The sequence below is a fragment of the Tursiops truncatus genome, chromosome 15 (assembly GCF_011762595.2).
Source record: "Tursiops truncatus isolate mTurTru1 chromosome 15, mTurTru1.mat.Y, whole genome shotgun sequence".
Classification (NCBI taxonomy): Eukaryota; Metazoa; Chordata; class Mammalia; order Artiodactyla; family Delphinidae; genus Tursiops; species Tursiops truncatus.
This window is the reverse complement of record NC_047048.1, coordinates 59902753-59964407: the sequence shown is the minus strand read 5'-3', so window position 1 is coordinate 59964407 and position 61655 is coordinate 59902753. Positions and strand designations below refer to the sequence as shown.

General features: G+C 53.8%; 4 protein-coding genes across 8 annotated transcripts; 3 read left to right on the top strand and 1 right to left on the bottom strand.

Annotated features, from left to right (window-relative positions):
• Positions 1 to 1264: 1264 nt before the first annotated feature.
• DUSP15 (dual specificity phosphatase 15) lies at positions 1265 to 11814 on the top strand. 2 transcript variants are annotated; one of them, XM_033840173.2, is made up of 7 exons: positions 1265 to 1704; positions 2399 to 2432; positions 4384 to 4466; positions 6560 to 6609; positions 7591 to 7665; positions 8818 to 8989; positions 9783 to 11216. In XM_033840173.2, exons 1-7 carry the CDS (start codon positions 1684 to 1686, stop codon positions 10053 to 10055), a joined length of 708 nt encoding a protein of 235 aa, XP_033696064.1. In that variant the 5' UTR covers positions 1265 to 1683; the 3' UTR covers positions 10056 to 11216. The 2 variants fall into 2 exon arrangements, with proteins under 2 accessions (XP_033696064.1, XP_073648954.1); XM_073792853.1 differs by lacking the exons at positions 1265 to 1704; positions 2399 to 2432; positions 6560 to 6609 and having other exon boundaries at positions 4408 to 4466; positions 9783 to 11814.
• A 1076-nt stretch (positions 11815 to 12890) lies between these two features.
• LOC109552641 (interferon regulatory factor 4-like) lies at positions 12891 to 24100 on the top strand. Of its 4 annotated transcripts, none has more exons than XM_033840171.2 (8): positions 12898 to 14184; positions 19086 to 19275; positions 19586 to 19686; positions 20490 to 20577; positions 20697 to 20762; positions 21532 to 21903; positions 22555 to 22641; positions 22868 to 23005. In XM_033840171.2, the coding sequence occupies exons 1-7, from the start codon at positions 13954 to 13956 to the stop codon at positions 22617 to 22619; spliced, it is 1113 nt and encodes a 370-aa protein (XP_033696062.1). In that variant the 5' UTR covers positions 12898 to 13953; the 3' UTR covers positions 22620 to 22641; positions 22868 to 23005. The 4 variants fall into 4 exon arrangements, with proteins under 4 accessions (XP_073648952.1, XP_033696062.1, XP_073648951.1 ...); XM_033840170.2 differs by having other exon boundaries at positions 12959 to 14184; positions 22523 to 22641; positions 22868 to 24100; XM_073792850.1 differs by having other exon boundaries at positions 12901 to 14184; positions 22523 to 24100.
• FOXS1 (forkhead box S1) lies at positions 23680 to 27031 on the top strand. Its single transcript, XM_033840172.2, has one exon. It carries the CDS (start codon positions 25781 to 25783, stop codon positions 26771 to 26773), a length of 993 nt encoding a protein of 330 aa, XP_033696063.1. The 5' UTR covers positions 23680 to 25780; the 3' UTR covers positions 26774 to 27031.
• An 8819-nt stretch (positions 27032 to 35850) lies between these two features.
• On the bottom strand, positions 35851 to 49154 carry MYLK2 (myosin light chain kinase 2). Its single transcript, XM_033839922.2, has 13 exons — positions 49080 to 49154; positions 48883 to 48982; positions 47927 to 48401; positions 46616 to 46917; positions 44942 to 45047; positions 44298 to 44391; positions 42009 to 42118; positions 41786 to 41927; positions 38921 to 38991; positions 38671 to 38799; positions 38034 to 38186; positions 37725 to 37857; positions 35851 to 36779 (listed from the first exon to the last, which is right to left on the bottom strand). The coding sequence occupies exons 2-13, from the start codon at positions 48932 to 48934 to the stop codon at positions 36699 to 36701; spliced, it is 1848 nt and encodes a 615-aa protein (XP_033695813.1). The 5' UTR covers positions 48935 to 48982; positions 49080 to 49154; the 3' UTR covers positions 35851 to 36698.
• Positions 49155 to 61655: the final 12501 nt, after the last annotated feature.

Sequence of the window (61655 nt, the reverse complement as noted above, 5' to 3'; positions counted from 1 at the left end):
CATGAGTAACAACCTGCTTCTTTCTACTTTTTTAATGTCGCTACTAGAGAATTTGTGATTACCCATGTGGCTCACATTGTATTCCTACTGGGCAACGCTGGTCTAGACCGTTAGCCAACAAAGGTAGGAACCACTGCCACCTTATCTGTTAGGGACATCCCTAATGCCTACCATATAGTGGGTACTCAGTAAGTATTTGTTGAATAATTTGGTTTATATGAGAACCTTGGACACAGAGCTGAGACAGGCAGCCCCATGTACACTGTGAATTTGAGGAAGAAAGAAATACCAAAGAAACAGTTTTATTTTCCTGCAGTCACTGCATTTCAAACAGGTTCCTCCGACCCTGTCCTTCTCTGTACCCACATTCCTCCCACAGTCACCACTACAGATGGAGGGGGGCAGGTGACGGCTAGAGGAGTAAAGCTGGTTCAGCTGCTTCTACTTCAGTCCCACAGGAGGTGTGTGCTCTCAGTTATTTCACATTCTCCATCTTTGGTCCTAGTAGCAGCACACTGAGACATACCGTTTGGGTAGCTGGGAGCCCAAATGAATTTGCCTAAGGTCACTGAGCAGGTCAGAGGTGAATGAATAGGGCCTGGAACCCTGGTCTCCAGACTCACCTTTTGAGACTCTTGCCTCTAACTACATCCTGTCGTAGTCTCCTTTACTCCAAGGAACCCAGGTGACTGTAACACTCACTCATCTCCCTCTCCTCACATGCACCTCTGATTTACTGGGGCCCCTAAGCAGAGTTATGCCTGGTCCCAGCAGAGTTGACCCAGATGGCACTATCCTCAGAGGCCAAAGTATATGGGAGGAAGAGATGGGAGGATGGCTGGATGAATGAACAGACAGACGGAACAGTGAATGGATGGAGTGGAGGATGGGAGGACAGACTGGCTGCAAGAGTTGGGGAGGAGGATGGTTGGCTGGTAAGATGCCTGCATGGGGGACGGAGCAGGGAGATGTACAAAGGGAAGGAATTACCCACTTTTCTCGTCTCAAACAGAATCTGAAGATCAAAGTCCAGCCCCCATCACGTTTCTGCTAGAAAACCGAGGCCGAAGGAGCTAGGCGTTTCGCCCCAGGGCCCGCAGGGAGGGCCGGGCAGAGCTGGAGCTGGGATCCGAGTCTCTGAGCCCGCGGCTGGGGGCTCTCTCCGCCCCCGCCCCGCCCGCGCCTGACGGTGCCAGGGTGGGGGGAGCGCCCCGCCCCCACCTCCGGAGGTGGAGGCCCCTCGCGGCCCCAACAAGCTGCCGTTGTCCCGCGGGCCCCGGGCCCGGCACACTGGGGCTTTGTCCAGCCCCCCGCCGCGACCCACGGGTGGGGGGGCGGCCCACATGACCAAGGGGGTAGGAGGAGCCTGCAGCGGCGGTGGCGGCGGCCGTGGCAGCGGCGACTCCAGCATTTCCCTCCCTGGCCGGGGGTCGGCGGGCGGTGGCGGCGGCAGCGGCGGCGGCGGCAGCTGGGCAGGGCTGGGCCGAGCTGCGGACGCCAGGCCCCCCGATCCCCGCCAGGCTGCGGACACTAGGCCCCCCGATCCCCGCCAGGCTGCGGACACCAGGCCCCCCGATCCCCGCCAGGCTGCAGGCGCCGGGCCCGGGCCGTCAGGGCAGCTGTGACCCTTGCGCTCAGCGGGTGGCGAGCTGGGGGTGCGCCCGGATCCCCGCCCCCGGGATCATGGGGAATGGCATGACCAAGGTAGGGGGCCGGGATGGCGCAACCCGCACCTGGCCGGCCCCAGCGCCGGCCGGGCGCCCGCCTCTGACCTTCTGGCTCTGGCGGTCTGTGTGTCTATTTCTCTGTCTCCCTGGGACCCTGAGATCGTACGTCTCTGTCTGTCTCTCTGGGGCGGTATCTCTCTCTGCCTCTGCCTCTCTGTGTCTCTGTCTCTGACAGTTTCTGTGACTCTGTATTTCTTGCTGTGTCTTTCTGTGGCACTCTTGTCACCCCCAGACTATCTCTTCCTGAGTCCCTTTCTCTGTCTCCATGTGTCTCTGTCTCCCTGGACTCTCTCTAACGCTGTTTCTCTATCCTTCCCCATCCCCCACCCCAAGGCACGACCCCCATCTGTCCCTGCCTTCCCACCTCCTTCTCAGAATTCCCCATCACCCACCTTAGAAAGTCCACCTCTCCCTTTGCCCCCTCCCCTGTGCTCCTCCCACCCTCTTTCCCTAGGTCTTTGTGCCCCTCCTTCCTCTTTCCTCTCCCCCTACCCAGGCTGGCCTCCCTTGATGCCCCCCTGCTGCCCTCCCCAGACATCACTCATAGAGCATCCAGGCCCACAAGACGGGGGTGATCGCTCCCTGAGTCCTGAGGGCCAGACGCCCTTCATGGGACTGAGCGGGGCTGCATGCACCCCTACCCGGCTGACCCCGGCCTGTCTCTCCTGTAGGTACTTCCTGGACTCTACCTCGGAAACTTCATCGGTGAGCACCGCCCATTCTGTCCCAAGGCCATGGCATACTCCCTGTCCCAGGCCTGTGTCCACCATTCATGCTCTGGCCCACGCACCCTGGACACGCTCAGGAATGGGGCCGGGGGCAGGGAAGCGATGCCAGGCTGGGAGGGGGAAAGAACTCATGAAGACTAAGGGGGACGTGGGTGGAGGAGTGTCCCCAGTACAGAGGGCTCCGAACACTGGACACTGGGCAAGGCTGCACCTGCTCTGAGCCTCAGCCTCTCCCACAGCACAAGGCCCACCCCTGCTTCTAAGGATTTTGCCAGCCCTGAGGTTCTGGGTTGAGGTCTGTTTGGAGGTGTTGCTTCTAGCTGGGAAGCTGGGAAGGCTTCCTGGCACAACCTCCTCCTCAGAGGAGAGGTCTCTAGAGACTGGACTCTACGTCAGAAACTTCACCGGGGAGCACTGCCCGCTCTGTCCCAAGGCCACAGCACTCCGCCTGTCCCAGGCCTGGGCTAAGAGACAGGCTGGTCCGGAGCTTGGGAGACCCAAGGCAAGAAAAGTCACTTCCATCTGTGGAGTCAGAGAAAGCTTTAGGGAGGGAGGGGCATCTGCACTGGGGCAGAGCTTTCCCCATCCACTCCTGTCCCACTCTGGGCTTAGGGGCCCCACTTTCCTAAACCCTGGTCCCTTCCTCCCCGGGAGCTCCCTCAGCAGCTCACACCACACCGACTTCTGAATATTTGGTAAGTAAGGTCTGAACCCCCTTTAAGTGTGCAGGCCCATGAGGGCAGGAGCCATGAACTTGACCCCACAATGCCATGCCCAGCCAAGGCTGCACATGGTAAACACTCAGTAAATGTGGTGAATGAGGAAGTGGGCATGTGGAGATCAAGTGTTATTTCTTCGATTATAAAAGGTCTGCATGCACTGGAAATCCAGCCCCTAGAGATGGCTACTGATAGCTGTGGGAGGTATATCCCTGGGTTGTTTTCATGTATCTTTGTACATATAGATATAATATTTAAAACAAAAATGGAGGCCTATTCTGCATGCTGTTCTGTAACCTGTGTTTCGCATTTAATAATATATTGTGGGCTTCCTTGCACATCAGCACACAGAGATCTTGTTAGTGGCTGCACAGTATTCAAGTATGAATATACCATTATTTATCCAGTCCCCTTGTGGTTTGTTCCCTTTTTTTTTTTTTTTTGGCTGCATTGGGTCTTCGTTGCTACACGCAGGCTTTTCTCTAGTTGCGGCGAGCGGGAGCCACTCTTCATTGTGGTGCGCAGGCTTCTCATGGCCGTGGCTTCTCTTGTTGTGGAACACGGGCTCTAGGCGCACGGGCTTCAGTAGTTGTAGCACGCGAGCTCAGTAGTTGTGGCTCACAGGCTCTAGAGCGCAGCCTCAGTAGTTGTGGCACACGGGCTTAGTTGCTCCATGGCATGCGGAATCTTCCCGGACTAGGACTTGAACCCGTGTCCCCTGCATTGGCAGGCGGATCCTTAACCACTGCACCACCAGGGAAGCCCAGTTCCCATTTTTAACTGTTTCTGATGTGTTGACAGTCATAAGCAGCAGTGCAGAGAACCATCTTCTACACACAGCTTTCTGTGTGAGTTAACCCTTCTGTAGGCAAGATTCCTAGAAGAATTGCCTGGTGAAGGATATGCCACAGAAGGGTGTTTGCAATGGAAAGAACAGCAGGGGCAAGGCTGGGGAGGTGCTGGGCTGTTACCTGTGGGTGCCCCAGTGGAGAGACTGAAGCTTAGGGGTGTGACAGGACCTGTCATGCTGGGAGCAAGAGGTGGTGAAGGAGCAGGGAGCCGGCAGAGGGTGGGCCAAGGTGGAGAGGGCGGGCTGAGTAGGAGAGTGGGGCAGTGAGCTCCCGCCTCACTTGGCCAAGTGAGTATATATATATCGGAGTATATAGGTCACACCTGCCAGATTGGCTCAAGCATCCTTGTTTCTTTCAGACGCCAAAGACACGGATCAGCTAGGCCGGAATAAGATCACACACATCATCTCCATCCACGAGTCACCCCAGCCTCTGCTGCAGGTAAGCCTTACCCCCATCCCAGAGCTGCACATGGGTGGGAAGGGGGGTTTCAGACCCCCACAGCACCCATTTATCAAGTACCTACGACGTGCCAGATCCTCGACTGGCACCAGGCCTTCCTGACCCATATGCTAACTCATTTGCTTAAAAACTGGCCTGTTTTACATTAGCATCCCTATTTGCTCCCTCTCTGGCAACTGAGGACCAGAGAGGTAAAGTAACTGGCCTGAGGTCACACATCCAGGAAACTAAGGAGCTGGAATTTGAACACAGGCCATCTGGCTCCAGAGGCCTCACACTAAACCTTAAAAAGTCTCCCACAGGGGCTTCCCGTTGTCCAACTGAATAGATGACTCCACGTAGATGTTTCTGGGCTCTGTGTCTCGCTTGTGACCTGGGGCTATGATTTCACCTGTCTGGGCCTCTGATCCCTCAGCCCTATCTGCCCCCAGAGGACTGTGACATGGTAAAGATGCTTTGCACACTGTACAGCACGGCCCCCACTGGGAGGGTTGGAGCTGGTATTATCGAATCCTGGAAAAGACGGGGTGAGGGTGTTATGACCTAGAGTAGGGAAGTAGGAAATCCAGGCCACATGTGCTGGAGTCAGGAGCTCTGAGTTCACATTTTCACCACATTCTGACTGTAACCTTGGGCACAGGTACTTCACTTCTCTAGACCTCAGTTGCCTGATCCGTAAAAGGGGAATTTTATAACAGTACCTACCTCACTGGGTTGTTGAGAGCCACAAAATAGGCGCTCAGCAAATTATAGCTGACATAATAACAAAGTTAATCATATTCTCAATCCATAAACAGAGCCCCTTCCTCTTTATCTGTTAGAGTCTGGCTCACCCATCGACGGGAGAGAACTGTGGGTGGGAAGGGACTCTGGAGATCTGAGATCCAGACCGGGTTCTGTCACAGCTTTGCTGTGTGCCCTTGGGCAGGGTCCTTGCCCTCTCTGGGCCTTAGTTTCCCCTTGTGTCAGATTTGATGGTCTCTAAGAGCTACCTCCAATAATCTGTGGTTCTCAGTGTCACAGAGACACTAGAAGAAATTTCCAGGTCAATGGAGTCTGATTTTGCTTTATAGAGCAGGCTTGTTTTGGAGTATTTGGAGGATGCAAGTCACTAGAGTGCCTGAGGAAGGTTGTCTAGGCATGACTATATTTACTAATGAAATGACTACTGGCAAAATGAGTCCCTGCTCCGGCAGCCCTGCCCTCTTCTCCCTCCCCATCCATCAGTGAATTTACCAGTCAGGGTTTGATAATGCCCTGCAAATCCAAGGCCAAATGTGTTGCAAAGCGAATTTGCAAACCTCGCAAAAGATGCAGGCTCGCAAAAGATGCAGGCTTGCAAAAGATGCAGGCTCGTGGGACCTTGGGGAGAGTGAGTTACAGAGAAGGGCTGGAATCTCACACAAAGCCACTAACAGATGAGGACCTAGCCAGGCGGTCACTTAGTCACTGGCTGGAGGTGCACCAGTCCCTTGAAAAGAGCCATTTGAATATCAAAGGACTAAGAGAGGTCCCTGAGAAAAGTGATTCTTGGAATGTGGGCAGGGCTCATCTTTAAGATCTTGTGGGAAGGTTAGGCGTGGAGTGAAAGATGTGGTAGCAAGTTTGTTGGAGAAATTCCTGACAATTCATTCCTTGATTATTTTAATAATTAGCACAGAGTTTTATAACCACAATTCATGAACTAAAACTAATCTTCATATTTCTTGTTTCTTTTCAAGAGAATAAAATCTGCTTTGCCCTTCTTACTGTGTAATTTTGTAATCCTTTTATGGAGGGGAGTCAAGTTAAGTGGCCCTTTCCCAGCTATTAAATAAAAGGTCCCTGAATCCTTTTCGGCAAGTCTTTGTGCCCGAGTCAGCTATGGGGTTAGGATACCATCTTCTCAGAAGGTTCTGGAACCACAGATGGTCAGACCTGGGAGGCCCTCAGAGGAGGTGTCTACCCTCTTTGGACAGAGACAATAACAGTGGCCCAGAGAGGGGCAGGAACTGGCCTAAGGTTGCGAGGTGCTTGGGAGGCCCAGGCTGGGGTTGGGGTGCAGGCTGCCCATGTGTGTTTTGTACTTGCAGGACATAACCTACCTTCGCATCTCAGTGGCCGACGCCCCTGAGGTACCCATGTAAGTTCCTCTGGACGGGCTGACAGATGGACAGACAGCTGCTTCATGTGGGGGGAAGAGGGAGGGTGGGAGGTGGTCTGAGGGAGGACAGAGAGGACTCAGGCCACAAAGCTGTCCTGGAGACCCCAGCACAGGTGTTCTCCCAGACCACCTGGACTCTGTCTCAGCCACACCCTTGCCTATGCCGCTGGCCAAGTCTTAACCTCCCAGAGCTCAGTCTCTTTGGCTATGAAATGGAGAAAACACCCCGTCCCTCAGGCTCAGACGCCCCAGTGGGTTTGAAAGGGTCAGGCTCAGCCTGTTCCTGGCCTTGGAGTTAAGGCATCTGGGTTCAGGCCAGGCTCTGCCACTTACTTGCTGTTTGACCTTGGACAAATCACTTCCCCTCTCTGAGAGAGAAAATGGGTGTGTGAGGGGTTGGGGCCATCAGCACCAAGGAGGCTGTCATAGATCAGATAGCGCAGGTTGAGGATCTAGGACAGGGCCTGGCGTGTAATGAGGGCTCAGAAAGCAGGATTTTGGTTTATGTTATTAGCAGTAGTACACCCCAGCCTGGGAGGGACCCAGACAGACACTCCTGCCCCTTGGGACTCTTGCTCCCAGCCCTGTTGTTGACCGTTATTGTCCCCAGGCGCTCTGTTTGCAGACCCCAGAGGGGTGGGACTCCTCGCACCCATTTCCTTGAAAGGTCAAGATAAACCCTCCATGAAAATAGGATCCACAGGACCCGTTGAAGAGGTGCTCCTGCCTCTGTGGTGGGATTTGCCAGCATTGGCCTCTCTCACCTCCTGAAACGCCACCATTATTGCTTCACACACACCTCCACCAGTACTACAGTGTCAGCCCCTAGTCACTGCACGTGCTGGCTGACCTGAGGATCCAGGGCTCTGTCTCTTGCCATCCCAGAAATGGGGTGGGGGACAACTCCTAGGAGACCTGTCCCCCCCCCAGTGCTCTGTACCTTATTGCTTTCTTCTCTAGCAAAAAGCACTTCAAAGAATGTATCAACTTCATCCACTGTTGCCGCCTCAATGGGGGAAACTGCCTTGTGCACTGGTGAGTTAAGAGGGGAGTGGGGGGAGGGGAAGTGAGTGGCCTTCCTCCATCCTGAACATGCCCTCATCCTGTGGGGAATGCAGAGCCTGCGATGGATCTTCTCCAGCCTGTCACGATGCCTGACAGTCCACCATTCGTCTGACAGGCTGATGGAGGACTCAGATCAAGGCTCTGTCTCTTACCAGCTGTATGGCCATGGCCAGATAGCTATTTCTCCCTGAGACTCAATTTTCTCATCTGTAAAATGGGAAAAAAGAATGTTGACCTGGCGAGCTATTGGGAGGAATAGGTGAGGTCAGGCAGGTAGCCCAGCATCCTTCAGTAATTCCAGCTCCTTCTCCTCCCCTCTAGCCTTTGAGGCAGTAGTACAGGGCAGTGAGGAGCCCCAGGCTGGGAGATGGGACCCCTGAGTTTTCCCAGGGGCCCCTGGCCCTGTTGATTTCATTCATTCCATAACTTCTCACTACGCCTGGCTCAGGGTAGCTCTGCCTGAGCCCCAGCCATAGGGACGGCTCCTCCAGCCTGCCTCTCCCCCTCTCTTCTTCCTTTCCTTGCTCCAGCTGTGCTGGCCATCTCCCCATTCTTCAAGTCCACCAGGATCCCACCCACATGGTCTTTGTACACTGCCCAGAACATTCTTGACAATCCTTACCCGTCTTTCAGGATTCAGCTTGATGTCACTTCCTTGCGAACCCCTTCCCTAATCCTCCGCATCCCTTCCACTAGATTAATACCTCTTCTTATACAATCTCCTAGCCTCTGGACTCATCTTCGAAGCAGTTATCACCACCTGAAATTGTTTCCCTTGTTAGCGTCTGTCTCTCCCAACCATATTGTAAGGCCCAGGATAGCAGAGACCATGTCTGTTTTATTCTCCACTATATCCCCAGTACCTGAAAAATCACAGATGATCAGGAAACGTGTACTGAATGATTGAGTGAAGTGATGTTTCACTCAGGCCTTTGATGTGGGTGAATGCCAGGCAGAGGGAACAGCATAGACAAAGGCCTGATGTGGGAAGACAGGTCCTGGCAGGTTCCTTGTGGTTGGAGCTCAGGAGGCAAGGGTGGGAGAGCTGAAGTGGGGATGGGGTGCCTGGAGGACACGGAGGAGATTGGGCCTTACCTGAAGCCTTGGGGTGGGATGTCCCAGCTTTGCAGGCATCTCCCGAAGCACCACCATCGTGACGGCATATGTGATGACTGTGACAGGACTGAGCTGGCGGGACGTGCTTGAAGCCATCAAGGCCACGCGGCCCATCGCCAACCCCAACCCAGGCTTTAGGCAGCAGCTTGAAGAGTTTGGCTGGGGCAGTTCCCGGAAGGTAGGGGCAGGGGCAGGGGTGGGAAACTCTTCTTACTTGAGCTGAGCACTGATTGGAAGGAATTTAGCCTGTGGCTCTTGAGCTAACCTAGCCCCTAGGTTGGACGGCCAGGTGTTTTCTTTTCCTTTTTAACTTAGGATTTGAACACCCGTGGGCCTGATTATGGACCCTTCAATCTGGCTAGGTTCCAGCATTGCCTGCTCTGCCTACCTGGAGCCTGAAGGCATTTGAACATTTGGCTCCTCTGGGGAGACATGTCCAGTCCTTATTCCACCCCTGGGTCCTTGATGAGGCCAAAGCAGTTCCTTCTCTTATGCCCACTGGGCAGATGGCACATGGAGATGTCGGGGACTGAGCTGCGCCCTCCCCCACCCGCAAACAAGAGATGAGAGAGAGAAGCAGTCAGTGCAGGAAGGCAAGCTGCTGCCCAGAGACTTGTCTGCAAGGCTGCATTAGGAAAGAGGCAGGCAGGGAAGAGGGCCTGCTTGAGTAGAGTCGTTGGTTAGTGTGGGGAGGGGTTAATGTGGTCCCCACTGTGCAGGTGGGGGGCTCACTTTAGTAGGTCTGGAAGATGGAGTGTCAAAGGGGAAGGGGATTCAGGGAGAGGGGAGGGATTCGGAGGGAGAGGGTCTCAGTTAGGGGGATGGGGACGCAGAAGGGAAGCTAAGAGGATGGTCAGGACGGGAGGGGCTTAGCGAGGTGTGGGAAGCTCGAAGAAGAGCGGAAGCTCTGAGGATTGGGGAGGGGACCGAGCCGGCGGCCCGGCATCGACCCCGACTCCACCCCACCCCAGCTTCGCCGGCAGCTGGAGGAGCGCTTCGGGGAGAGCCCTTTCCGCGACGAGGAGGAGGTGCGCGCGCTGCTGCCGATGTGCGCGCGCTGCCGGCAGGGCTCTGCGAGCGCGGCCTCTTCCCCCGCGCCCAGCTCCTCGGCCTCGGAGGGGACCTTGCAGCGCCTGGTGCCGCGGTCGCCCCGGGAAGCCCACCGGCCGCTGCCGCTGCTGGCGCGCGTCAAGCAGACTTTCTCTTGCCTCCCGCGGTGTCTGTCCCGCAAAGGCAGCAAGTGAGGATCCTGCCCCGCCGTGGCGCCCCTCGGCCTCTCGACCGGTCCCCTTCGGGGATTGTCTGCGCCTCCCACGGCCTTCAGGACGGGCCCAGAGCCTGTGGGAGCCCCGCGGCGGCCTGATCCCCGCCCCTGCCCCCTTCGCGCCTTGCTTGTCTGCGTCCGCGGTCAGTGTGTCCTCCATCTGTGTGTGTGGCTCTGTGTCTGGGCCGGCCTGCTGCAGCTACCTGGTGCCTTAGTTCTTGGGCTGGGGGAGGGTGCCCCGGCCCCCCCTCCCATTAAAGGCGGTGGGAGTGGGAGTGGGTGGGTGGGGTAGTTGGATGGGCCTGGAGGATATTAAAGAGACACAGAAGCTGCCTGTCTGATCGCCTCCCAGTCGTTCCTTCATTGAGCAAAGGCAGGGCTGCAGGACTCTGCCAGGGGCTGGAGCCTGCCGGAAAAAAGAATGGGAGGGGGTTTGCATCCCCTAGGGCCTGAGGAGCCTGCCACCCTCCGTGAACTGCAGTCTGCAGGGCTGAGTTCCACTTCCCTGACCCTCACCCCATCTCTCCCTGGAGCCCTGGTCTCCTGAAAAGGCCGCCAGCTCCTCCTCTCTGAACCCCTTTCCCCCTGGCTGAGCTCCTGTCCTCCCTGAGCACTGCGCCCCGCCCCCGCCTCCTCCCCAGCTCCTTTCCTTTCCCTATCCACAAATCTTAGCTAGTAAAGGTATAGTAGTAGTACCTGCCTCATGCCTGACTTTTTACTTGAATGAGTTCACTTACTCCTCGGGGAGGAAACTGAGGCTCAGAGTGGTCAGGCAGCTTGCCCAAGGACACACAGCTAGAGTAGGGGAGGCTGGGTTTGAAGCTAGACACTCTGTGTCCCATGATGGTTGTTAAGAAGCAGCTCCTTCTGGTCTTGAAGGTTATTGGCAAGGAGGATCCACCCCCAGCTAGTGGGAATGGCCCTCCCCACCTAGAGTTTAAAGGCCAGGGGAGCCACTGTGGAGGGAGGGTCTCAGGGCAGCCCATAAAGCAGCAAACTGACTCTGAGGATGAACAGGGGTCACCCGAGCTGATTTTTCCTAAACTAAAATTAACTTAGAATTCAGAGAGATCTGAAATCTCTATAATCTAATAAACACCTGTATGGGGGTTCTTATTATGCACCAAGCAGTGTGTTCAGGGCTGTGGGGGAGGCCCAGATTCCAGTATTCGAGGTGGGAGGATGGATGAAATAACCTTCACCTGCTACCCAACCTCCTCCTCTGCATTCATGCAACATGAGTTCATTGAGTACCTACTGTATGCCAGGCATTGTACTGGGCACTGAAGACACAGCAATGAGCAAACCTGTGCCCTGGTGTTGCTGACATTCTGGTGGGAAAGACACTAGATAAACAGATAAACAAAAGAAAAAATATGTCCGGGGGACTTCCCTGGTGGCGCAGTAGTTAAGACTCTGCACTCCCAATGCAAGGGGCCCGGGTTCCATCCCTGGTCGGGGAACTAGATCCCACATGCATGCCGCAACTAAGAGTTCTAATGCCTCAACTAAGGAGCCAGCCTGCCGCAACTAAGACCCAGTGAAACCAAATAAATAAATATTTTTTTAAAAAATGGGGGGCTTCCCTGGTGGCACAGTGGTTAAGAATCCACCTGCCAGTGGACACAGGTTTGATCCCTGGTCTGGGAAGATCCCACATGCCGCGGAGCAGCTAAGCCGCACACCAAAACTACTGAAGCCCCCGCGTGTAGAGCCCGTGCTCTGCAACAAGAGAATCCACCTCAGTGAGAAGCCCGCACACCGTAACGAAGAGTAGCCCCCGCTCGCAGCAACTAGAGAAAGCCCATGTGCGGCAACGAAGACCCAACTCAGCCAAAAAAAAAAAAAAAAAACTCCATTCCTATCATCTCTAGGACAAACAAAACCCCTTGATCTGATGTTCCAGGTCCTTCATGATGCTCCCCGCCCCCTTCCATTGCTGCTTTTACCACACTGTGGCTCAATAAGAGCAATAATACCACTCATTTATTGAGCACTTACTGTGGGCCAGGCAATGTGCCAAACACTTTACCTGCATCTCATTGAATCCCCAAGCAGCCCTGTGAAGTGGCTGGTCAGCTAGCAAGTGGTGGGGCTGGGATTTGAATCCAGGCAGTCTGGCTGTGGACCCCATCCTTGTCATTACTATGACTCTGCCCACCGCCCCCAGAAAAAAATGAAGAGATTGCCTGACACAATCAATACTCCTGCTTAGATGTAATTATTACTCTTGTATTTATTATTTTATTTTATTTTTTAATTTTTTATTTTATTTTTGGTTGCGTTCGATCTTCACTGCCGCACTCAGGGTTTCTCTAGTTGTGGCGAGCGGAGGCTACTCTTCGTTGTGGTGCGCGGGTTTCTCATTGCAGTGGCTTCTCTTGTTGCGGAGCACAGGCTCGAAGCGCACGGGCTTCAGTAGTTGTGGCATGTGGGCTCAGTAGTTGTGGCTTGCGGGCACTAGAGCACAGGCTCAGTAGTTGTGGCACATGGGCTTAGTTGCTCCGTGACATGTGGGATCTTCCTGGACCAGGGATCGAACCCGTGTCCCCTGCATTGGCAGGTGGATCCTTAACCATTGCACCACCAGGGAAGTCCCATACTCTTGTATTTAATCATATGAAATTTTTTGTGCTCCATCAGAGTCCCACAGCTCTGATTTTGAATCCTGGCTGTGACTGTAGAAATGTCAGAACTGGGTGGCTGCTGCCATATGAGGACAGAAGGTGGGGATCATGAAGCAAGGCCCCTGACAGGTACACATGAGGGACAGTGCTCCCAGCCTCTGGTCAACACTGGCTGGCCATCCAGCTCGGTGCTCCCTGCAGTGAGGGGTGGTTTCTCCCTCTCAGAGCCTCAGTTTTCCCAGGTACACAGCCAGGGTGGAGCGGTCTGAGCTACTTGACCTCTTTCATATCACAACCCCCCTTTGACAATTTAATGAAAGATACAAACCCTAGAAAAATGCGTAGAGATGAAAAAATTGCATACACTTTGGGCGGGTCACGGACCCCACCCAGAACCCATAAACTCCAGGCGCAGCTGTTGGGAGGCAGTGTGGGGCACTGTTCAGGCCCCTGGGCTCTGGGGGCAGAGGGTCCTGGGTTCAGATTCTGACTCCCCCAGGCACTAGCTCTGTGACCTCAGTCCTCTTAACAAAGTAGGTAATTACACTCATCTCACGTGCTGTTGTGAGAACCCACTGAGACACTGCAGAAAAGGCTTCAGCCAGGCCCAGCACCATGGTGAGCAATCAGAAAGGGACTCCCAATATTTAAGGAAATATTTCTCCAAGGGTGACCCATGGACCACCTGGATCAGAATCCCATGGCGGGACTTGTTTAAAATGCACGTTCCTGGACTTCTTGCCCAGAAAATCTGATTCTTCAGGTCTGGGATGGCGGCTAGGAGTATGCATTTTAAACCAGTCTCTGCCTCCCAATTCTACTGGGAGTTAGTCTGAGAAGCACTATGCTTTTCCCACCTCTACAGTCCAGGTCCTGGAAAGAGACTAAGTTTCCGGTAGGCTGGGAAGAGCAGAAAACAGGTGCAGGGATGGTGCAAGGGATGCCTCTGAGCGCCCTTCGGGGGCCCCCTCCAGGGATGAGAAGAACCCGGGCTACCCCACCCCGTACCCTTCAGTGGGTCTTGGTGGTGCCTCTAGCTGCCCCCGACGTGAGGACCGACGCCCTCCGGGCCAGGCGACACGGGGAGGGGCGACAGGGCCTCTGGGGAGCAGAAAGGAAAGTGAAACCTCCTGCCCAGCCTTTCGCTTTCGCCGCCTCCACTCGCCGTCCAGGTGGCCCCCGCGATCCCCTGTCGCGCTGGGTCTGGCCGCCGCGCTCCCCAGACCTGGTCCCCGGAGCACTGTGTCCCCGATGGCCGGCGACCAATGGCGGAGGGACGAAGGGAGGGTCCCCGACAGCAGGCGACTCATGGCGGGGGCCGGGGGTCCCCTGCGTCTCCGGGACTGGCTGGTGGCGCAGATCGAGAGCGGGCGCTACGCTGGGCTGCGCTGGGAGGACGCGGGCAAGACCCTCTTCCGCATCCCCTGGAAGCACGCAGCCAAGCAGGGCTACCAGGCGCAGCAGGACGCGGCGCTCTTCAGGGTAAGGATGCGCGGGCCGGGGGTGGCCAGCCCGGCCCGGGAGGGCTCTGCGCTCACACTGTCGCAGAGTCCGGAACCGACCCGACACGCTGTCACCTCGGGCCACAGGTTCACCCCTTAACCTCAGTTGTCTCTAGGTTGAGGGTAGTGTTCTGTATACATGGGAGACCCTCCCACACCCTCTTAAAAGAGAATCAGACAAGGGCTGCATAACCTGCACCATCCCCACACCTCAGGGGACCTCTCCTCCCTCTCCTTGAGGAAATTAGATGCCACCGCCACCATGGAAATTCCCTCCACTTCCCACACGTAAACTGTTAACCCCAGCAGCTTCGGGGACATTTTCTGTGCTTTCCAACACCAGCCCTTCTCAGGGACCTCCTCCAGGGATGCCCTCCCTTTCCTTAGACACCATTAACTTCCTCCAAACTGGCTCTTTCCCACCAAGATTGAAACTGGAATCTCTCCTGTGAGCAAAAAGCAACCAACCGCATCCCAGGCCACCGCCACCATCCCAAACACCACGTCTCCAGCTCCTGCTTCTCTGGCCTCCCCTCTCCTTTCACAGGGTGAAGCACCTAGAAAGGGTCTTCTGGACATCAACGCCCTCACTCATACCCGCCCCCCCGCTCCTCCCCCACCCACAGTGTGGTTCCTCTCCCTCCTGCTAACGTCTCTAATTTTGCCAAATCCAAGGATGCCATTACTATCATCTTCTTGGACCCCTGGGTGGGTTTGTGTCTAGTGGACCCTCCCTTCTTGAAACAGTCTCACTTGGTTTCCAGGATCTGTGTCCCCTCCCCACTCCAACCCTGACCTGTTTTCCTCCTACCTTCCTGGACCCCGCTTCTCAGCCTCCATCCCTTCTTCTCCTCTTTTGGGGCTCTCAGCACTCTCTCTTGGACCTCCCTCCTCACGTCCCACTCTCCCCTTCCACAGCCTCAGTGTGGAGCCCAGCGTTTCCCAGCCTCCCAGCCAAGCCCCAAGCCTGCTGGTCTGACAGCCCAGACCTCTCAGACTCAGCACCTCCTTAATAGCACACTCGTCAGCTCCCTCCTACAAACGTCTGTATTTCCCAAAATGGAAGATGGCACGGATCGCCACCTAGACCCCAGAGCTGGGCACCTGAATCCTGGCCGCTCCCCTCTCCTGCAATCTCATTCTAATCCATTTCCAAGGTCTTCGGCTCTTACTGCAGAACTGCTCTTTCATCCGTCTACGTGGACCAGTTCCCACCATCTCTCACCAGGATAACTGAATGCCCTGCTTTCCCATCCCTCAGCTCTCCCCTCAGTCCTCCAGAGGTATATTTCTAAATGTAAATCTTGCCTTGGCACTCTCCTACTCAGAGTCCTTCCGTGGCTCCCCATTGCTCTTGTGATAAAGTCCCAACTCCTTACCAAGACCTCAAAGCCCTGCATGAACTGCTCCTCCCTGGCCTCTGTCCGTCTCTCTCCACTCCTTCCCCAACCTTAGACCCAGCCAGACAGTTCCCTTCAGTCTCCAAATGCTTCCTGTCTCTCTCACCGTGAGAACTTTGTACATTCTGTTCCCCCTGCCTGGAACACTCTTTCTTCTTCACTTTCACTAGCCAACTCCCATCATGCTCAGCTTAAACATCTCTTACTAAAGACAAGCCTTCCCTGATGCATTCATTTGCTTAATGCATTTATGAAGCTCTCAGTGCTTCTCCCAAGTCATCCCTGATTCCTTCTGCTTCCTCCATGGAACCGCTTTCCCTATGAATTATAAGTGCCTTGTATGAGTCTGCCTCCTCCAGCTGCCCGTGAGTGGTGACCTTGAGTGCAGTGCCTGGCCCACAGAGGACTGGTTCAGGAAGTGTTGAACAGGTGGTTACCTGGCCTGCCCCTTAAGGCTATGTGCCGTTCAGAAGCGGGAGATTCTGGGGACGGGCCCTCCCTGTCCCTCTTTGGCACTGCTTTAACCCATCCCTCAACCCACCCCTGACACACACATGTGACTCCCTGGCTTCAGGCCCTCCTGGTGCCTCAAAGTCCACGGGATAAAGCTTGGCCTTCGAGGACATTCATGATCCAGCTTCAACCTGTCTTCTTCCTTTAATTCCTCTTCCCCTTCCCCCCCACCACACACAGTTGATCCTCATTATTCACAGATTCCATATTTACAAATTCTCTTACTCGCTAAAATTATATGTAATCTCAAAATTGATATTCAAGGCACTTTTGCAGCCATTCACAGACATGCACAGGATGGCAAAAAAAAAATTGTCACCAACATGCATGTTCCCAGCTGAGGTTGAGCAAGGTGACAACTCTAGTTTCAGCTCTTCTACTGTAAACAGGTGTCCTTTCGCAGACAATATTTAGTCCACGTTTTTAATATTTTTGTGCTTTTTGTTGGTGATTTCACTGTTTAAAATGACCCCCCAGCTTACACAGTGTTGCAGCGCTGTCAGTATTCCTGAGCACAGGAAGGCTGTGACGTCTGTAAGTTTCTTTCAGACGTGAGTTACAGGGTTGCTGGCCATGAGTTCACTGTTAATGAATGAACAGTTTATATTAAATAAGGTGTCCTTCAACAGAAACGCTCATAGAACAAGGTTATGTATTGACCAACTGATGAAAATGGGGTGACCAGAGGCGCGCAGGAACCTAGCCTTGTATTTCCCTTAGGAGTGATGGTTCAGTGTTTGCTAACTCAGTGGTTGTGTAAATTTTATAGAACACAACTACCAGGAATAACAAGAATCAACAGTACACATACCCTCAGACACGCACACCAGCTCCAGTCACACCAGGCTGCCCACTGACCCCTGCGCGTCACGCGCTTCCATGCCTTTGCTCGAGCTGTTCCCCCTGCCGGGAACGTCACTCCACCTGGCAACGTCCTATTTATCCTTCGAGGCCCAATTTGATTCATTCAACAAATACTTACTGAGCATCTCCTGTGTGCCAGGCACCACTTTAAATGCTTAGGGGCACAGCAGTGTCCCCAAAGATCCCTCTCTCGTCATGGTGACAACACCCTGTGCCTTGAGCCCAGGTTACCTTTGAGTTAGAGCATCCTTAACGTAATGAATAAGTACTGCAATAAACAAGCAGCGTGTGCCAGGTGCTGTGCTAAGCACGTTACGTAGACCGCTCATCTTACACGCGCCACAACCAGGTGAGGTTAGGTATTATCGGCACAGTTTACAGACAGCAAAATCAAGCCTTAAAGGTCTCACCACTGGCAAGAGACACCAACAGAGGAACTGTGGCTTTTCAGTCTGGTGTCCCACTAAGCCTGGGATCTCCTCCGAGAGCAATGACTGAGCGTGATTTATCAATTAAATCCCCCGCCCCCCATCCCTGAAAGTGAGCAATGCGAACAAGACATCTCCTACTGTCCTCCCCTTTGACTACTGTGCTCCAGCCTCACTGGCCTTCCTTGAATCTCTCCTACCCCAGGACCTCTGCACTTGCTGTTCCTTCGACCTAGTACAGCCTTCCCCCAGATCTTTGTCCGACTCCATCCTTCTTTTCAATCAGGCTTCAGCCCAAATGCCACTTCCTCCGTGAGGCCTTTTCTGATCACCCTCTCTAAAGCGGTCCCTCATATTTATTTATTTATTTAGTCCCTCTACCACAACAGTCATTCTAATGTGTTTAATGAGTACCTTTGGTTTGTATGTTTTCTTGCAAAGTGGGCATTGCTGTTTCGTGTGTATTCTTACCTTATATACATCATAATTGTGTCATAGATCTCATTCTGTGTCTTACTTTTATTTCACTCAAGGTCATGCTCTGAAGATCTATTCTTGTTCTCTGTCCATCTAATTTGTTTCTAGATGCTGCCTAGAACTCTCCAGTGGGCATCTATTACACGCACTCCCCCACCTACTTTCCCAGGGATGGACACAAGTTTGCTTTCCAGACCACAAATAACGCTGCAGTGGATCCTTGCCCTGGTCCCCTCATGAGCCTCTGTGAGAATTCCTTTGGAATTGGCATTTCTGCTCACAGGGTATGCTTATACTTAATTGGACTAGGCATGCCTGATTGCCCTCCAGAGACTCTGCTCCCATTCCATGCCCACCAACTGTGTCCACATCCCAACCAACTACTGGCTTATCCAACTGGCTAAATTTTGTAAGCTTACAGGTGATATCTCATACTTTTATTTGCATTTCTCTGGCACTAATGAGTTTCAGTACCTTCTCCTATGCTCATGGGATTCTGGTTTCCTCTTCTGTAAACCACCCATCCTTGTCCTTTGATAAGAATGATTCTTTAGGGGATGCTTTCTGTTTCTTACTGATTTGCAGAAGTTCCTGTATGTTCTAGATCTTAGCCCCTTGCTGATTTCAGACATTGCAATGTTTTTGCCTTATGGTTCATGCCTTTAAAGTTTTGGTTAAGAAGCATTCTCTGCCCCAGAAGATTTTCTTCTACATTCTTTCCTATTAAGTTTATAGTCTTACCCCTTACTTTTGGTTTTTTAATCATCTGCAGTCCACTTTGTTTGTGGCAATAGGTAAGGATTCCGTTTTATGGCTCTCCAGATAGCAAGTCACTGCCAGCATTTTATATCCCATCGTATTTTTTTTTTTATTTATCACAATCCATAATTTGGAATATAGTTATTTCCTTTCAGCTGTTTGCGGCTGCCTTCTCCCATGAGACTTGAGTTCCTTGAGAACAGGGACCATGTATGTCTTGTTGTTCCCCATTTAGTCCTTAACTTGGGCCTGGCACACAGCAGGAGCTCAAGGAATATGTGTTGGATGGAGGGAGGGAGGAAGAGAAGGAAGGAGGGAGGGGCCGAAGGACAGAGGGAGAGAGAGAGAAGGGTGGGAGGCAAGGCAGCCCTCATCCCTTTCCACGGCACCATCCCCATCTCCCACGCTATTCCTCCCCCAATGCCCCTGCTCACCCCCAGGCCTGGGCCATATACAAGGGCAAGCACCTAGAGGGCGTTGACAAGGAGGACCCCTCCACCTGGAAGACGCGGCTCCGCTGTGCCCTCAACAACAGCGCTGACTTCTGTGAGGTGCGCTCGCTCAACCAGCTGGACATCTCCAACCCCTACAAGGTCTACCGGCTCCTGTCTGCCGGTGCCCACAACCCAGGTACCATCCTGTCCCTGGAGGTAGCAGCTGAGGATGGCTCTCTGGGCAATAAGGACCTCACATTGCCCATCTGTAAAATGGGAAATGGTGGGCTTATTGAGCTTAAATAAGCTCATGGGCTGGTAAACCTAGAAGGACCTTACAGTTTATCTCCCCATTCGAAAAGGAGGAAACTGAGCCCGGAGAGAGGTGGGCCTTGCCTGAGATCATGCAGTGAGCTGGGTTACTCTGGTCTGGGCTCACCTCAGACAAGGTTGGGGGGTTCCCCTTGGGGCCCAGGAAACCACAGACTATTTCTTCCTTCATCCAGTTACCAGGGCTTGTGCCCCCTCTAAAGAGGAGGGCATTCTTCATAGCCAGCAGGTGCCCCCTGGAGAAGTGACAGAGCTGGCCTGCAAGACAGAAGAGCAGGTCAGTGAGTCCTTCCAGCCCCTACAGCCTTGCTAGCCCAGGCACCTCGCACCCATACCACCCCCTGTATAATCTCCAGCGCATTCATCTCATCCTCTCCATCAGCTCCTGCCCATCTCTGTTCCCACCCATCAGCTCTACTTCCTGCCTCTACTCTATCTCTGCCATCATTTTCATCTCCTTCATTCTATTCTCCTTGACTCCATCATTTCTGTCCCATCGTCTCCACCATCTTCACCTCCATCTCTCTGTCTGCGCCAGCCCTATTTTCTCCCATTTCAGCCCCTCTTCCCTGTCATCATGGGATCAATCACTCTGTCCCCACTCATCCCATCAGATCCAGTTCCATCACTGTATTCCCTTCACCTGCATCACCTCTAGCTCTCATTGTTGCCATCACCCCTATCATCTCTATCTCCATCACTGTCTGTGTCACTCTTACTCCACCCCATCACCTCTCCCCCGTCATCTGCGGTTCATTCCTCTGTTCCCATCTCCCCATTAGCCTGGTTCATTCCACTGTCCCAAGTGTCCCCATTCCATTGCTCTATCACCCCATTTCTATCACCCCATCTCCTCATTCACTGCTAGTACTTTTCTCTCCCTATCACAATGAGCTTCACCTCCAAAAACCCCATCAACTCTCTCTTTAACTCTACGGGGTGAACTTCAAAGTCCCTATCAAGCCCGGCTGGCTTTCAGTCTGTCCAGACCTCCCCCTGCCCCAGTTTAGACTGTCTGGGAGCTCCTGTGGCCCACAGGTCTCCTCTTCCACCCTCACGACCTTTTCTCCCGATGCTCAGGTTGGCTCCAGATTAGTCACAGAGGATAAAGACAAGAAGCAGCCCCCCAGGCTGGCCTCCCTGCCCCCAGGCCCTTTGGCTGGCCACAGTAAGGACTGGGTCTCCTCACCCACCCCTGCCTCCTCCCCGGCCTCTTCCAGGACCTTGATCTAGGGGTCGAGGGACCCAGGGTGAGGCGATGCCTTACTGCTTCCCCTCCTTCTCCAGGGTACCAGGCTCAGGATCCTGCTCACCCCTGGGGCCCCTTGCCTTCTGAGGACTTCAGCAACCCCGGTAAGGAATCCGAAGGCCCTCTCCCCTGACCGCTGTGCAGAACTGGGGAGGACCTAGGGTTGGTGCCGAATAGCCTCTGTCTCCCACCCAAAGCACCCAGCCCAGACTCCAGATAACAACAGCTAACATTTGTTGAGGGCTTAGCTTATACCAGGCTTCCTTCTAAGTCTCCCCACAGCCCTGTGAGATAGATACTGCCATTCTCCCCATTTTACAGATGCAGAAACCAGACACAGAGGTTAAGAACCCTGCCCAAGGTCACACAGTTAGTAACCCTGGGAAAGTTACTATCAGATCACAGCTCCTAAGGGGCAGTGAGAGATTAGAACCCAAGGGCCTGGCTGTAGAGCCCACAGCCCTAACCACTGAGCATACTGCTAGCTCTTCATATGGGAGGCTGCTGTTTTGTTGTTGTTGTTGCTATTATTATGATGATTATTATTTCTACCGGCATTAAAAATATTTACCGGGAAGAAACTCCTAGAATCCCAGAAATTTGGGCTGGGAGGGCGTCAGTGTCATGCCCCCATTGTACTGATGGCCCCAGACCCTATGCTTTTGAAGCTCAACTACCAGTTTGTTTATACTGGAAGCTGCTATTATTTACTACCACCACTACTACTAGAATTACTATTATTACTTATCGCGAGGGAGTGTCAAAAATTCCCGAGGTGGCGGCCGGGTGACCTCTGGGTTCCCTGCCCTGTTGTGAGGGGAGGGGGAGCCGGCGCCGCCAACGCCGGGCGCGCGTCCCCTCCCTCTCCCGCAGATTTTTGGCTGCACGTGCGACTCTTCTATGGCGCGGAGCTGGTGCGCGAAGCCACAGCGCGCGCGGCCGAGGGCTGCAGCCTGAGTCCGCGCGCAGCCGCCGCTGCCGCCGAGCTCCTGCTGGGGTCGCCGCCGCGCGTCGCGCAGGTTCGTTTCCCGGAGCCGCCGCCCGGCGCCCGCGTCCTGCGGCGCCTGCTGCCCCACCTGGAGCGCGGAGTGCTGCTCTGGGTGGCGCCCGAGGGCGTCTTCGCCAAGCGCCTGTGCCAGGGCCGTGTGTACTGGCGCGGCCCGCTCGCCCCGCACCGCGCGCGGCCCAACAAACTGGAGCGAGAGCGCACCTGCCAGCTCCTCGACACGCGCAGCTTCCTCGCGGGTAAGAGCGCGACAGCGGGGCCGCTGGCGGCGCGGGGCGGAGTGGCCGGGCACTGGGGTCGGCAAAGGAACTCGGACAGAGGAGAGTGGGCACACGAGATGTGGGCGCGGGGCGATGGACTTGACGATGCTGGGCTGGAGTGGGAATGGAAACAAAGGACATGACGCAGAAGCACCGGGGGTGGGAACGAATATGGGCATCGGGAGGGCTGGGCACAGATTAGACATAGGCGTATGGGAGGTGTAGGCACGAGGCAGGCTGGGGCACTGGGTGTGGGACATAAGCATAGGACTTGGGCACGTGTTGTCATAGGGCGTTATGCATAGGGTGGGCATCGGGGGCACTGGACACAAGATAGGCATAGGTGAGTGGCAGTGGGCATGGGGTGGGCATAGAGGCATGATAGTGAGCATAGGGCAGGAGGCACGGGGCATGAAACCTAGAAGTGGGAGCAGATGTGGGACATGAGGCAGGTGTGGGGACGTGGAAGTGGGCATAGGGCATGGGCACACAATGGGGATGTGGGCTTACGGGACGTGTGCATAGGATGTGAGCACAAGATGGGCACCAGGTGGGACGCCCCATCTTGGCCCAGACCCCACAGTCTCGGTGCCCGTAGAACTGAGAGCCCACCTGCATCATGGTCGCCAGGAGCCCGAGTACCAGATCCGGCTGTGCTTTGGCGAGGAGTACCCGGGGCCCCCGGACCAGCCTGAGGAGCGTCTCATTATGGCCCATGTGAGTCACCTCCCACTCCAGCGGAGAACCGCACCCTCCAGCCTCCCCGAACGACCTCTCACTGCTCCCTCCAGTCCCAGCTCCGCTCTGGACCTGCCTTATCTGATCTGGAAGACCTTGCGTGTAAAATGCATGTGGAGAGGAGCTGTCACTCCCGTCCCCCGACCCCAACAAAGGGTGTGGGTAAAGGGGAAGGTTGGCTCATTGCCCCACCCCCACCCCGCAGGTGGAGCCAGTCTTCGCGCGGGAGCTCCTCCTACACTCGAAGCTCCACGGCCAGGTGCCTCGGTGGCGCGTTCCCAGCCCCGCAACCCCGACAGCGTCACTCACCTGCTGACACAGCTGAGTCAGCCCTGAGCGGTTGTTTCCCCCTCCCGTACCCGCTAAAGCAGTCCCCACAGGGTGCAGATCCCACCCCAGCCCTGCCCTAGCTGAGCCAGGGGACTTTAGGTCTCGCCTCACTCATCGCCCAGGTAGGTTGAGACAGCGGAAGCCAGTCACGGCCTTCAACCTCTCAGCCAATGAGATGGAGCCCCGGGAACCCAGGAAGGAGGCGCATAAGCGGACAGCCGGGCAGCTGGGCCTGGGGCGTCAGGCTTGGGAACTAAACTCGACCTTGAGGTTCCAGAAATAGCAATTAGGTCAGAAACAAGACTTCATCTTTTTGTGAAGAGCCGGACATGCCCATAGCGGTTTACCTAAAGCAGACCTTACCTGCAATTGATCCATTATAAGGTTTGCTTAAAGCTGAGTTTACTGGGAGTTCCCTGGTGGTTAGGACTCTGTGCTTCCACTGCTGGGGGCCCAGGTTCGAGGGATCCCTCGTGGAGGAACTAAGATCCCACAAGCCCCCAGGTGCAGCCAAAAAGAAAAGGGGCTGAGTTTACCAATAATAAGACCCTCCGCATAGATTAGACTGAAGCCCAACCAGTAACAGAATTGCCCCACCTCTGAGGGGCTGTGAGTTTCCAGACCCTCCTTTCACCTGCCACAAGTCTCTCTTCTTTTGGGGTGGGTGGGGATTGTGAGGGGAGGGGGTCCCAAAACAGAGGACTTAGCCTGAACCTGGGGCTTTAAATGCTAACCACTGAACCACCGCCAGTAGATACTGTCTTTGGAGAAACTGAGGCAGGCCTAGGACAGAAGCCAAAGTGGGAGCCAGGAGTCCAGCCCCTGCCCAAGCCCCCCCAATCTTTGCAAACTGTAAGTTGTAGGGAGTCCTTGAGAATTGGGAGGGAGCCCTCTCCACCATGAAAGCAGTGACCCTGCCTTGTCAGTAAAGTCACTGTTTTCTACCCCAGATATCAGACCTTTTACCTTTTCTGATTTCTGACTTTATTTATAGGAATTCTCTTACAGATGGCAACATAATAAATCTTTTAGTGATACATTAATAAGCCACTTTTATGGGGGGAAACCTGTATGATTCAATAAAGGGCAGAATCAGTCTTAAAATTCATTCAACGAATGTTTATTGAGCACCTACTCTGTTCCAGGCAGATACTGGACACTTGGGATAGAGCAAAGCATGGTTCCCTATTCCCTTGGGGGTCACAGCCAGTTTTCCAGTGGGGGCCCAGTGACAGTCCTCTACCCCTGCCCCTCACGGAAGGAGTAGTGTTAAGGAGTTACAGAATTCTGGGTTGAAATCACAGCTTTGTCACAGACTAGCTGTGCCACCTCAGGCAAGTCACTTAACTTCTCTGAACCTCACATTCCTCATCTACTCAAGAGAAGCTATTAAGGCCTCTGGAGCAGAGTTGGTCTGAGAAGTAAATGTCGAGAGGGGAGGGGAGCTGACCTGGCATGGAGAGTGGCACACAGTAGGGGCCCGATGACTTGGTTACTTGTGGGTGGGAGAGTGTGGAGGAGGTTGCCCCATCCTTCAGAAGGCTTGACTGTTCTGGGCTTCGCTGTACCCTCGGCCCAAGGCTGCAGCTATCGGGGAGCCTCAGCTCAGGGTGACAGTCCTCGTCATGCCCAAGCCCCTACTCTGTACCAGGCTCTCAAAGGGCACTGGATTCAGTGTAAGGGAGCCCGTTGCCTCTCCACCACAGCCCGGACAGCTGCAGAGTCTTCAGCTCCATTTTAGAGATGGGAAATGAAGGCTCAGCCAGGATTTTGGTTGAGAGCCTCTTGGGAGGGTGGATGGCTCTGTCCAGATGTCTGTCCTCCCCACACTAGTCACTAGAGGGCGCCAGGGCTCAGCAAACGGGGTTGGGCCGGCCCTCGTCCCCACCCTAGGTGCCCCACCCTTCGTAGACCCCAGAGCTACGAGGGCAGGGAATAGTGTGACCTCGAGTGCTCTGCACTGTGGGGAGAAGAAAGTAGACCCCAGGCCTGGGAGGAGGAAGAGAAAAGAAAGGGGGAACCAGAGGTGGGGACTCGAGAGGCCCCTGAGGCTTTTCTCACAGGAACTCCCTGTTCTCCAGTTCAAACACAGATGCTACCTCTCTCCTCTCTCATTAACGTGTGTGTGTGTGTGTGTGTGTGTGTGTGTGTGTGTGTGTGTGTGTATTCCTCTTCCTCTCTGTGGATTCCTTTCTTTCTCTCATTCAGTGATTCTTTTTCTGTACTCTGTGTGCACGTGTGCACGTGCGTGGGGCTGGCTCTCTGTGTGTCTCCCTGTTTTCTGTCTCTTTCTGCTCTTTGTCTCTCTTTAAGTCTCTGCCTCTATCTTCTCTGTATGTTCCTGTCTTCCTCTTATTATGCCCTTACCTCTCTTTGTCTCTGTCTCTCTGTCTCTTTTCACTCTCTCTTTCCATCTCGGCCTCTATCTCTCTTTGTTTCGTCTCTGTCTCGCTCAGTTTCACATCCTGTCCCTCCTCAGCCACCACCAGCCAGCACATGTGGGCTAAGGGTCTCAGTCCCTTCCCTCCTGTCTCCTCACCCCTGGCAGCTGCTCACGGCTTCCCAGTCCTGGCCTCTCCTGCCCGCCCCTCTTGGGCCTTGTGGGAGGGGGGCGAGGGAAGAAGGGAGGGCAGCCTGGCGGGCCCACCCCTTTTTGCCTTTCCAGGCTGGGAGGCTGGGCCAGTGGGCCTTTTAACCAGCCTGGGCAGGCTGTGCCGGACACCAGCCCTGGACACCGTGCCTGGCCCCCGTGGTTCCGGCAGCCGCCAGCCTGGCCAGCCCGGTCAGCATGCAGCAGCAGCCCCCACCCGGGCCCCTGGCCCCTGCGGCCGAGCCGACCAAGCCCCCCTACAGCTACATCGCCCTGATTGCCATGGCCATCCAGAGCTCACCGGGGCAGCGGGCCACGCTCAGTGGCATCTACCGCTACATCATGGGCCGCTTCGCCTTCTACCGCCACAACCGGCCCGGCTGGCAGAACAGCATCCGCCACAACCTGTCCCTCAACGAGTGCTTTGTCAAGGTGCCCCGTGATGATCGCAAACCGGGCAAGGGCAGCTACTGGACGCTGGACCCCGACTGCCATGACATGTTCGAGCACGGCAGCTTCCTGCGCCGACGCCGGCGCTTCACCCGACGGGCAGGCGCCGAGGGAGCCAAGGGCCCCGCCAAGGTGCGCCGCAGACCCCTCCGAGCCACCAGCCAGGACCTAGGAGCCCCCGACGCTGCGACTGGCATGCAATGCCCGTTCCCACTGGAGCCGCCAGAGCCCAAGGGCCTAAGCTTTGGGGGTCTGGTGGGGGCCTTGCCAGCCAGTGTGTGCCCGGCCACCACCAATGCCAGGCCTCGGCCACCCTCGGAGCCCAAGGAGATGCCCACGCCCAAGCCTGCAGGGCCAGGGGAGCTCCCCGTGGCCACCTCATCTTCCCCGAGCCCCGCATTTGGCTTTCCTGCCAGCTTCTCTGAGGCTGAGGGGTTTAGCAAGGCCCCTGCCCCCATCTTGACCTCCGAGGCCACCATCGGGGGCAGCTACCAGTGCCGGCTGCAGGCGCTGAATTTCTGCATGGGGACTGATCCTGGCCTTGAGCACCTCTTGGCCTCAGCAGCCCCCTCCCCTGCACCACCCACCCCTCCAGCCTCTCTCCGGGCCCCGCTGCCCCTGCCAGCAGACCCCAAGGAACCCTGGGTTGCAGGCAGCTTCCCTGTCCAGGGAAGCTCCGGCTACCCACTGGGGCTGACCTCCTGCCTATACCGGACGCCAGGAATGTTCTTCTTTGAGTGAAGCCAGCCGGCCTCAGGCAGTCCCTGCAGAGACTCTGCCAGCTACGCCCTCCAGGTTGAGCCTGACTCTAGGATCTGGGGAGCTCTCAAAGGACGCAGGCCTGGCAAGCCCACAACAGCCGGGACAGGAAGCCAAGACTGGCGTGGTGAACACTCAGCCAGCGCCCAGGGTCTCTGGACAGACTTGGGGGTGAGGGGAAGCAGGGCTCCCTTGGGATTTACTCTATGGCTCTCAGGGCCAATAAAGCCAGTGTGATGATGAGGGTCAGTTTGCTGGATGGTTGGGGACTGAGGGCCAGGACACCTGGCTCCGTGGGGGGCGTATGGTTGTGGGGTGGTATGGCAGGGACGGGGGACCCCAGATAGGAATGTCCCACATGAGGCTTTCTCCTGCTGGGGACCTTCTCAGGGAGTTTCCCAGGAAGGCCGAGGAAGTGGGAGAGAGAGAGGAGGGATGCAACCAGGAGAGACACCAGGCAGGAGTGAGGCTGGGCTGGACCAAGGGGCTGATTCTCCAGCCCCAAACTCTGTGACAGCACCTCACATTACGAGCAGCCACAATACCTGTGGCCATCTGTGGCAGTTATCCTGTCCTGGACGCGTGTATATCCTTTCACCGAATCCTGGGTGGTACGGAATGTTATCTCCATTTAACAGTGGTGGAAACTGAGACTCAAAGAAGTTGGGGCTCACTAGCTCCGGCTCCAAATGACCAATGAGTGGCAGAGAGGAAATCAAAACCAGGTCTGTGTGGCTCTGCCCCCCTGCCCCTACCTGCAGTTTGCGTGAGGATGCAGCGTGGCCCACAGGGTGACCCCCGCCAGAGGGAGGCGGGCTTCTTTTGAATCCTGGCATGCCAGGGTTAAAAAGCCACCCCTCACCCCTTGCACAGACAGGGAACCCAAGGTTCAAAAGGCAGGCACACTTCCCTTGTCTGGATTTCCGGCGTGACTGGGAGAACTCCCCGAGCCCCCAGCTCTCTGAGGTCTCCTGGTGACTCTGAGAAAGCATTTCCCTCATGGGGGGAGGCGGTGGCTACCCTGGGTACAGATTAGAAGAGACTGAGCCTTGACCTTTGGCTTTCTGTAGCTGCCCCCTTGGGTAGAAGCAGGAGAAGTGGGTATAGTCGTGGTCCCCATCAGAGGAACAACTTAGGGACCTGAAACCTCACTGTCCCCATACCCTCCAACACCAAACTTGCTGAGGCAGATGGCTTTCTTCCGGAACTTCAGTCCCCCCACCTGGATCATGGGTATAGGGAGAGAAGAGGGGCCAAGGATACTTTCTGGTCTTTGCTGGAGGGTCTTATGTCCCATGAGGTGATGCTCAGGTGGCTGGAGACCCCTTTGCTGGGCAGGCAGCCCTGTCCCCTCCAAAACATCCCCCTCGGGCAGGCGGCCACGCTGGCTTCAGTCTCTGTGGCTCCCTCCTCCCTCCGCAGGTCCCCTGGGGCCTGGGAGGAAGTGAGCCCGGCTGGACAGCCCCAACTGTCTGGTTCCCACAGACTCCAGAGCCGGGGTGGAGGGGGCACCTGCAGGGTGCGGGCTCAGTGCGGCCAGAAGGGGGTGGAAGAATGCCCGGCCAGCTGTGCGGACCCTCCCTAGCGTGTGTGCCGGACCCCAGCCTGGAACCCATGGAGCAATGGGGGGAGGGAAAGAGGGTCTGTCCTGTCGCATTCAGGCGGCCTCGTGGCTGAAAGGGGAGGGGACAGAGGCCTGCGAGAGCAGGGCACGGGTGAGGAGAGGTTCGCACCACCGTGTGTGCCTGAGTGGGTCAGTACGTCTCCGTGTGTACATGAGTGTGTGTGTGTGTGATGCGCAGAGACAGTTACGGAGACAAGGACAGATTCGGGGGGGCGGGGGTTCTTTCTCAGCTGGGTCAGGGAAAGAGGCCTCTGCCGGGCACTGTTCCCTGTGGTGCATTCCTGTGGAGACCTGGTGACCCCAGTCCCTTCCCAGCCTGTGTCCTGAGCTTGTAGGAGGATGGGGAGGCTGGCCCGACTCGGGGATCCCAGGCTTCTGCATCCTGCCCCGCCCACCCCCCTGATGAGGTTGAGCATCTAACTGGGGTGGGAGCCTGGGGGGAAGAAAACTGCCCATGCTCTGAGGTGGGGGAACATGCAGAGGGGTCAAGTGCACACAGAGGCACAGACTTAGCTCTGGGCATGAGCCCCCTCCATGTCCCTCCAGAGAGTCAAGAAATGAAGACAGTCCCCTCAGCCCCAGTCCCTAAGCAGGGCCCTGGGCTCAGAGCCTGCCTTGGACTTGCTGTGTGAGCCTGGACCAGTGCCCATCTCTCTGGGCCCTGATTTCACTCCCTTTGTCCAGTGAGGAGGTTGCAGGGTGAGGGAAAAGGGCAGCCTGACTCTTTGAATCCGGATCCCAGGGAGGGTCTAACCTGGGGGACAGCCTGGAAGGGATCCCATCCCCAGAAATACTGGACCAGGAGGCCCAGACACCATGATCTCATGTTGCCCTCTGCTTGCTGCCCAGCCTGGGGACCCCACCCACTGGGCCTCCTGCCCTCACATTCTTTCCATGACCAACAGACACCCCCTGCCTCTGGCCTGGCCACCCAGGGGTGGACAGTGCTTAGCAGAGATTCAGAATGCCTAAGCTGGGCCGACCCAGAGAAAGCTCCTTGGCACAGATGGAGAGACCAAGGCCAGAGAAGGTAAGTGACATGCCCAAGGTCACACAGCAGGGCAGGAGTACCCCTCTGCTGCCTTAACTGTAGAGTTCTAGGGTACAGGGGCCACCCCATCTGACTCTCCTTACTGGAGGCTGGTCTGTCTCCAGGAGGCGATCCCAGCCCCCACTCCTCCTCAGCAGGTCGGAGCAAAAGAGGGTGCCGAGGGGCCTTGTAGAGTTAGGCTAAATCGAAATCTAAAATTGTAGGATCAGTGGTATTTCAGAATATTCCAGAGTTTTTAATCACAGCAGCTCAGATTCTTGGAATATCAGAATTAAAAGGGCGTCTCCTGCCTGATTTCTGAATCCCCTCTACACCAAGCAGTTCATATCAGGTGGGGGGGGGCGGGTTCCAGGAAAGGGGAGCCTGCTGCTTTCAGAGCCGGCCCCTTCCCGACCAAGTTTGGCAGCTCTGAAGGGCAGTCAGGAAGTTCTTCACCTGCTGGTCCTTTGGTCTCTGCTCTCTCTGCCTCCAGGGAGGCTACCCCCACCCACAGGGCTGGGCCTTCCTCAGCCTCTCCTCCACCCTCCACATCTTATCTCCCTGCGCCTCTCCGCCCACCAGCTTCCTTCCCTGGTTTATGGCATTCCACTGCCCTGAGTTCCAAGCTCCTTCCCACACCCCAGACAGCGCCTGGGCCAGGGTGGGGAGACGCTCTCCCTTGGCGGGGCGGGCACTCTGAGGCCACCACAGAAATGAGGAAGACGGTGGGGGGAGGTTGTGTCGGCCGGCCTGGCATGTCTGCCTACTGGGAGTGTACAAACCCAGGAATCCAGGCCTCAGCCAGAATGTCGCCTCCCGTCACCCCTGAAAGGCCAGGCTCCCAGAGGCAGTAGGTACAGCAGCTAAGAGCAGGGGCTCTGGACTCCAACTGACTGGCTTCAGATCCCAGCTGTCACTTCCTAGCTGTGTGACCTTGAGCAAGTTGCTTCCCCTCTCTGGGTTTCCCTCATCTAAAACATGTGGACACTAACAGTACTATATCCATGGGATTGTTGTCAGGATTACATGAATTAATACTTGCAAAGTGCTTCGAACAGGGTCTGACACATGGAAACAGCAATTTAAGTGTTTAAGTAAAATAAATATTTCGGCCCTGGGGGCTTGTCTTCTTAACCTGATTTACCCACCAGGAAGGCCTAGCTGCTGTAGAGGTGGGAAGATGCAGGGGGAGGGAAGGTTGTTATATACACAAAGCTTTGGATTCAATTCCTGGCATCTTTACTTCCTTGCTGTGTGACCTCGAGCAAGTAGATTCACTTCTCTGAGTACTAGTTTCTTCATCTGTAAAATGGGGCAATGATTTCAGCCCCCCAGGACTGGCATGCGGGAAACCTCACCTTGCACGATATGTGTACAATTCAGTCAACACGAATGAAATGGGACATCTGAAATTAATATAATAGTGTACATCAACTAGTGGAACGTGAAACAGCCCCACTGGAGGGCCTTGTACCCTCAGCCCAGTCCTCTCTGCCCATTTGTTGCACACGGCAAAACCTCCTTCCCCACAGGTCCAGACCCCCAGGTGTCTAATCCCCTGTCCCTGCCCTGCTGGTAATTGGGTGGTGACTCAGGGAGGCAGCTGGTGGGGCTGAAGGAAGTGGTTCCAGGCTAAAAACAGACCAGAGTCCCATTTAGTCCCACAGTCCGCCAGAACCCTGCCTGTGGCCCCTGGAAAGGCCAGGGCTGCCTCCGCCAGACCACAGTCCTCTGGTGCCCTGATCTCTCCGGGAGACAGACAGGAGGCTCACCCTTGCGAGCTGAGTTAAGGCAGCTGACTCCTCTGTGAGTGTTTCCACCTCTAGGCCTTTGCACTGGCTGTTCCCTCGGCCTGGAATGCTCACCCCCCACTAGCTGACTTCTCAGCCTCCAGAGCCCAAGTTAAACATCACCTCCTCCGAGAAGACAACCCTCACCTCCTTATCTGATTGGATGCCTCTAGATTTTTCTCCACCTCTGCATCCTATTTGTTTCCTCCACTTGGCACCTGTTGCAATGTGGAATTCTGCATCTCTGTGTGCACTCCCTTCTGCTTGTCTCTGCCTTTGTGTCATAAGCCTCTGGGGGCAGGGGCTGGGTCTGCCTTACTCACTTTATCCACTTCCCTAACCCACTGGCTGGCATATAGCAGGACCTCAATAAAGATTTGCTGAGTGGATAAATGGATAAATCCATTTGCCATGGATTAAATCTCAGAGAACCCGCCCAGGGGCTTCCTGGCTCACTCAGAGCCAAAGGCCAAGTCCTTACAGGCCTGTGTGATCTGGTTTCAGCTGCTCTTGCCCTCTCCGCCCCCACTCCAAGCATCCTTTGCATTTGCTAGTCCTTCTGCCTGGACTGATCTTCACTCCCTCAAGCCTTTCAGTCTCTGTTCTGAGACTCGCTGACCACCGCATCCCCCATCCACCCCACCAACGCGCTCTAAGTTCATTATTGCTGTCCAGGGTCTGTCTCCCAACAGAAGGAGGCTCCGCCGGGCCAGGGGTTTTGTCTATTGGTTGCTTGTCCCCAGCACTTAGAACAGTGTCTGGAACAAAGTAGGGGCTGGAGAAATAGTTGTGGAACAAGCATAAGCTCAGCAGCCTGGCCAGGTGCTAGATCTGCACAGCTCATGTCGCTTTTGCATTGACCCTGGGAGGAAGGACTATTATCCCATTTTACAGACAGGAAACTGAGGCTCAGAGAGGGCAAATAAGTAGATGTGAACCCCATTCTGCCCGACCTGCACCCCGTCTCTCTGTCATCAGCCTGTCTCCCTGGCGGTGTATGAGGTCTGCAGCTCCCACCTCCTGTCCCCACCATCCTCACAGCCCCTCAAGCAGACACGGCCCAACCTCCCTCTGGCCTCCCTGCCTCCAGTCTCTCCCTCACTGACATCCCTGGCTGCAGGGATCCTTCTAAACCACAGATCTGATCATGTCCCTCCTTCGTTCAGAACCCTTCCATGGCCCCCTATGGCCCCAATTCAGCCTGGCATTTGAGACTCCCATCAAATTCTCCAGACTTACTTCTTGCTTCCTCATGTGCAAAAGCCCCCTGGGATGCTCCAAGACAAGGCTGTTCTCAGCTCCAAGTCTTTGGAGCTGCCTGGAACACCCCCTCCCCGCAGCACACACTCTGTTTGGAAGAGGCCTGCTCCTTCTTTGCTCTCAGCTTGACTGTCACTCCCACTGGAGAGGAGAGAATAGAAGCTAGTGTCTTCTTCCACACCCTTCCAGCTTCACCATGATCCCCAACCTCCCAACCCTGGGGTTCCAGATGCTGTGAACTCCCTGAAGACCGAGACCATGACTAATTCATCTCCAGGCTCTGGGTTAGGGCCAGGCCCAGAAAAGGGCCTCAAGAAATAGCTGTGAAGTAATTGGATGAGTCTGAAGTCAGGCCACCTGCTTTGCATCCTGACCCCACTATTTACTAGCTGGGACCCCATGGACTTGTCCATCACCTCCCTGTGCCTCAGTTTCCTCATCTGCGAACTGCTGATAAGGAAATACCCACTCATGGGGGGAAATGAAATGACTGCGTACATGGGAATCACTTGGCACTGTGCCTGGTGCTCGGTAAATAACACCCATTAGAGTGAAGGAAGGAACAGGTGTGTGGGCAGCTGCACGAGCGGGCGCTTGGTCCAGGTGGGCACATCCTTCAGGACAGCCCTGGCTGCTTCACACCCTCGGGGCAGCCCTGTCACGGGCTGAATCTTTTCCCACAGCTGCCCTGCTGGGTCCAAGGTGGCCAGTGGAATTCGAGGCCACTGGACGCCGACAGGAAAAGGCAACGTCACCAGCCCTGGTGTAATCCAAACCAGATGCGGCCTCAGACCCATGGGGGTGGTCACTGTGGGCCTGGCCAAGGCCCAGAGGCAGGAAATAGTCTTGGAGGAACGCTCTCTGGGCTGGGACCCGTCGGGAGGAGCTGTCCTGTTGAGGGTGTTAACCCTTCTGAGCCCACAAGGGGGGCCCAGGACAGTGTGCAGGAGCAGCTCGTGGTCCTGGCCCCATGGGGCACAGAGCCCCTTGCAGGGAAGGTTACAGCATCGGCATTGTGACGGGCGCCGGTCAGGGGGAGCCCACAACACAGGCATGGGGTGGGCAGGGCACACCAAGGAAGGGGCAGGGGATTCTTGCCGCCGGCTGCCCGGGACTGGCAGAACCCCAGACCCAGACCTGGAGCTTTGGTCCTGGCTCTGGCTCCAGCTGGCAGGCCCAAACGAGCATGGATCCACTCCCTCTCTTGGGTGGCTCAGAGGCTGCTGGGAATGGAAGTGCTAGTGCAGGTCATGGGGCTGGGCCCCAGCCTACAGAAAGACTGAGACTCAGTCCCACCCCAGGGGCTGCCACACCAGCTTTCTCCTGGGTGTGCTCTGTGGCCCTGGGGGAGCAAATTCTCTCTGAATTCCCATCATTTCCCATCCATATTGTTGAGTTCATATCCTTTACTTCCAGGGACTAGGGGAGGCCCAAAGGAGGCACCTGATGAATCAAAAAGAGCTTTCTAAGATGTGCTCCCAGGACCAGATAGGGATAGAGGAAGTGGTCAGCCCTGTTCCATGGTTCTGGGTGGGCTTCCTTCCCAGGACATGTTAATTTGCTGTGTGGCCTTGGGCAGCTCACTTTCCCTCTCTGAACCTGTTTCCTCACCTGTGAAATAGGGTGAATGAGCACCCTACCCCATCTCTGGATTGTTACAGTGGCCCTCAGAGTGGCAGAGGACAGTGGAGCTGAGGCTGTCCTTTGCATTTTATAGAGGACAGTGGAGCTGAGGCTATCATTTGCATTTTATAGAGGAGGAAATTGAGGCCTGCGCTGGGAGTCAGGAGTCCTGGGTTCTAGTCCCAGCTGTTGCTGTCTCTGCTGAGGAGCTTTCTCATTTTGGCCTCGGTTTCCCTAGCTGGATCCAGGCCCTGGATCTCTGTGCTGGCTGGACCTCATTTCCTTACCCCTCCACTATGGCGGTGACTCATCCCTCATCATCACGCTGTGTGGCCGAGGCTCAGCCTGGGCGGGGGCCAGCAAGGCTGAGAGAACTCAGAGGAAACCACAGGCCTGGCCCAGCTAGCAGGTGGCGGGCGGACAGGCAGGCAGGGATCAACAGCCCTAGAGGCCTTGCCCATAAGCACAGCTCCCACCAAGAGCCTAAGCCAGGCTCCCCAGGCCCCCGAAGCCCCAAGTGCAAGCCCCAGCAGGCTCAGGTTCCAAAGTCCCCCATACCCTGCTCCAGGTGGCACCTGCTGTAGGGGGACTCCGCAGCCATCTGCTGGAACAGGGCAGGGGTAGGGGTGACGACCTGGCCTTGCCCTCCAGGCCAATATTCATGGAAGCAGGGGGTGGAAGGATGAATGGTCAAGGTCTCCGTCCAAGATTTCTCAGAGGCAGATAATGTGGTGGTTAAGAGCAGGGGCTCTGGGCCCAGACTGTCTGGGTACAAATCCTGGCTCTGCCATTGACTAGCTGTGTGACCCTGAGCAAATGGCTTAGCTTTCCTGAGGCTTGGCTGCCCCATCGGAGAAATGGACATAACACTGCCCACCGTGCAGGATCACTGGAAGCAGAGTCACGTGAACACGCAGAGCTGGGCCAGGGCTGCACCCTGCAAGCACTCAGTGCACGTGAGCTGTGGTTACTGCCATTCCTGCTGGAACCAATAAGCCCCCAGCAGGCAGACCAGCTGCCCCACTTAAGCCAGTCCCACTTCTGAGTCAGCTGTCCTCACAGCCAGAAAGGCTGCACCCTATTGGGGTTAAGCTCTCTTGCCCTCTGGGCTGCCCCCTCCAGCAGATGGCGCCCCTCCCCTGCCTTGCAGGCCTGGGGTGAGGCGGGCTGGGGCCCATAGGAGGGACCGGAGAACAGCTGTCTCCCCCAGGCCTCCTGGAGGACACCCACCACTGCAGGCCCAAACCTCTGGCTCCACCTGGAGACTCTGCTTTCTGCTTACACCTTGTTCGGTGAGAAGCGGAGTGGGCTTGCGGGCAGAGCCTTGCTATGGGAGGTAGAAGAGTCCAGTTCAAGCCCCGGCTTCTGACTTGTTGAAAGGCCTTCAAGTTCCTTCCCCTCTCTAAGCCTCAGTTTCCCCCTCTGTAAAAGAGGAATAATAATAATATCTACCTCATGACCTCATAAATGAGTTAATAGACATACAAGCACTTAAATAGAGCCGGACACACAGTAATGTCACCCCTAAATGTTGGCTGGTGCTGTGCCCTCCCTCTCACAGATGAGCAAACCGAGGCACAAAGCGGGCTGCCACTTGCCTAGATCACACACTGGGTAGCCTGGCTCCTGAGGCTGCTAAGGTGCCTGGCCCGCAGCAGTGATCCGTGAACGGTGGCCCGCTGAGGCCTCACCCGGGCGCGCACACACCGTGAAAGGAGGCCACTTCCAACCTGTACATTTATTTACAAGGCACAAGCTGAGAGCGGGTTGGGGGCTGCCGATGGCCTTCCCACGCCTCCTGGGCCTGCTGACGCCATCATCCGAGGCCGTGGGTGACCCTTGGAATGGGGGCCAGAGTGGCTGGGTTGGGCCGGCTTGGCCTTCAGGAAAGCTCGGGGGTGGTCTCCCCTGTCCTCCCCTCCCCCTCCACCAGGCCCGGGCTGGGTGTCCTCTCTCACACAGAGTTCCTGTGTGTTGGTGGTCGCAAGGAAGGTGGGCGGGGGCCGGGCCAGACCAGATGGTGTGTCAGGCCTTATCTGCTGGGAGTGGGGAGGCGGGTGGGGGCATGGAGGTCCTCCTTCACAAAGCCTGCTCTGTCTCCCCTGGCAGCTGCGCCTTAGGAATCGCCGTCTGCCTTCCTGCCCCACCAAGGACCTCCCACCCCCAACTGCAGAAACCCCATATGCCAGGAGCCCCAGCCCTCCTGCTCTAGCTAGGAGCAAGCCCAGGCCAGGGATGCCCCAGGTGAGGCCAAGCAGGGGTCACCAGAGCAGCAGTTCCGAGAAGGTGAGCCGGGCGGCGTCTCGGCAGGGCCCGTGGCATCTGGGCTGTGGCTGACGGGCCGGAGCCCTGTCTGGGGAGGCAGTAGCAGGATGGAGTCAGGCCATATCCGAGGCAGCGCACGTCGGGGAAGCAGTCACTGCGTGGGGGCACGGGAGCCCCGAGCCTCCCAGCCTGGTGCAGCCTTGTCCTGGCCAGTCAGCCCCGGCAATCTGGCCCGTCTGCTCCAGCCTTCTGGGCTGTGTGGCCTCAGCCCCGGCCACTGTACGGCTGCGTCCAGGCCTCAGCTGCTCCTGGGGCTCAGACCCCCAGAGCCATCAGTGACCCTGAGCTGCTGATCTTCTTGAAGCGGTTGGCAGCACTGACAGCAATGAAGTTTTTCTGAGAGATGAGGGAGAGGGGTCCCAGTCAGCAGCAGGGCAGGGGGAAAGCTGTAGGACAGCTGAGTGTCTCCCAAGGTCACCTTCATTCCAGGAGGGCTCCATGCCAGGGAGGGCGCAGTGCCCAAAATGGCCGCAGGGGGCCCCCGTGACACTGCAGCCTCCAGGACTCCCGCCCTCATTCAACCTGAGTACCCCTCTGCTCAAGGCAGTACAGTGGTTCCTATTTCACTCCAAGTAAAAACCCCTCATCATGGCCGAGTCCCTCCACGCCCTGCCTCCCAATCCTCTTGGACATCTCCCTTACTCCTTGCTTCTTCCACTCCAGCCGTGCTGGCTTCCTACCTGTTCCTCACACTTGACCACCATGCTTCTGCCTCAGGGCCTTTGCACCAGCTGTTCCCTCTGCCTGGCACACTCCTCCCCCCATACCAGCCTGGCTCAGCCCTCACCTCCTTCAGGTTTTTGTTCACATGTTCCTTCTCAGTGTGCCCTCCCTGGCCACCCTACTAAGAAGTGCAGCCTCTCCCCAGAACTCCCGACCATCCTTATTTTTTCCTAGAGCCCTTCCTTAACTCCTTTTAGCAACTCTCCATCCTCTACCAAAAGCAAGTCCACAAAGCCTGAAATCTTTGTCTCTTTGTCCACTGCTGTATCCCCAGTGCCTAGAGGTAGTGTATGCTCAAGAAATATTTGTGAAATGAGGGGAGGAAGCCTGTGATGGGGTCAGAGACCTTTTCCTGAGCCCGAGCCACAAATGGACACCCCTCCCTACAGTGGAGATGGGTGGGTGGAGGGCCACTACCCAGGGCAGTAGCCAGCCCAGGACAAGAAGAGAAAAACCAATTCTGTTTTCCAGACCGAACCGGCTGACACAGGGCTAGTGGGGCCAGGACTCTTCCTGCCCTGTATCCCCTGCTCCGCCCCACCCTCAGTTCTGTGGTACCTTCCAGCGCCTCTTCATGAGGTATTTCTTAAGCAAGATCTGGGACTTGAGGCGTCGGTTACAGCGCTTGGCTTTCTCTGCCAGATTGTTGAGCCAGGGGTGGGCGAGGCACTGGGCAGCGTTCATCCGGGCTCTGTGGGGAGGGGGCAGTGCAGTGAGGGTGGGTGGCAGGCCAGGGAGGCACCACCCCACTGGCCTCCTGGCCCAGTTCCCGCCCAGCGGGCGCGCACACACACACACACACACACACACACACACACACACACTGGGCTTGCACACACGGGGTTCGTGTCCTGGGGTGAGCCTCACCTCTGGTTCTTGACGATGAGGTTGGAGACAAAGTCTTTGGCCTCGTCTGACACGGCCTCAAAGGTCTCCTCATCAAAGTACCAGTTGCCCGATAGAACGTTGTTCAGGGTCTCGGTGTCATCGTCTCCCAGGAAGGGGGAGAGGCCACTCAGCCTAGAGGGAGGGGTTGGCAGGGAGCAGGGAGGTGAGATTGGGTCAGGGATGGGGACAGAGCCTAGGAAGCAGCACCATGCACTGAAAAGACCCCCAGCCTCTCATATGGGACAGACCTGGGTTTGAATCTGGCTGGGTGACCTTGGGCAAGTCACTTCCCCTCTCTGACCCTCACTCTTCTCATCTGTAAAATGGGCATAATCATCCCAGCTTCCCAGGGTTAGAGTGAAGAATAGGAATGATGAGTGCACTGGGTCATCAAAGCTCTGCTGCCCAGAGCCCTGGGCTGGGACACTATGCCTTTGGGGGCCTTGGTTTCTCCATCTATAAAATGGGTACAGAGTTCCCTTTCCTGGTTCGCCCTAGCACGCCCAATGCCCCACAAACCCCTGACTGAGGGAGTGGGGAGGTGGAAGCAATCTAGGCCTCAGCTGCCCACCCATGTGCCCCAACCCCATAAACAACAGGCACCCTCAGGACTCACAGCATGTAGGTGATGACCCCCAGGCTCCACATGTCTGTCTTATCAGAGATTTGGTCATAATTCACCACTTCAGGTGACAGGAATTCTGGGGTCCCAAAATTCACTTTCAGCTTCTCGTTGGGGTTATACCTGGAGGTGAGGCCAAGAGCTCAGAGCACAACTCCCAGGCCATTCCCAGACACCCTCCAACCTTCCCCCAGCCCTGCCCACCTGGAGGCTGGCCCTGCCATGCCACCCACCCAGGTGGTACCTCCGTGCCAGGCCGAAGTCAATGATCTTCACCAAATGGCCCGTGGTGTTGACACACAGGATGTTCTCTGGCTGAGGAGAAGGGGGTGGCCTGGATTGACCTCTGACCTGGCTCACCCTCCCTCCCCGCCCAGGTCCATCCAAGTCCCAGGCTCCCGGGACTAGAGGCCCAGGCTGCCAGAGTGGACAGCCCATCAGAGACCCTCAGACCTGCCTGCTCCAGGCAAAGAGGAGGATCCTGACGCCCGAGAGGAGCTCTTCCAGGGCAGGAACCACCTTCTCCAGGCCTCCTTGCTCCCCCACTCAGCGTCTAACAAAGCGCCCAGCAGACACTCAACCAAGGCTCCCAGAAATCCTGTGCCCCAAGCACAGGTGAATATGAGAGTCACATGCAAGGCTAATCCCTCCCACTCTGGGCCTCCATTTCCTCCTCATGTAACACAAGGACAGAGGACTAATCTGAGGTTGCAGGGCAGAAACATCGTAAGTAGTTAACAATGGTTAAAAGGCAGATTTTGCACAAAAACCCTGATTTTCAGCACCTCCTTAAACACTGGAAGCCCCAGCCGCATGGCTACACACGGCTGGGAGGGAGCTGCCCCTGACCCCTGTGATAGGCAGAAGTCCTCCACTTCCCCGGGGCCTCTGCCTCGTTTAATGGGGTTCTGTTCTTCGTCTGGGCCTTGTGTGCATCTGATCTGAGGCCCCAACTGATAGGTTTTCTGAAGGTCCTTTCACACTGCTGCGCTCATTCAGAGCAGGATGCTAGTGACTTCAGCAGCCCAACCCAGTGCTCCCCGAAACAGGGAAAGGAAAGAAAGGCCCCAGGACACAATTGGTAGGGGAAATGAGACAGATTCAGACCTCCTTTTGGAGGACAGGGGACTTCCTGAAAAGCCCTGCAGCCAGAGCCCTGAGAAGTGCCTTCAGGTTATGGTTCACCCAAGTGACTTGACGTGAAACCCTTTATTGATGAAAAACTTACTGCTTTGCTGAAAAAAAAACACACTTTAGGATACAGAGACTTAAGGTTGACCTTCTTCCCAGGACACTGCATTTTAATTGGAGACCCTGCCCTACCCCAAAGAAAATGGCTTTCACGGGAGAAGGGCAGGCTCCGATGCCACCACGCAGGCACCCACTCTGTCCAGAAACTCAGGAGTCACCCACACTCCTTCCTTTCCCTCCGCCCTCCCCCATCCAAACCATCAGAAACCCAGCTGGCTCTATTTTCAGAATGCATCCATCATCTGACCACTTCCCATCCCTCCCCCACTGCCACTGGTTCCAGACCCATCATCTCTCTCCTGGCTTATTATGACCGCCTCCTAAATGCCCTGCTGCCACGGTGGCCCCACTGAAACTCATCTCTTTACCCTCCTCGCTTCCTCGCTTGTCAGTGGGGATGATAACAGCACACCTGACCCAATGGGCTGTCACACACTCTGAACACACCCTGAGCAGCTCTGACCCCTAGTAAGCACGGTGGAGGTGTTAGCCCACAGCAGCGGGAGCATTTCCTGCTTTGGACCTCGAATGCTCCAGCCCTTGCCTGCTTCTCCAGTTACACCTTGTATGTTTCCCCATTACTCTCACGTACTTTTTCATAACACTTTTAATGGTTTAAAATGATCTATTCATTGGGTTATTACTGTATGAATGTCTGTTTCCCCTATGACCTGTAGGCTCCGTGGGACAGGGGCGTGTCCTCATGATCTTGATGGTAATGCCCATGCCCAGCACTGTGCACAGTAGCACAGGAGCAGGTACTTGGTACGTATCTACCAAGTGAATGAATGAAAGGACCATCCACTTTGCTAACCCACATCAGTGTTCAGAATTCATCTTCTCCACTAGCCTTGCCACTGATCCCACAAACATTAACACCTGCCATAAGGATGGAGCTACCCGCTACTCATGGGGCTCCTGCCCACTCCACGCCACAGCCATGTCTCAGCTCCAGACAGCCACTGCCAGCTGATCAGAGTTGGTGGGATGCATGAAATCTATTTGCTCTCCCTGAACTGCTACATGCAGGCTACTAATGAGCAAGGTCAGAAGAGAGACATCATCTTTCACTACACATTTCGTTAGCACCTGCCACGTGTGTATTGCTGCACTGACACTATACTTGCTGATGTGTTTTTCTGACTCCCCTTCTAGAATGTAAGCTCCATGAAGGCAGGCGTTTTTATCTATTTTGTTCACCACTGGATCTCCACCACCTAGAACACTGCCTGGCATCTAGTAGGCCCTCAACAGATATTTGTGGAATAAATGAACAAACATTCGCAGTGCCTGTCAGAGGCCTGCACTGAGGCAGGCGCTTTTGCAACGCTTATCAGCAAGTTTCACGTGTGAGACACTGAGTGTGGGGCAAGAGACCCTTTCAGCAAGTACTTAGTACCAGACTAGGAGCTCCTGAGAGCTGGGACCAAGTCTTTTTTGCTCTCTGATGTGTCCCCTGACTCCTGGTACTTACTAAATGCTCGATAAACCCTTTTTTTTTTTTTTTTTTTTTTTTTTTTGCGGTACGCGGGCCTCTCACTGTTGTGGCCTCTCCCGTTGCGGAGCACAGGCTCTGGACGCGCAGGCTCAGCGGCCATGGCTCACGGGCCCAGCTGCTCCGCGGCATATGGGATCTTCCTGGACCGGGGCACGAACCCGCGTCCCCTGCATCGGCGGGTGGACTCTTAACCACTGCGCCACCAGGGAAGCCCTCAATACACCCTTTTTGAATCTACAGATGGAAGGCTGGATGGAGGAGGAGGAGGGGTTGGGGGATGGAGGGATGGCTGGCTGCGACGCTGGTCTCAGGTGGTTGGAGGCCGCTCCCGACCCCTCCCGGGAGCCCCCACCCCAGTACCTTGAGGTCCAGGTGCAGAACCCTCATCTTGTGCATAAAGAGGATCCCGTCGCAGATCTGCCGGACAAACACCATGGTGTCCACCTCAGTCAGATGGTAGTCCTCGTCCACAATCCTCTCGAAGAGCTCGCCGCCCTCGATGCTGTGTGCACAGACCCCTCTGCAGGCTTGCTTCAGGGCCCGCTGCCCCCTCCCCAGGTCCCACCCCACTGATGGCACTCACTACTCCATGAAGAGGACTATCTCGTGCGAGGTCTCAATAGCTGCATAGAGCTGGATCAGGTTGCGGTGGTTCAGCTGGTTCATAACCTCGATCTCAAGCATCACCATTTCCTGGGGACCAGGGAAGTCAGGGGTACCATCCGAGCATCATTACTCCCTGCCCTCCACCCTCCACACCTTCGCCCTTGACCAGACCTGTTGGGCCTTGCCTGGACCACTGCCCACCTCCTCCTCGCTGGTCTCCTCACCTCCCACCTCTCCCCACCCTCAAGCCTGTGTCCTCACCACACAGTCACTCCTGCTGGGACACCTTTCCTTTGCTGGTTCTTCTCTTCCCCCTGGCTGAACAGTGGGCTCCATCCTCCCTGCTCAGCACTACCCGCTCTATACTCTCCCCCCGGGCGTTCTCCTCAAGTACCAGGACTTGAAATTCCATCCAAATGTGATTGATTTCCAAATCCATATCTCCACCACTGAGTGCTCCTTTAAACTCCAGACACCAATCTCTCCAACTGCCTACCTTCCCTCCCCTTGAATGTCTGACTAACAGGCATCTCAAATCTCTCATGTCCAAAATTAAACTCTTGATACCACCCCTTCCCCACAATTGAGTTGCCCCCAGCTTGCCCATCAGCAAAAGACCATCACTCTTCACCTGGGTGTGCAGGACAAAAAGTTAGGAGCTTTCCTAGATTCCTGTCTTATTCTCACTTCCTCACACCCTTCATCCAACCCATCAGTAAATCCTTTGACTCTACCCTTAAGCTAGATTACAAATCCAATAATTTCTCACCTCCCCCATCACTGCCTTCCTAGTCTCAGCTGCCATTATTTGTCACTTTCAGAAAGTTTGCAAACCAGTGGTCACATCTGTGAAATCAACAATGGTAGGAATATTTACACCAGGGAAATTGGCAAATGCTACAGATCAGGTCTCTCCCAGGAACTATGCCCCCAGAGCATTGGATCACTACCTGGACTGCTCCGTTTTTCCCGTTATTCCATTCCTTGGTTGATATCTCACCTTCCATGCCACTTCCTCAGAGAGGCCTAACCTCACTTGATCCTATCTGAACGGCCCCCATCGACCCTGTTCCTACTTGGCTTTACTTTTCTTCCTAACACTTCTCAGGTCCGGACACCATGCTTTTTGTTTTAGTTTGGTTTTAGCCTCTGTCCCTGCTCTCTAGCACGTCAGGACTTGTTTACTACCATTTTCCTAGCACCTGGCAAATTGAACAGCACAGAAAAAGTGCCCAATAATTAATTAATCAACAGCTGACTCCAATTAATTTACACAGTACATATGTCTTGAGCACCTATGCTGAGCCAGGTCCATGATAGAGGCCTTGGACCCAGCAGTCAATAACATGGATCCAGGCCCCGTCAAGTGGAAGCGACAGAGAAAGACAGAGTCACATAGAAAATCCATGCTGTTCATATGAGCTCAGAGCCACGGTGAGGAATTCAGGGCTGCAGCACTTCCTCCGGAGCTGCTTCTCCTGCTTCTCTAGGCTTCTGCTGTCTCTGCTCCCCTGGCCTTGACCTTGACTCAAGCGTTCCCAGCAGGTACCTGCCGTTTCTGGCCCTCAGGCCTTTCTTTCCACAGTCGTCTCTGTTTGAAACTCTCTCCCCCGCCTTCCCCACTGGAAAACAGCTCCTCCTTCTTCAAAGTCTTCATTCAGGAGAAGCTTCCCTGAACCCACAGGTGAGTCAGGAGCCTCCTTTGTGACCCCCCACCCTAGCTTTCCTGAGTTACAGCTCCCACCATGCCAGCCTGCTAGGTCACCATCACCTCCTCACACACCCGACTCCCTCACTCCACATGAGCCTCTGCCTCATTCATTCAGCCATTCATTCACTCCTTGAACAAACACCGCTCTGAAGCGGGCCTGGGCTGGGTGTTAGAGGCAGAGTCCTCGAGGCCTGTTTACCCTGGTGCTCTCTGAGGGCAGGGACCAACTGACTTCCCTCTGAGACCTCCAGCACCAGCACAGGGCCTGGCCCAGAGCCTGCGCTTATCGGCACTTATTGACTTGAACTGAACAGAGGGCATGAAGGGGGTAAGTCCCCAGGATAAATTCTCTAACCGCGGGGTCAAGTTTATGGTCAGGGGCATCAGGCCCCTGTGGTAGGGCTACCTGTCTGTCTGTCTGTCTATCTGTGTGATATCTTCAGTGCATTAAGCTTCGTACACCAGGCCCCTGGTGCAGATGGGTGCGTGGAGGGAGGTGAGAGGCACCCGCTCCAAGGATCCCCTCCCCCTCCCACACAGCCAGACCCCCACTACCTTGTCTTTGGGTGTCTGTTTCTTGATGACCTTGGCTGCTAACTTGAGGCCTGTGGCTTTCTCTGTGCAGGTACAGACTGCTCCAAACTTGCCACTGGAGAGAGAAGAGGCTGGGAATGAGGGAGTTCTAAGGCATGGGGTGAGGGGCTGTGCTCTGTTCCCTGTGAGATGGGGGCGCACATCCCAGCCAGCTCCGATTCCCTCCAGAAACTGTGAGCTCTACTGCAGGGACAATGGCTGAACCACAAAGACCTCAGGCCCAGGAAGGGTAGGCTCATCAAAGGATGGCCGCTGATGTGCAGCTCGCAGACTGTGGCAGGGAGGGGCCCTGGGCCCTGGGGGAGGACTTTTGACAAAGCAGGAGTTGCCTTGAGCGGTCAGTGGTGCCTGCAACTGAGACAGACAGGAAAATACTATATGCTTCCTATGGGAGACACTGAATGACCAGTGGTGTGTTTGTGTGAGTGACAGTGACACACCAGCCATGTGACAGGCTGCACACAAGTGTGACCATGTGGAACCAATTTTGTCGACTTGGCTCATGTCCAGTCGGAGTGTCTGGGCCTCTCATGGGGAAGATGTAAGGCCTGGGGGCTCGATGCTTTCCTGCTGGTGGGCCAGGGGCTTGAGGCCCCGGCTCTCACCCGCCCAGTGCCTCCTTGGAGTTCAGGCTGAACTGACTGTTGATGTTCCCAGTCCTCAGCTCCACGATGCGGTGGGGGAACGGGGCCGGGGGTGGTGGGCAGTCATCTGTAGAGCAGAGCAAAGCCATCACAGTCAGTGCCAGGGCTGCTGAGGACCCACCCTGCCACCACACCCTCCTGCCTGGCCTGAGCCCCATCCAGGGAAGTTCAGCGAGTGATACCTGGGGGACAGCTGGCTCCAGGATAGGGGCTAGGGGCTTAGTTTCCAATTTCAGCTCTGCTACCAACACACACCCTCCTTGGGAGGCCTCTGCCTCTGTCAGAGGGGGGCTCAGCTTCTCCCGGCACAACAGTGGGGACGGCTGATTGGACTTCTCGGACCCTCCCACATTATAAGGTATGAAGTCTCCATCCCAAGCTATCTGCATTTCCATTAAAGAAAAAAAAAAAAAGGCATCTATAATGGTGGAGTGCCCAATAGGGGTTACTATGTCTGTTGCGGTGGGGGATGGGACCTGCCTACCATCCCCTCTAATAACACTGCAAGCTCTCACCAGTTGTGGAATGGGTGTCCTACCTGGACCTGGCCCAGAGGCAGAGTTGGGGGTGGGGTGGGGTGGGGGTGGGCCAGGGATGGAGATGTTGGTAGGGAGAGGCTGCCACCTAGTGGCAGCATGGGGAACAGCATGGGGAACAGCATGGGGACAGACAGGCTGAGTCATGGGGAGTGGAAACCTCTTTATAAATAGCAAGAGGCCGCAGGGAAGCCGGTGATAAATCAGGCGGCCCTTGGAGGTTGTTCAGGTCCGTCACTCGAGGATGTGATCGCAGGGTGGAGTGGGCCCGGAGGTCTGGGCCGCTGCTCAGGGGAGGAGGCAGGGCTCCTGGCTGCCGCCCAGCCGCCTAGGCCCTCCCACCCTGTCTGGGTGGCACTGTGCCGCTCACCAGGCAGGTTGGCGGGTCTCCCAGGGCACCTCAGCCTGGAGAAGGGGGGTTTTCAGGACACTCCGGGCTCTCCTGACCCCATCTCAACCCACCCCCAGCCCTGCCACACTCCTGCCCAGGCCCTTTTCCTATTCACCTGCTCGCCAAGCTCACTCATGCTCAGTGGCTCCCTGCTGCCCGCTGAATAAACCGTCGTCACTTAAGGCCACAGTCCTGCCCCATCTCACGTGCCCAGCTACCTTGGTCACCCTGCCCCCACCACACACACACCTGTGCTCTTCAGCTCAAGAACCCTCTATGGCTCCCAGGAGCCTTCCCACCCGCCCAGGATGCAGTTTAACTACCAAAGCCTGGCACTTGAGCCTTTCTACAGATTGACTTCAAATCCCACTGTCCAGAGAATTGGTGTTGCTCCAATAACGTGCCTGATTTTTTTTTTTAAAGCCCCATTTTAGTCGAAGTAGAAGAAAGTAAAAAGTGAGCTCTGGAGTCAGGCTGTCCTGACAGGTTCATATCCTGTTCTAGCTATGGGTTTGGGGTGCCCCACTTCCCTTTTTTTAGCCCTCGTTTCCCCATCTCTCAAAGGGGACCAGGAACTCGTACTTCCTGGGGTTGGGTGACAGATGGATCAGGCTCGATGAGGCAGCTCAGAAAGGTTGAGTCCTCTAAGTGGGGAGACATGGGGAGCCCGCTCCCTCTTACCTCAGCCCCAGGGCAGCCCCGGCCTACCCAAAATCTGGAAGCAGTCCTCCTCCCTGGCTGTGGGACTGAGGGCCTGTCCCACCTCCGATCTCTCCGAGGGAACAGCCTGGAACTCGATCCCCCTCGAGGTGTCCCCTTGCACCTCAGCCTGGCCAGCCTGGCCTGGAACCTTCTCTTCTGTTTCCTTCTGGCTGCCTTCCGGGAGGTTCTTCTCTCCTTCTGCTACCTTGGCTGGCTCAGGATCCGTGGGGCCTGGGGTCACGGGCACCCCTTCAAAGATGAGTTCTGATGCCTCATCTGGGGGCTTCTCAGCCAGCGGCTTCTCAGGGCTAGAAGTGAGAACACAGAGGTGACGCCCTCAGCAGCCACAGCCCCGCCAGCAGGCAGGTCTCCCAGAGCCCCATCTGCAATCTGGAGGTAATAAGACCCCGCCCCCACCCCACACGCGTGGGGTGATGCATCTGAATTCACTTCATACAAAATCAAGGGATGTTAATAATACCCTAAACGTCTATGGTTTTTTTTTTCCTGGCCACGCCACATGGCATGCGAGATCTTAGTTCCCCGACCAGGGATTAATCTGTGCCCCCTGCAGTGGACGCGCGGAGCCCTAACCACTGGACCAACAGGGAATTCCCATGTCTGTGGTTGCTATCTTGAGTATCAATGCACTAATAGATCATTAATAACTGTTAACAGGATTGTTGATTTGGTTAATCATTATGTGGCAACAATGAGGAAGGTTATGTAGCTCTTGATTCATAAAACTGTGGTGATGCAATTGATAATGTATCAATGATATTAATTTATATTACCACATAATTCAAACTGATATGGTAAGTGTTATTATTGTGGCTTACAATAAATACATCATTAATAACCTCATTAATATGACTGGCATTCAGGTAAGGATAACGGATTGCACCATGAGACTGGTGCTATATTATGGTTCTAAGAGTATTGGTAATGATCTATCAGTCTGGTTATTAGTCATTTTTCCATATTATACCAATAATTCTATTAAGCAGACAGGTTATCTTTTCCTCCTGACATCTCAGTCCTGCCCTTGGTGAGACCCAAGTTCATGGGGTAAGGGGAACTCTGGACTCCAGATGCCTGGCGAAGAGGTCTTTGAGGACCTCTCCTGCATGACATTCCAGGCTTCTGTGAACTATCACAAAATCCTGGTTTCTGCAGGGAGACAAAGTGGTCAGGCCGATGCCCAGGACAGAGGGAGGTGAACATCAGAACTACCCCGTCTAGCACTGAGTGTGATGACGGTGCCCAAGACAGAGGAACTGCAGGGCCCCTCCCCGCTCCCGGCCAGGGGCCATTCACCTCGAGATGGCGGCAGGGCAGCTGGGGCTGTGCAGAAAGGCGGGTGAGCCCCTCCTGGCTGCTGCTTGGCCCTCTGCTGCCTTCTTGTGCAGCTTGGGTTCTCCGAGGTCCTGGCTGCCTGGGGTCCCCTGCTTGGTCTCGGGCTTCTTGACACTGACCTCGGCTGTCGCGGTCTCCTGGGGCAGGGCGGCCGGCTGCCCAGCACTGCCCTCCGCAGGCCCCCCACCCCGGTGTCCTTCTCCCTTGGGGTCCTGGCTGCTGGTTGAGGGTTGGGCCAAGGCACTATCCCCTTTCTCTGGGGCTGGGGCTTCAGCATCTTTCTTCATGGTGGGTGGATGAGGTTCTTCCTTTGGGTCTGGGGGACCAATTTCTTTCTCTGGGTCTGGGGGACCAAGTTCTTTCTCTGGGTTTGGGGGATCAGGGTCTTTCTCTGCAGCTGGGGGTCCTTCACCTGCTGCACCTTTAGGTGCCTTGTCTGCAAAGGAGGTGAAACACCAGTCAGGATCCACCCTCCTACAACTCCTTCCCCAGCTAGGCTGGCCGGAGACCAGCTCCAGGCCCAGGTCCCCACCCAGGCCACAATTGGCAAGGGCTTGTCCCACTGAGCCTCTGGGGCCACTCCATGGGCTCTAGAGGTGGGCTGCCAAGACCTCGGCGGCCCTGTGTAGGAGGCTCTGGTCTCCTGGTGGGCCTTGATGCCCCTGCCATCCCTCGCCCTGAGTGTTCAGGCGCCAACAATGGGGACTTCATGTTTTCCCAGTCTCTCTGGGGAAGGCTTCATGTTGGCCCTTGATCCAGCCCCACTGTACCAGAGATAACCCTGATTTCTTGGTCCTCCATGCACCATAAAGGAGGCCTCAGGCACAGAATTCCCCCTGAGGAACAGGCCCAACTCTGGATTCAAACAAACACCCCTTCCCAAGCTCCTCCCTCCATCTCCTGCCCCAGCTTGGCACCTGTTGATGGGCTCTGGATTCCCAGTTCCACTGCTCCGTTTTCTGTCGCCATGAGGCAGGGAGGCGTGTGCTTCTGCTTGTCTAACTCAAGTCTTTCTAGCTGCAGAAAGAAGAGAAAGGTGTGTCGGACTGCAGGATTCCTCCTCCTGTCTGGCTGAAAGGAGGCCAGGGCCAGCTGACTGAAGGGAGAGAGGCACCTGGAGCAGAGAGAGGCAATCTGGTGTCTGTCTGTCTCGCAGCGGCTGCCCAGGAGCGGTCCTGGGGCAGTTGTAAGGGATTGGGCCGGGTGGGCAGAGGCGGAGGCAGGGGCACAGGCAGGGAGGCGGGGGCGGAGGAGAGGATCTCTTACACCAGGGGCCATGCAGCTCAGACTGCCACCACCTGTCACTCTTGGCCCCCATTCAGAGGACACGGCATTCTTCCCATGAACTGACTGGGGGGAGAGTGGTGTTGGAACAAGCAGGAAGAGAAAGAGGGAGGGGGCACCTGGGGCCCTGGGGGAGCAGCCTTCTCCCAGGCTTTGCCTGGTATCTCTGGCTTAGATAAGATGTGGGGGGGCTTGAAGAAGAGGGGCTCTCAGGCAGGACTGAAGGGCAAGACTACGCCCAGGCCAGGCTCTGGCTCTGCCTGCATCTCCTGGGGTTCCCCGGAGCCTGGTTAGAACCACACAGGCCCACAGGTAATCACCCTGACCCCAGCGCCCAGCTTGGTGTCCACAAGCCCTGCCCCTGCCTCTGGATCTGCTTGGAGCATCTTTGGGTAAAAAATGGTCTCAGGGGCACTTGCTCAACACACCCATGGGCCTGAAAGTGTTTTCTTTTGAAAATGTCTTCTTCCTGGGCCCCTGGGGAGACGGAGGCTGCCCCAAGCGGCTGTGAGAGATGGTCAGTGCTCTCACGCCCCTCCCCTGAGCTGATCCAGGTCTTTTCAGTGGCCCGCCTGGAAGGATCCTAGGATCCTCCACCACAATGGCGACCCAGGGGCCACTCCAGCCCGAGGTGTTCAAGTGGAGATAGGATGCAGAGAGGTATGATCCAAAGGGCCTTCCATGACCCGGGGGCTATCTGCCCAGAGCCTTTCTCCATGGGGTGCTTGAGAACTATCCCCAAGCTGAGTGCATTGGAAATAGATCTGGCGTGGATGTCTGGGTTCAGGTCCTGACTGTGGTGACCCGTCCAGTCACTCCAACCCCACTCCACGGTCCAGCTCCTCTAATTATCAAATGGAGAAATCAACTCCTGCCCCCTGTTGAGAGGAGTGGGGAAATGGCTTGAGAATGCAGCACGTCTGAACAGTGCGAAATTGTGTAACTGTAAAAAATATGGAGGAAGCCGTGAATGAACTGACATGAAGCAACCTACAAAGTGGGAGGAGAAAAAGCAAGGTGCAGAATAGCATGTAGATGATGCTACCATTTGTGCAAAAGGGGTTAAGATTTATAATAGAGAACATAATATATCTAATATATAAAATTTCCCTTTACACACATAAGGATTTCTTTGGCAGAATAAGAAACTGGGGACCAGAGATGGGAGAAAGATATCGCTGCATACCTTTTTACTTTTTTATTTGAACCCAAAACTATGTGAACAGATTACTGTTCAAAATGAGTGATGTTTTCTTAAGTGAGCAAATGCTGGGATTGTCTGTCCAAGGCTAGCAAAAACCAGAGTGGGAGCCCCTTCCGCAGTCTTGCTGCCTTGCGTCTGCCTGTCCTCCTCTTCTGACCTGGCCCTCCTCTCTTCCATTTCTCTCCTTCAGCATCTAGTTGACAGCCTGCCTCTTATAGGAAGCAAAAATACTAATGCCTATACAGTACTCATCACACGTGCAGGGCCTCTAAGTGCTCCTGTGTAGGTTCACTCACGTGATCTTCAGAACAACCGGATGAGGTAGATGTGATTACAGATGGGGAAACTGAAGCTCAGAGAGGTTAAGTAACTGACCCAGGGCCATCGGGCTTGTAAGGGACTGAGCGGGGATCTGAACCCAGGCTCTCTGAAAGGAGGGGAGCTCCCATTTTTTGAGTGCCTCCTATTATTAGCTTTATCCATATTGTCTTAAAACATCATCTTGATAATAACTCTGTGAGGAGATTTCATCCCATTTTCTAGATGAAGACGGGAGGATCAAGAGTAACTTGCCAAAAGTCACTCCACAAGGAGGAGAGTTGGGCCAGAAATGTGCTTCTTTACAGCCCCAAAGTCGTCTTTCTTGCCTAAAATTTCCCAGCCTGTGTCTCACCCCATCTCCCTGCTGGGTACTGGCTTTATGGGTCTCATAGCATTCTGAAGGTTGAAATGCTTCCTGCCTGTGCCTATGATCTGGAACCCCAGTCTTCTATTTGGTTGTCCCCACAGGACATTCTCGTTTAGCTTGAAATGTCGGACCCCCTCTTCTGAGCTCCTTCAGCTCCAGGCTGATCTCACCGTTGCCACTGTCCGGGAGCCCTTCGAGGGCAGGGGCTGTTATGATGCTCACGTGTCCCCGGCACAAAGTGTCCTTGCCAATCAGTGTCCGATGAGTATCCAACTGACTAGCAAGGCTCTGGACCGGGTTCTACCGTGATGGCCCTTGCTGATGTCCTCTCGCTATGACTGTGGCTATCAGTACTGATCACTTATTGAGTGAGTGCCCATGAAGGGCCACTAAGGGCTCTGCCAAGGGTTTTGCCCAGCTCATTGGATCTTCACAAAGGACTCTAGGGGCCAAGTTCTAGACCATGTTAAAGATTCGGAAAAGCTCGATGCTGAGAGAGGGTAAGAGGCTTGTCCCTAGAGTCACACAGCTATTGAATAACTTCAAACTACCCAGATTCATATCCAGAGCCACCTCCCAATGAGACCAAAATCCAGGCTGGGACAATATAAGGGGTTTTAATTGCTGCACTTGTTACTGTTATGATTCCCAAATAATAACGAGCATTTCTTGAACTCTCATTAAATGGACCAGGCCCTGTCCTCATACTCCATGCTTACCACAGTCCTGCTGAGCAGTGGTTGAGGAACTCTGACAGTGAAGCTCTCAGACTAATGACCGTGAGGCTTGGGCAAATGCTTTCTCTAGTCTCCTCATCTGTAGGACGAGCACCTCCTTCACAGGGAGAGATATGTAAAGCATTTAGAACAGTGCATGGGTACTCAGTGAGTGCTGTATAAATGTCAGCTATATCATCCCCATTTCACAGATATGAAAGGAAAACTGAGTCACAGGGCAAAGTCACAGAGTTGGGTTTGAACCATCTGACACAATGCTCAGCTCATAACTACTCTGCCCCACTGCTCTCTCCCAGAATGGCTGGGAGCATTTAGTGAGAACATGTATGTAGAGTGCTTGGCATGGTACCTGCAGCACTGTGTGTGAGGTCTCCATAATGTGGACACCCAGAGGGCTCAGCTGTCCCTGCAGGCTACTCCACAGTCCCTCACGCTGAGATGAGAGCCTGGCCTGGTTCCGGATCCACAGGATTACCTGCAGCTTACTCGCCCGCCCGCTGGGGCTGAGCTCAGCTCAGCCAGCTGCTCCCTGGGAGTCCCCAAGCTTCTTCTCAGAGCTCCCTTGGAGGCGCGGGGTGGGGGGAGGGTGGCACAGGGAAACCTCCCCCACCCAGCTGGGGGCTGCCAGAGCCCCTGCCCACCCTTAAGAAGGGGCTTTCCCGCCCTGCACCAGCTGTGCAGCCACCCTCCTTGCCTCTACAGGGGCAGGGCAGGAAGTGGGACAGTGCCAGGACCAATTAAACCCGCCAGGGGAATTAAGGTCAGCAGGATGCAATTATGCCTGTTGGATTTAACAAGGCAAGAGGGAAGGTTTCTCCAGCCAGGGTTCACGGCTCCTTAGGCCTCTTGCCCTGGAAGGCTCTGCATTCCAGAAGCCTGGGCTCCCAGGCTCACCCATCCCTGGGAGAATTCCTGGGGCGTGGAGGGGTTAACTCCACTCGGACACTGCTTCCCTGGCTCCTGGAGGAAACAGACCCAGCCAAGAGGCTTTAAAAAGGACCGGCTCAGAGGAGACATTTCCTGGCCTGACCCTCTCCCTGCTCGGCTGTGATGGAAAATCCAAGGAGTTGAGCAATGACCTTTCTGACTCCAAAGAAAGCAGCCAACTCCCCTCACGACTTTCCCCCCAGTCCTGATATGGGAGCCACTCGGGGCTGCTTTCTCCTGCTCTCTCCTACCTTGGGCCCCTGAGCCTTGGGCTTTGGCAGTACCAGCCCCCGGGGAAGCCCTGGTAAGGCTGCTGTCCTTACCGCGTACCCGGTCCTTCCCTCCAAGGCTGGTAAGCACAGATGTATGGACATTCTGTGTGGCCAATTGGATGTAGATTTCTCTGGAAGTTCGAATGACACTGTTCCAGCCCAGAATTTGTAGAGTTTTATCGCTAAGATTATTACTCAGTGCTCTACTCTGTGGCAAGGAATAAACTGGTCACTCTGGGGACACAGAGATGAAACTGGGGAAAAGCTATAGAATCACCATGCAGTGCATTTTAGGTGAAAAAAGACTGTAAAATCATTCATGCAGTGGGTCCTTTTTTGTTGCTAAAAATATTTGTAGAGAAAATATCTGGAGGCATATATATGTATACACACACACACATACAGGTGTGGGAGTAGAGATGATTTTTATGCTTTGTCTGGATTTTGCAAATTTTTTTGAAATGACTATTTGTAACTGTTAGGAGATAAATATTAATTCAAGACATAGTAATATGGATACAGCTTTCTACAATTCAAGACAGAAAATAAGAGCTACACATGAGATATGAAACACTGTAGGGTCTCATAGGCAGAGTCTTTGGGACTGATATTCAGGGCTGACTTCTCAGCTGAAGGCATGGCTGCAGCAGGCTTTCTCAGTGCCTACGGCCCAGAGTTTAAAATGAAGCCTCCTGCAAGTAGGGCCCCAGGAATCTGTCCTTATAACCAGCATTTCAGGCGGTTTTCATGCACACCCCAAATCTGAGAACCTACGAGTCAGAGGGCCAGCTTTGAGGCAGTCCTGAGGCAGCTGGCAGGGTACTTCCAGGACACATATCCTTCTAGCCTGGGCTGTGTTCTCAACCCTGATGCACGTGGGAAATGTCTAGAGAGTTTTCACAACTTCTGAAGTCTGAGCCGCTCCTGGGCTCAGATCATTAAATCAGCGCATTTGGAATGGGGTCCAGAAAGTTATTTTTCAAACCTGCCCAGAAGATTCTGATGAGCAGTCAGCGTTGAGAGCCACTGCTCTGAGGTTCTCCCAGGGCAGGAACTTCACCTGTTTCCCTGGAATGCACCTGCAAGTTAAGGTAAAGCGGTACACATGGCAGGTGTTCCCTTCTGACTTGTACTGACTGTGTGGATTGTCCCAGTACCTGGGGCCCTGGGGATCAGGTGCCGGCTCAGAACAGACAGGGACCAAGTCAGTAGACCTCATATCCCAAGGACCTCGTACAAAAAGTGGTGCTTCTGATGTTAATAATAACAGTTGCTAATATTTATTGTGCATTTACCATGTGCCAGGCAAAGATATTAACTCCTTTAATCTTTATAGCAACATTATGAGGTAGACACTATCATCAGTCCCATTTCCAAAAGGAAAGTGAGGCACAGAGGAGTAACTTGCCCAAGGTTTCAAAGGTAGGATTCCAGTGGGACCAGAGTTTACACCCAACCCATCAAGCTCAGAGCTCTCACTCTTGATTACTATTCCATACCACAAAGTAAATGCCTGCTGAAAAATGAATTCATGGGTGAGTGAAGAATACTTAGATTATGTCACAACTTGGTAGCCCCAGGGCCTGACATTCAGTAGGTGCTCTGTAAATGTTGAAGAATAAACGTTCCTACTTTGGTAGGGTCCTGGGACAATGAGAAACCAAGACCGGCCCCTCCTTCACTCTTTCTCCCTCTCCCCCATCGCAGCCCAACTTCTCTGCAGCATAAACAGCGAAGCCAAAAATAGCCATCTAATGACGTCAGAGGAACAAGGTCATCTGAAAATTGCCCATGGCCACTGGACACCTCCCTATAGGATCAAGTAGCAGGAGGGTACCCCAGGATGGTGCAGCTGTTCCAAGAACAGGAAACGTCCCAGGAGCAGACTTGGAAGCACCACCTCATGAAGGCAAGGCCCGTGGGGGCGGGGGACAAACGCAAACACAGAAAGAAGCAAAACCCAAGTGCAGAGTGCAGACCCTGGAGAGGAGAGTAACTGGAGTTTATCTGCACTAGAAGTCACTCCCAGCACACGATCCTAGGAAACGGCTCAAAAAGCGGGGAAAGCATGTTCTATCCTGGTAGGCTTCCTGGCCTCCACTGTGCTATTTATAACACTTCAGGCTCGTCTGCAGAACTGGGTTACCATATAAGCCAGGGGGTGTATGGCAAGCTCTGAGAGGCTGCTGGGAGAAGAGGGCCCTGTCTGGGATGGTGAGGGGGGTCCAAACAAAGGATGAGGAACGGGCCAGGGCAAAGCACTTCTGGCTGCAGTCACTTGGCACTGTGACCACCTCGGCTATCATTCAGGCCTGCCGAGGTTTGTGACTTAATAATTGACTGACAGCTGCCACATCCCTGATAGGAACGCAAGCATCCGGCAAGGACCCAGACGGCTGCTGGGTGAAACTGAGGAGAGAGAACCTGCTCCCAGCCTCTGGGAAGCGTAGCTGGAGGTTCCCACAGAAACGTCAAGAGTTCAATGAGGGCTACAGCCCAAACTTGCTCCAAAGTCCTGAGTTGCTGGCCCTGGTGGGTGACGGAAACAATCTCTTCTTCACCCATGGGGCTCTTTGATCAAGTGTCACTCAATTCCCAAAAGAGCTAGGCCCTATCCTCCAGGAGCTCCTAAGAATGTCCATCCATCCCCTCAAGGGATGCAACTGGCGTGGTGGAAAGGGCACTTGAGGGCACAGACTTGGGTCCAAATTCTGACTCTGCCACTTACCAGCAGTGTGACTTTGGGAAAGTAACTTAAACTCTGAGCCTCAGTTTCCTCATCTGTCATATGACTTGTTGGAAGGACATATGGAAAAGCATTCTTCCTTCCATCTTTATTTTGGTAATAGAGTCTTGGCTGAGGAGATAAACACTTACTCAACAAATTCAGCAGCTCTCCTGGGTAACACGAACAGGCTGCATAAATGTGACTCCCCAGGGAGCTCAGAGGAGAGGCATGCTCTTGCCCTCCACAGGGCTCTAGTTTGGCCTGCGTGCTGAGGCTCACAGGAGAGAACAGCTGCAGGCTCCCTGGTCCATAGATAGGGACCTTTGAGTTGAGAGACCTGTTCTCCACCAGGACATCTCCTGACACAGTGGTCCTCACACTTGGGGGTGCATCACAAACCCCTGCAGGGCTTGTTAAAACACATTGCTGGGCCCCAGGTCCATGGTGTCTGATTCAAGAGGTCTGGAGAATTTGCATTCTAGTCCCAGTGATGCTGATCTTCTGGTCTGCAGGACACTCTGAGGACCACCGCCCTAGAGAAAAGTCCCCCAGTCCAAGTTGCTGAGCTTCCTAGCCTGCCAATTCCTACCCATTTTCCTGGGTCCTCTGGGTAGGAGGAGTGTTTTGGTATGTATGTGAGGAAAACACAAACACTCAGACCCAGCAGTGGTCAGTACAGCTAATGTTTCAAGGAGAGGGAGAGGCTCAAAAAGTTGTTTAGTGAAGGTGGGCAGATACTGACAGCCCCTCCCAACTCCGATCTGTCTGCTGTGTTGCTTCGCATATTAGTTTTCTATTATGCGAAGTGGTAACAAATTACCACAAGAGAGAGAAAACGGCTAATGGGCAAATAAGAATCAGGGAGGCTACAGTGTAGACATCAACCTCCAGCCCAGTAAGAATGAGATTTCTAAAAGCTCAACTCAAATCCCTCGCCTTTTGCTTGCACCAACTCCCACGAGCCTCCTTCCTGAGGAGCGTCCCTGCTCCTCTCGCTGATGGCTGACTAGCAGCTGCTGGCCCTGTCTTGTCAGTTTGTTAGCTTTGGATAAACAGCAGGGGCTTCTGGCAACCCCTGATGACACATACCCACTGACAATTAATATAGTGAATATACGACTCAAGCAGGATCACACTGAGTCACGCTGGCCAACAAGGATGAATAACTGCCCAATGTGACAGTCACCATGGCTGCCAAGACTTGCTTTTGGGTCATTTTAAAGCTAGGAGCAAATTCTCATCCATGGAGCCAGAGGAAAGATCCTTTCTAGAAACATCATTTTAAACTTCTAAGATAAAGAAATTGAGACTCACAAAATGCAAATGACATGCTCAAGCTACTCTCCCAATCCCCAATCTAGGGTTCATTCCACTAAATAATTTTGTGCCCCTCAGAACCCTGTGACAATTATCTCAAATCAACCCAAGTCCTTTTGACCACAAACATTATAAAAACTGAACTGCAGCAGAGAGAAACAGAAGAGCTGCAAGGTAAGGTGACATCCTTAAAATGCCAACAATTAAAGAACGGATACTAGCAACCTTACATCTTGGAAAAGCCAAGGATGGGAGGGACTTCCTTGCTGTAGTCTGTTAGAATTCATTGAGCATTCTGTGCTGCTTTTAACCAGTTCCAAGGTCAAGAGAAACATCAGAAAATATGTGCGTGTGTCAGAGGACATTATTCAGAGATTAGTCCCCTGGAGTGATCTGGGCTAGATTTCCGCTTCCAGAACAACCCTTGGAAAGTCCTCCTCAACGAGCTAGCACACTGGTCTCCAACATACTTCACTGACGTTCAAATGGAAATCTAGGAGCAGGGAGCTTACTAGAGGTACCCTCTTGCAGTGACTGAGCAGCTGACTATAGAAAAATATAACTGTTAAAGTAGGGCTAATGTGGTTAGAACAAATTGCCTAGAAAAAGAATCTGAAAATATTCAAGCTGGAAAGAGCCTTATTTATCTTTCTAATTCAATCTCCTCTTTGACGATGTGGAAACTGAGGTCCAGAAAAGGGGAGTGCCTTGCTAAAGGTCACCCCGTGTGCCAGTGCCAGGAAGGAGATTATATTTCCTGCCTCTACTCTGCCCAAAAGACACATCACAGCTCAGCTAGAGTTAAGAAAGACAAAGGGCATTCCCTTTCAAATGTGGTCTGAAGGCTTTGAGACATCAATCTACTGTGTAAGCCTGTCTTAAGATGTAGAATTCCAAGACTTTAACATAACTAGAATTCTCTCCAGAAAGGCTTTGCTAAATGCCAATAAACTTTTCGCTGGGCACCAATCCTTATGTCAGCCAAAAGGAGGTTTCCAATTTGCAAATGCGTATGCCAGGATGATGTCATTAACTATGCTTTTGGGAGGGAATTATATTTTCTTTTAATACTTTAATTACAAATATTGACTAAGTGGTTTGAAACAACCATTTAAAGTTTAGAGAGACATAATACATTAGGGGGACAAAGAAATCTGTCTTATAAATAGCCTAGGAAAATCCTTTGCAAAACAAATATTTTCAATGGGGAGAAACAAACTCTGGACAATGGAACAGTATGCTGCTATTAAAATTGGTATTTACAGAGTATGCAGCAATATAGGAAAAATATTTGAGCTACTACTCTGCTAAGTTAAAAAAAAAGCAGAATACAAAAAATATATATACATAAACAGAAAACCCCTACAATGTAGAAAAACAGACTAAAGTTCTATGTAAGAAAATATTATACAGAGAAACACCAGTGTTCAAGGTGGGTGAGGGGACCACAGATTTTTTTCTCCTTCCTCCTATTACCAGGTATTTTCTGAATTGTATATAATTAACAATAAATCCCAATTTTATAAACAAAAACACTGCAAAACCCTGTTGAGATTTTCGTATAGAGCAAATTCAAAGTCACTTTCTAGTCCCTTAGTCTGTGTGAGAGAGTGTGCCTGTACGCCGTGAGTAGAGGATGTCAGTGCCAGGCCAGAGATTTTTCATCGTTCCTTACCACCAAGCTTGACAATGCTGCCCTAAACTGCTTTTCAAATTACAATTTACAACCACTGACTATTTAGTATTTGACCCACTGAAAAATACCTCTCCCACCCTTGCTCCTGAAAGAAGCCCTGAGAATACCATCAGTGCCGAAATAAGCTAGGCAACAATTCTTAACCCGTTCACACACCTGCCTGTGAGGTTCTGGGATACCAGTCCCATGGGTTTTGGCAGATCACGCAGGCCAGGTTTTTACTTCCCTTCTGTTTAATAAAATTTTAAGAAAAAGAGAGAAGGCAGTTGATGCCTTCAGGTTAGGCTTAGTCTGGTGAAATAATTCCTGATAAAACCTAGTATTTCCCTAAGCCCCTCCAACTATGGTTTCTCCAAGTACAATGTTAGCATTTGTGAAGCCCTTTCAGGAAGCTGATACCTTCAGCACATAAGAGCCATGCTTTGACCGCAGCCCAGCCTCACATTCTCTTGTAAGGAGGAGAAGAGCAAACACCATCAGACATTTCTGTTTTTGAGGTCAGTAACCTTCACTACAGCACTAGAAAATAGAGTGGGTATGCAGGAAGACAAAAACAAGGAAAAAGCATGTTTTTGTCCCCAGGCTTTTCTGTAGCAACTACAATGGCTTAAGCTGGATAACAAATTGTCCTCGAATTCTTGGCATTGGAGCAAACATGTCAGCTCCCTGGTTATGCCTTCGTCACTGCTCAAAGTACCACACACTTTAACCCTCCTGCTCTTTCCATAGGCCTGGGTTTGTTCCGTATCCAGGAAACTTTATATGTTGTCTAAACTGAGCACCCCAGCAGGCTGCAAGGCAGATGGCAGCTCAGGATTCAGAATGTTGACCAATTCCTACCTGGATCCACACCACCAAGCTGTACTCAGCCTGCCTGTGCAGAAATAGGAGCTCAGCCTCGTGGCTGACAGCTTTTTTAACTGCTACTCTCAGCAATGAGGAACTTCCCCAGCAGACAAGATTCAGAAGGGAACTGAAAAGGAAGCATATCAAGAGTGACCTAAGGGGATACACAGGTTTAACCAGATACTCAAGCCAATGAACCCCCAAGGCTCAGCTAAGCCAGGAGGAATTAAAAGAGCAGGCTTTGCTGACCTGACCTCGAGCCTTTGGGACCTGAGGTCACTAGGCCAGGACATCTAGACCCCACACCAGGTCTGCCTCCATGTCACTAGATTCTCATAAGAGGCTTCATACTTCAGCCAGGGAGAAAGCTAGTACATGCCTAAGGTAGTGCCTGAACCACATTATTCAATGGAGAACACATATGAAAAGAGCAAGCTACAGAGTGTAAATTATGACACTATTTGTTGAAAAATAAGAGGGAGCAGGTATGAATACATATAGGCTGACGCCATCTCTGCAAGGGAACACACCTGGCAGCACCAACTATCTCTAAACCCCTTTGTAGCTTTCGAATTTGGAAAGCCATGATATATAACCTTCAAAGAACAAATTAAAATTAAAGGCAAATGCGTAATGCTATAATCTTATTGTTATAAAAAATGCTCTATAAATCTGTGTGTGTACATAAAAAACATTCTGGAAGAATACACAACTGGTAATACTGGGTTACTCCTGGGGAATGGGAGTAGGGGAAGTAAGAGACTTTCGTGTTTTGTTTTATACAGTCTGTATTGTTTTGTTTCCAAAAGGCAGTACAGTCAGCCCTCTGTATCTACAGGTTCCATATCTATAGATTCAACCAACCATGGATCAAAAATATTTGAAAAAAAAAAAAAGTCCAGAAAGTTCCAAAACACAAAACTTGAATTTGCTGTACATGTGCAACTATTTATGTATAATTTACATTGTCTTTACAACGATTTACATTGTATTAGGTATTATAAGTAATCTAGAGATGATTTAAGGTATATGGGAGGATGTGCATAGGTTATATGCAAATACACCATTTTAAATGTGACTTGAGCATCTGTGGAGTTTGGTATCCACAGGGGGTCCTGGAACCAATCCCCTGTGGATACTGAGGGATGACTATACTACTTTCATAATTTTTACATAAAAAAAGAAACACCTTTAAGAACTGCAATCGCACCTCCAACAAGAACCTCTAAACTCCTCCTGCAGCATTTTTTCTGTCTGTCTCATGCTACTCAATCACATCTTATCCTGTGTTACAATTGTTTGTGTATAAGACTTATCTATTAAATGCTGGAGCAACTGCCACTGCAGTGTGTCCACCACTCAAGCTCCACTTTCCAAGGACAAAATTCTGTGGAAAAGAACTGTTAAAGCATAAAACAGCAGTCAAAACGGGAACAAAGCAATTACACAAGAACAAAATGATCAACCAAATTAAGAGTGAAAGGTAATCTTGTATTAATTAGCACAAACTGTTAGCAATGGGGAATCATGACCAAGTCAAAACAACACTGAAAACAGTCCTTCCCAGCAAGTGTGGGAATTCTAACAATCTGAATGTGCACATGTGCTAGGAGTTTTGCAAAACTGCCAAGCAGATTGTGGCAGCCAGATTTCTCAGTAGAATTCAGTAAATCCTATTAGAGGACATGTTCTTTGTTTAGGAAAATTCCAGGGTGACCTCTGAGTGTTGAAAGAGAAGCTCTCTCTTGGACAAGGCCTGAGGGATAAAGAACCTGAATTTCTCTGTAAAATAAAAGCAGAGTTTGAGTTTCAGGGGAAACGGGAGGCTGTCCTAGAAAAATGAAGGTCATGTGAGGTGGTCCAGAAAGAAAGGACTCAATACTAGACAGGTTGTGCTGAGGAGGAGACCACCAGGAAACTGGGAAATTCTGGGAAGCAAGGGCATCTTAATTTTAAAAGCTATTTGCTCTGAAATAATATAATCCCTCTCT

Excerpts from the sequence above, each read along its gene's own strand:
- DUSP15 (XM_033840173.2), top strand. The coding sequence starts at position 1,684 with ATGGGGAATGGCATGACCAAG. Across the intron at positions 1,705-2,398 it reads TGGGGAATGGCATGACCAAG|GTACTTCCTGGACTCTACCT; the intron begins GTAGGGGGCCGG and ends TCTCTCCTGTAG. Across the intron at positions 4,467-6,559 it reads CACCCCAGCCTCTGCTGCAG|GACATAACCTACCTTCGCAT; the intron begins GTAAGCCTTACC and ends TTGTACTTGCAG.
- LOC109552641 (XM_073792850.1), top strand. The coding sequence starts at position 13,954 with ATGGCCGGCGACCAATGGCGGAGGGACGAAGGGAGGGTCCCCGACAGC. Across the intron at positions 14,185-19,085 it reads AGGACGCGGCGCTCTTCAGG|GCCTGGGCCATATACAAGGG; the intron begins GTAAGGATGCGC and ends GCTCACCCCCAG. Across the intron at positions 19,276-19,585 it reads TGCCGGTGCCCACAACCCAG|TTACCAGGGCTTGTGCCCCC; the intron begins GTACCATCCTGT and ends TCCTTCATCCAG.
- FOXS1 (XM_033840172.2), top strand. The coding sequence starts at position 25,781 with ATGCAGCAGCAGCCCCCACCCGGGCCCCTGGCCCCTGCGGCCGAGCCG.
- MYLK2 (XM_033839922.2), bottom strand. The coding sequence starts at position 48,934 with ATGGCGACAGAAAACGGAGCAGTGGAACTGGGAATCCAGAGCCCATCA. Across the intron at positions 45,048-46,615 it reads GGACTGCTTCCAGATTTTGG|ATGACTGCCCACCACCCCCG; the intron begins GTAGGCCGGGGC and ends TCTGCTCTACAG. Across the intron at positions 37,858-38,033 it reads CTCATCGTCAAGAACCAGAG|AGCCCGGATGAACGCTGCCC; the intron begins GTGAGGCTCACC and ends CCCTCCCCACAG.